This window comes from Nicotiana tabacum, chromosome 1, assembly GCF_000715075.1.
Source record: "Nicotiana tabacum cultivar K326 chromosome 1, ASM71507v2, whole genome shotgun sequence".
In the NCBI taxonomy this organism is placed as follows: Eukaryota; Viridiplantae; Streptophyta; class Magnoliopsida; order Solanales; family Solanaceae; genus Nicotiana; species Nicotiana tabacum.
This window is the reverse complement of record NC_134080.1, coordinates 24,498,834-24,570,922: the sequence shown is the minus strand read 5'-3', so window position 1 is coordinate 24,570,922 and position 72,089 is coordinate 24,498,834. Positions and strand designations below refer to the sequence as shown.

The following is a 72,089-nucleotide window of genomic DNA, read 5'->3' as shown; positions in this document are numbered from 1 at the left end:
AGTGACAATCGAAACGAGATTATTTATTTATGGTTCAGGGTCGCCACTTGGGAGAATTTATGGTGTCCCAAGTCACCCATTTAAAATCCTGAATCGAGGAAGATTGACTCTATTTACAGTCCGCGAACACAGAAATCCGAGTAAGGAATTCTGTTAACCCGGGAGAAGTTGTTAGGCATTCCCGGGTTCCATGGTTTTAGCACGGTCGCTCAACTGTTATTATTGGCCTATTTATTTGATTTTAAAACATCTTTGAAACCTATGTGCATTTTAACTTTAAAACCGCTTTTATTTATTTAGGGAATTATTCCAAGGTTATTTAAAACGTATCGCAAATCACGCTACATGAAATGCACCCGTGATTCACGACACATTCTATTTAACCTTGTTGGAAATTAAGATCGGGTCACACGAAATGCACCCCCGAATTTGGAAATTGTGTGTCACAACTACGTCACGGGAACCATACCCGTAGCTATGACACTTTATTTAATTAACGCGCCTAAAGGCTTTTCTATGAAGTTCATTTTTAATATCTAAGTCATAAGAAATTTATATGAGGGCCATGTATGATTAAATCGTGGATGGCACACCCTGGGCTATTAGTAGCCTATGAAAACCAATTTTATTATTAAGGAAGTTTATTTGAAGTTATGCGAACGTACACTCTGAATTGACACCGGAAAACCTTAAAGAATCTCAAAAAATTCGAAATGGAAGCTGTCCCTGATTGTCTAATTGTGCTTTCGAATCTTTACATCAGCAAGATTCCAAACGTCTCAAAAAGAAATACCTTTCACAAGTTTATATCCATGCCACCAAACTTCAATAACAACCATCACAGCTCAAAAGCAGTAAAACAACAACCAAAAAAAAATATCCAACTTCAATCCAGAATCACAAGAATCCTCCTTAAGCCAACAATATATGGATCACAAACCAAATTCTAATCCAAACAACAGAGAACGATATACTTGATCAAAACATGAATATTATTCCAACTAGAACAACGAATTAAGCATTCAAACATTAACATAGAATCTGAACTATATTAATTTCAATGTCAACTCAATGTAGATTCGAAACCCAGTAGCTATTTCTTTTACGCAAACCTTCAGCTCAACAACAATTCTAAAAGAAAACTCCAATCCAGAAGTAGAGAAGTAGAATTTGTGTCAAACCCAACAAAATAGAAGGAAAATAATGGCAGCGCCTCAAATGCATTTCAATGTATCAAAGCAACCAAGCAGAGCATCGAATACCTCTTTCGAGCATAAATCAATACTAAAGGAAGAAACGATAAGGGAAAAGATGAACCTGAAATGTGCTTTCCTTTAAAGAGAGTTCCAATAGTTACACCAACAGAATAGAACCACGAATACAATCAGCCTCAAGACAACAATAACACTCAGTTGGAACCACAAAACCTCACTTCAATACCCTAATCATGAACTCAATCGGACTGAACAGCGGTCGAAACTCCGAACTCCACGGCCTCTCAATCAGTTTCCACAAACGAACGGTCAAAACAAGACTGAATCTCTTTTTTCCTGATTTTTGAATTAAATCAAACTAAAAACAAACTGAAATCAAATATGAAAAACCAAAATCAGAAGATTAATTAAGGTTTAATTAAGTGTGAAGAGGGTGAGGAATGACTGATTTTTTGGGGCTAAGCAGTGGTAATTTGCAGCGCTGGTTCAGGGAGGTTGAAGATGAAGGGGTGTTACCGGTTTCCAGCCACTCGCCGGTGAGGCAATAACGGAACAAAGGGGTGAGGCGTGGGGTCTTCTGGTTCGCCGGTTCTGCTGCTAATGGCGTTGCTGGTCCTTTGAAAAAGAAGAGAGAGACGATGAGGGTGGGGTGCTTTTGGTCGAAGATGGCTGATGATGAAGAATGAAGTCAAGGGGCGGGGGTTTGTGAAAAAGATGATTCGAGGGGGGGGGGGGTCTTATATTTGTTGAAAAGCGGCTGATCTGTATATCCTAGGGTCTAGGTCTAATTTAGGTCCCTAGATGTATTTTTGTGTCCCTCCCCTTTGATTTTAGGCGTTACCTATATTGTATAGGTCTAGGTTTTAGGTTATTTTTTGCTCTTAGGTCCTTAGGGTCTTTTTATTTATTTTTTGTTCCCAAGAAGAGTCTAGAAGGGTCCCTAGGGTTAGCTTGATGGGTATTGGGTATTGGGCTTAAGGAATGGGCTAGAAACTTGGGCCTTTATGACTAGCTATGCTTAAAATTAGCTTAATTAACTAAAAATCTATCCATATAGAAATATTATCAAAAATATTAATTAGCCTACTTAAGTAAAAATAATTATTAAAATAAAGACTGACCGTTAAAACAAAACTATTTTTTGGTATTTTTCAAGATTAAAAATGACTACCAAACATTAATAAAACTATGTTTTGTAATTTTTATTTTCTTGTAATAAAATAAAGTAAAAGAGTCAAAATTAATTAAAATAACGCTATTAGGCCTAAATTAAATATTTACATGCTAAAATATAAAAAATATTGGGGACGGTCAAAAATCACATGTCTACACCCACAATGCCCCTCGTGTATTTCTCTCATTACATATTCCGTCTGAGAAGGCCCGAGGCATCTTGCTAAGGGACCACCGAACATTTTTCGATTAACATTGCCTTGTTTTAAACAATATCGACCAGCCTTTTTTCGAAGCGCGTCAGCTTTTTCTTGTCTTCAGGGACTGTACCATACTGCAAAAAAGCAACAATCTCGTTCCTCCAATCCCAGGTTAAGTTATTAAAATTTACCTCATTTTTGTCTGGATCGAGTACTGAATGAAACAAATGAATTACGGAAGCATTTTCATTGCTTTCCACATCTGTCGCAGATGCAAGATTGGCTAGGGCATCTGCCTCGACATTTTCATCTCTTGGTATCTGCGTGACCTTCCAGGTTTGAAATTGCCTAATCAAATCCTGTACCTTCTCTAAATACTGTTGCATTCGTGCTTCCCTGTCTGTATAAGTCCCCAAATGCTGCGAATCGGTTTTGATTATAATCTGATTAATGCCGAGTTCTAGTGCCAGTTCTAAACCTGCAATCACAGCTTCATACTCTATGTCATTGTTAGTTATAGAATGACATTTAATGGCTTGTCGAATGGTTTCACCCGTAGGTGGTACCAAAACAATTCCTAAGCCTGCCCCCTTTACATTAGATGAGCCATCAGTAAATAAGGTCCAAATTCCTAGATTAGATCCGTTGAACACCTGTAATTCTTTTTCAGCTTCTAATTGCATTCCTTGGCTAAAATCAACAATAAAATCTGCTAACACTTGGGATTTTATCGCGGTTCTAGGCTGGTATGTGATGGTCATATTTGCTTAATTCTATAGCCCATTTGGCTAACCTACTTGACAACTCATGCTTGTGTAATATATTGCGTAATGGATAAGCAGTTACTACGGCAATAGGGTGACATTGAAAATAAGGCCTTAGTTTTCTAGATGCCATGATTAGTGCAAGTGCAAGCTTTTTTAATTGAGGATACCGTGTCTCCACATCTAATAATGACTTGCTGACATAATAAATTAGAGATTGTTTACCTCGGTCTTCACAAACTAAAATAGCACTTACTGCTACTTCAGAAACAACAAGATAAACGAGCAATTTTTCACCAACCTTTGGTTTTGCGAGCAACAGCGGATTTGACAGGTATGTCTTCAAGTTTTTGAGTGCTTGTTGACACTCCTCAGTCCATTCGAACTGATCTTGCTTTTTAAGAGCTGAAAAGAATTTAAAACACTTTTCTGATGATTTGGAAATAAATCTCCCTAAGACTGCAATTCTTCCCGTCAACCTTTGCACTTCTTTTTTACTCGTAAGCATGTCAGGAATTTCTTCAATGGCCTTAATCTGCAAGGGATTTACTTCAATACCACGGTTAGAAACAAGAAAACCCAAAAACTTACCTGATGAAACGCCGAATGCACATTTCTCAGGATTTAGTTTCATATTGAATTTTTGCAAGATCTGAAACGTGTCAGACAAGTGCGATATATGGTCCCCTGAATGTTGAGTTTTGAAGAGCATATCATCTATGCATACCTCCATAGATTTTTCTAAATGTTCTTGGAACATTTTGGTTACCAATCTTTGATACGTTGCACTAGCATTTTGAGACCAAAAGGCATTACTTTATAACAGTAAGTCCCCATGTCTATTATAAATGAAGTTTTTTCTTCATCTAGGGGATCCATTTTGATCTGGTTGTACCCTGAATACGCATCTAAAAAGCTTATCAACTCATGTCATGCAGTAGCATCAATTAGTTGATTTATATGTGGTAATGGAAAAGAATCTTTAGGACAAGCTTTATTAAGGTCTGTGTAATATACACAAACTAGTCATTTACCATTCTTTTTCGGTACTACAACAGTATTAGCTAACCAATTAGGATACTTTACCTCACGGATAGACCCAATTTTTAGTAATTTTTGGACCTCATCTTGAATCACATGATTTTAAAAGTCCCTTGCTTTCTCTTCTTTTGTTTGACAGGTGGATATGATGGGTCTTCATTTAACTTGTGAGTCATTACTTCCGGTGGTATTCCTGTCATTTCAGAATGGGACCAAGCAAAAAAATCCACGTTAGTTTTCAAAAACTTAATCAACTTACCTTTCATATCGTGGCTTAGGTTAGCCCCAACGTAGACTTTTGTTGGCCCAAGAACAGGTGAAGTTTTGAAGAATGACAAATCAACTCAGTCATGGACCAAGTCCATCTTGTGAAGCACTGTCATGATCAACCTACACATGTGAGATGCACGTGAAGGAGATAAGTCCTACTGATCAAGCAACAATATCTCCTGATCGGATCGAAAAGGTTGCATATTGGATAAGGGGAGAAAATCTCCTTATATGAAGAGAACATAATCCGGATAAAGAGACTGTTAAAGTTTGATATCTTCAAGGGCTCAATTACGATAGAAGATTAGAAATTGAGTCCCAATCAAACTTTGAATTCTAACCTATTAAATGACAGTGATTGTTCTCTTTTACAGGTATTGCACGAACGCAGAAGTTAAACTAAATTGAAAGCAAAAGAGCAAGGCGATTTTGCAAGCAATTTATGTGAGATTTGAGTGTGCACTCCTGAAGCTACTTGAACGAGATAGAAGAACTAGTTCCATTGTGTTTTTTCTTATTCTAGTTCAATTGTAGTAGGTGGTTTGAAGTTGTACCTTTCAGCTTTCATAGAAGCAATTGTATTAGGTACTTTAAGTGTTCAAGTTATAAGCTAACTTGAAGTTGTCGCAACAGTTAAGGCTGTGTGCTACAAGGGATTAGAGTTAATCCTTAGGTTTACAAAGAGTTTTTGTAAATGCTGTTTTGGCTCAGTGATTTTAGTGGAAGTTTGGGAAAATCCTACTAAGTAGTAGGTCGTGGTTTTTTCACCTTTTGAGCCAGGTGTTTTTCACGTAAAAATATCTGTGTTCTTTATTTTATGTACTTTTTATTCCACAAATAGTAGTAGTTAGAACACTTAAAAGAACCAGGTTCTTCTGAGCGAAAATTGGGTACCACACAAATCATGCCCCCTTCTTGTGGGGTATTGATGTTTAGAACATCAATTGGTATTAGAGAGGGTTATCCTTGAAGAGGCTAACACCTTAGGAAAATATTAACATGAGTGCACCACTTAGGAATTGGGAAGGGCAATCCACTGCTATGCCTCCACTTTTCAATGGTCAGTACTATTCTTGGTGGAAGAACAAGATGAGAGATCACATCATAGGAGAAGACTATGAACTCTGGGACATAGTCACTGATGGTCCTCTAGCAACTACTAAGAAGAATGCTGAAGGAGTGGATGTGCCAAAGACAAGAGCTGACTGCACTGCTAAAGACCTAAAGAAGTGGGAGAAGAATGACAAGGCCAAGAAATGGCATGTGTGTGGACTAAGTCCAGATGAGTACAGTAGAATTCAAAGTTGTACCACTGCTAAGGAAATCTGGGACACTTTGCAAGTGGCTCATGAAGGAACACCTCAAGTGAAGAGGTCCAGAGGAACACTACTGTATTCTCAGTATGAGAATTTCACCATGAAGGAAGGAGAAACCATCCAAGAGATGTATACAAGGTTCACCATACTGACAAATGAACTTATGTCTCTTGGAAGGATTATTCTTGAAGAAGACAAAGTTGAGAAGATTTTGACAAGGGTTCTGCTAGTCTCTTGGGAAAGAAAAATCATTGCTATTCAGGAATCAAAGAACATTTCTACCCTCAAGCTGGATGAACTAATTAGAAACCTTACTGCCTATGAACTGAGAAGGCAAACCATGAAAATGGATGCACCAAAGAAGGAAAGAAGTCTGGCTCTCAGAATTGCTGAAGGTTCAGATCTGGAGGATGATGAAATGGCTATGATCGCAAGAGATTTCAAAAAGTACTTGATGAGAGGAAAGGGTTCTTCAAGAGGTACAACCTTCAACAAACCTAGGGCTCCTGAGAAACAGACTAATAAGGGTTGCTACAAGTGTGGTAAGACTAATCACATGATCAAGAATTGCCCTCAATGGGAAATTGAGTGGAAGAAGGAAAGGGCTGAACGAAGGAACAAGAAGAAAGAACAGGTTCAACCAAAAAGGAACAAAGGATCAACAAAGGCTATAGTTGCTGCCTGGGGAGAAACATCAGATGAGGACTCAGAAGATGAAGCTGGAGATGAACAAGCACTTATGGACATCGGAGAATCAGATGATGAACAAGAGGTAAGTATTTTTTATCTCAAAGACAAGATTAAATTCCTGTCTAAGGAAAGGTTGTCTGGGCTACTGCTAAACTTCATTGATGAGTTTGAGATAATTAACAATGAGAAGGAAGAGCTGTCTAGGGAATGTATGATCCTAAAAGCCAAGTGCAAAAATCTAGAGTCTAGGGCTAATGAGAGTGAAAGTGAAAATACTGAGTTGAAGAACCAGGTTCTTGAACTTGACACTAGTGTCCTAGAACTTAGGTCTGAGAACTTAAAACTGAAACTAGGAACAGGAAAGAAGAAAGCTGATCACACTCATCTCACCCTAGAAGAAAACTTAGGAAAAATGAAGGATGAGCTGTACAGGAAAGATGAGTAGATAAGAGTATTAAAAGAAGATCTAGGGAAGGTAAAACATGAACTAGACAGAACTTGCAAATGGAACAAGGCTTCTGATGCACTCTGTTGGCTACAAGAACATCACAGTAGCAACAATAGAGGACTTGGCTATGGGACTCTATCACCTAAGTGGGATCCTAAAAGCAAGTACCTCACTCTTCCTGAGAACAAAATTTGCACACACTGTGGCAAGACTGGCCATTACAAAAATGAATGTAATGCAAAAGAAAAGGCCAGTCAAAAGAATAAAACTTTTGTTCAAGAAAAAAATAGGATGCATGGGTGGGCTAGAAGAAATCTGATTTATCTCTTTGCCCATAGAAAGGGACCCAAACTAGTTTGGGTTCCTAAGACTAATCCCTGATTTCTTTTTACGGGTCCAAGTGAAGGGAAGCAGCCAAATATGGTACGTGGATAGTGGCTGCTCAAAACATATGACTGGAAACAAGAACCAGTTCCTTTAACTTGAGGACTTAAGGGGAGGCAATGTCTTCTTTGGAAATGGGAAGAAAGGTGAGATCATTGGGGTTGGAAAAGTAGGTAAGATATACTCTCACTCCATTGAGAATGTCTACTTGATAGATGGCTTGAAATACAGCTTGATCAGTGTGTCACAACTATGTGACAGAAGTAACCTTGTAGCATTCACCTCTACTAAATGCTTTGTGATTAACCTTACCACTGACAAGATTGTTTTGCAGGGAAAAAGAGTTAACAATATTTACATTGTAGATTTGTCTACTCTCTCAAAAAATGAACTAACCTGCCTAAGTGTGTTGGATAATGATCCCCTCCTATGGCACAAAAGACTTGGTCATGTTAGTCTGAATCAGCTAAACAAATTGGTTTCTAAGGACTTGGTGATAGGGTTACCAACATCAAGTTCAAAGAAGACAAAGTTTGTGAGGCCTGTGCAAGGGGGAAGCAGGTAAGATCATCTTTCAAAAGCAAGAAAATGGTAAGTACAACCAAGTCGTTGGAACTGGTCCATATGAATCTCTGTGGTCCAATGAGAACCATGCGCAGAGGAGGAAAGAAATATATAATGGTACTTGTTGATGATTATTATAGATTTACCTGGGTACTATTTCTAACATCTAAAGATGAAGCATTTGACATGTTCACTGCCTTTGTTAGAAAAACTCAGAAACAATTAGGAAATCAACTTGCATCAATCAGGTCTGATCATGGAACTAAATTTGAAAATGCTAAGTTTGCTGAATTTTGTGATGAAAATGGTATAGTTCATAACTTCTCTGCCCCTAGGACCCATCAACAAAATGGAGTAGTTGAAAGAAAGAACAGGACTCTTGAAGACATGGCTAGGACTATGTTTCTTTCTGGTAAACTGCCCCATATCTTCTAGGCAGATGCTGTAAACACTGCATGTTATATTATCAATAGATGCATGACTAGACCTCTTGTAGAGAAGACTCCCTATGAGTTACTTAAAGGGAGAAAATCAAATATATCCCATCTTAGAGCATTTGGATGCAAGTGCTTTATGCACAATAATGGAAAAGACTCCCTAGTTAAGTTTGATCCAGAAGTGATGAGGGAGTATTCTTGGGATATTCTTCACATAGCAAAGCATATAAAGTGTTCAATAAAAGAACTTTGTGTGTAAAAGAAAATGTACATGTAGTATTTGATGAAATTAACATTATTTCTGAGAGACAGGAACATGAAGATAAAGCCATTAGATTGGTAAAGGATTTGACTGAAGCCTCAGCACAAGTCAAAGTGGCACCAAAAGAAGGAACATGTGATGGAACAGGTTCTTCCATCCAGGGAAACCTGACAGGGGGAACTGACCAAAGAGGAATTGAAATAAATCCCCTAAAAGAACCTGTTCATGACCCTGTTCCTCAGCAACAGAACATGGGAGAAATATCTAGCAGAAACCAGTTGGTTGTGAAACCTCACAAGTATCAAAGTTCTCATCCTATTGAGAACATTATCACTGATCCAACATCTGGAGTCAAAACTAGTTCACAATTAAAGAATATGTGTGCTTTTGATGCCTTTTTATCTCTTATTGAACCTAAAATGTTGTTGAGGCTTTGCAAAATACAGATTGGGTAAATGCAATGCAAGATGAACTCAATCAGTTTGAGAGAAGTCAAGTTTGGCATCTAGTTCCAAGACCCAAGGACAGATCAGTTATTGGTACAAAATGGGTCTTCAGAAACAAACTTGATGAAGATGGAATAGTTACCAGAAATAAGGCAAGACTGGTGGTCCAAGGTTACAGCCAACATGAGGGCATAGATTATGATGAGACTTTTGCTCCAGTTACAAGACTAGAGGCAATCAGACTTCTCATAGCCTTTGCAGCACACATGAAATTAACTCTTCATTAGATGGATATCAAAAGTGCCTTCCTGAATGGCTACCTGAAAGAAGAAGTGTTTATAAAACAACCTCCAGGGTTTGAGAGCAAAGAATATTCTGAGCATGTGTACAAGTTAGAAAAGGCTCTCTATGGACTCAAGCAGGCCCCAAGAGCATGGTATGAATGACTATCCAAATTCCTACTGGAGCATGGTTACAAAAGAGGTAAAATTGACAGTACCTTATTCTTAAGGGAAAAAGATAAGGATCTCCTTGTGGTACAAATATATGTTGATGACATAATCTTTGGGGCCACCACTAATAAGCTAAGTAAGGACTTTGCAAAATTAATGGGGAGTAAATTTGAAATGAGTATGATGGGTGGGCTTAATTTCTTCTTAGGCTTGTAGATCAAACAAAGTCCTAATGGAACCATGATCCAACAACAGAAGTATGCAAAAGAGCTTATCAAAAAGTTTAAAATGGAAGAATCAAAAGAAATAAACACACCCATTGCAACTGCCACTAAATTAGACATTGATGAACCTGGTTCATCAGTTGATCAAAAGTTATATAGGGGTATGATTGGTTCACTCTTGTATCTTACTGCTAGCAGACCTGACATTGTTTTCAGTGTAGGGCTTTGTGCTCGTTTTCAAGCAAATCCAAAAGAGTCTCACTTGACTACTGTTAAGAGGATACTAAGATATTTGAAAGGCACCACTGATTTGTGTCTTTGGTATCCTAAAGGTAGTAACTTCAATCTAGTAGGATATGTTGATGTTGATTATGCAGGTTTCCTAGTGGATAGGAAGAGCACCTCAGGTATGGCTCACTTTCTTGGTTCATGTCTTGTATCTGGGCCACTAAAAAGCAAAATTCAGTGGCCTTATCCACTACTGAGGCTGAATATGTTGTTGTTGCATCTTGTTGTGCTCAATTATGATGGATCAAACAACAGCTAGTAGATTTTGGCATTGAAGTTGGTTGCATTCCTATATTCTATGATAACACTAGTGTTATAAGTATGACAAAGAACCCTGTTCATCATAAGAGGACTAAGCACATAGATGTTAGACACCACTTCGTAAGAGATAACTATGAGAAATGATTGATCTCCACAGAATTCTGTGCTACTGATAAGCAAATTGCTGATATCTTCACTAAAGCACTGAGTAGAGAAAACTTTAAAAGGAACAGGTTGGAATTAGGGATGATTAAGATCACCTAATAGGTCCAGCTCAGAATGCACAATGAAAAAAAATGAAAAAAAAATTTGGCTAGGAATTCTGAACCTGTGTAAATATCTAGATTAATTCTTACTCAGCTTCATACTTTAATTAGTATACTCCTGTTACATGTGTATATATGACTCACTGATCTCTTACAACATTTTCTCTATTATGGCATTTGAAGCATGTTCAAGAGAGTTCTATATAAAGAACCTGGTTCATCAGTATGAGTTCATATGAAAGCTCAGATATGTTTTCTGTACTCTGCACAATTAGAAAGATTAATAATTCAATCATGAGAAGAAGTCATATACTTGTCAAATTCCTAGAAAATTCTATCCGTTGAGCATTGAACCAGTTCCGTCCATCTAGAACTCTAAACCGTGATTTTTGCCTAATATCTAGGGAAGCCAAATCTATCATTAAAATTCTGGAATTTCAGTTTGATTAGACTTCTATTTGACCCCTGAAAAAGTTGTCGTTAGTTACTTAATGTCTAATTCGGTTTAAATACACAACACATCTCCAGTCTTCTTCATAATTCTAAAACCGTCAAAAATTCATCTTCAATTCTAATTGCCCTCTTCTCCAAAATTCCCAAATTCTCTCAAGAAACGAAGAATCATGTCTAACCCACAAGATCATCCTGGCACTCCTCCACCACCATCTCCCTCAAATTCATCCTCATCTACTCCACCCAGTGCATCTCCAAAACCTAGGTTTCGAAGGAAGAAAATACTTGCTCGAAAAACTGTAGCATCTGGGGCTCTGAGAAAGGTTTTAAGTGAAAGGTTGAAAGCTAGCCAAGTGAAAGAAAGCCCAGCTCCAAAGTCTGATTCTAGCTCTGAGTCTGAATCCTTTCAATCCGCGACTGAGGGAGATGGACATGGGTCTTCTGGCTCTGAAAAGACTCAAGAATCTCCTTCTGATGTAAGTTCTTCTGTGGTTGAAAACTTAGAAACTAGGTTTGTTCTGGTTGGACCCATTAGGGATGTTGAGTTGCCTGAATGAGTAGGAGTGGAGGTAAAAATAAGTCTGAAAAAGAAAAAGAGAGAGAGGGTGCATGTGGTGAAGAGAGGGGAAAAGGTAAGGGAGAAGTTCTTGCTATATGTGGGGTTGCACAAGATAGGTTAGAGGAGAGTGGCATGAAGTCAGGGGAAAGTGGTTCTGGGGAAGCAGTTGAGGGGTTGGTTCATCTAAGCAAACAAAGAGATGAACCTGTTTCATCTACTGAAGAAACCTTGGCTGACCTACTGAAAAGGGTAGGGGCAAGTTATGACCCAAAGAAACGCAAAGCTACTACACCAAAAACCCCAAATGTTCCCAAGCCATCCAAGAAAAGAAAAACCTCATCCCCAACACCTACTACCTCTTTAGTGACTAGGGGTAGAGCTACAAGAAGCAGGGTAAAACAGAGTGAAGCTGATCTCCAAAAGGCTTTAGAAGAAAGCAAGAAAAAGAAAAAAGGATAAGGGAAAGGGAAAGGTTGCAGAATCCTCAGAGGCTGTTGAGGAAGAAGAGATGGAACTGGTTCATCAAGAGAGGGGTACAACAATGGAGGTTCCTACACCCAAGACTAGGAAACCCAAGACTTCCTCCAAGAAGTCCTCCTCTATGCATGTAGCTGCTGAACCCACACTAGCCAAGAGGACAAGATCTGCAGTGAAAGCTAAATAAACCAAAGTTTCTGATGATGATGATTGGAGTGAAGAAGAAGAAGAAGATGAATCTGAGAAGGAACATGATAAGCTTGCCATTTTTGGTAGAAGAAAAATCTTAAAAAGGTAGATTGTTCAAGGACCTGGTGGAACCAGGGATGATGAGATTGGTAGACTCTTTGGCTGCTCAGGGATGGAAGGGCATAGTCCTTCAGATGGAAGGTAGGCTAGCTAGGAATGAGTTGATTAAATTTATGGCAAATGCTGCTGTTAAGGATGGAGTTGTCAGTAGCTAGGTGAAGGGAGTTCAAGTGTAGTTTGTTGCTGTGAAAATGGGAGAGATTCTGGACATACCCTCTGAAGGGTTTGATGACTATACTAGAAAAAGGTAGCCATGCCTGGCACTGCCCTTGAAATCACCAAAAGGTTCTGTGATTTAGAGAATGTGAATGAAGCCAGAGTTGTGCAGAAAAGTGAGATGAGGCCTCAGCACAAGGTGGTGTTTGAGTTTGTCAACAAGTGCTTATTGCCAAGATAGGATAGAAGGCACACTGCCAACTACATGGATCTGGTTCTTATGGAATACCTGGAGAAAGGAAAGCAAATCAACTGGCATGCCGTCATAGTCAAACTGCTAGACAAGGTCATAAATAGTTCCAAGGCTCATACTACCCCATATGGCTTCATACTAACCACAGTTCTGGACAGGCTCAATGTGCCTCTGAAGAAATGGGAAATGACCTCGAGCAAAGAACACTTTGGCATCAAAACTCTTCTTGCTTGTGACTATCCAGTCAATGCCATCCCAGTTGAACCTAGTTCATCCTTGAGGACACCCATCAATAACAAGGTTAGGACTTTGGTTCAGGAATGTGCAGCTAAGGATGTTGAAATTGCTAGGCTCAAGGCTCGTGTGGTTGAAGTGGAAGCGGAGATGGATGGTCTTAGAATTAAGCTTGCAAAAGAAAAGGAAAAGAATGATGGAATTCTTCAGAACATGCTGAATCTTCTCCAAACTCAACCCTTCAGTTCCTCCAAGCCTTAGGACTCCTAGTTTCTGTCTCCTGAACTAGTTCTAGTACCTCCCAGTGACCCAGATTAGGGATTTTTCTATTTTTTGCTCATGGTTTGGATGTTTTTCTTTCTTTTTGTGGATTGTTAGTGACAACATATCTCTCTCAATGACAACTGTTATTTTCTCTTGTTCAATGACTATTCTGACCTTGATAGTTTAAATATGTTTGTTTGATTACTGATGATTGCACTTGCAGTTGCCCTAGTGGCCATGAGTACTTATTAAAATCTGAAATTCACACTGTGTATGCAACTTTTAGATGTTGCCAAAAGGGGGAAGAGATATTGTGCTTTACACATTATTCTGAAATAAGTGATATTTATAACCTAATTAACCTGGTCCTTGATGAAAAGAAAATTTTCTAAGTTTAGTGTTGATGGTTAAGCTGAGTTCTTACAGGTTTTTTGATCAGTGAAAAGCACAGAGTTTATCATCATCAAAAAGGGGAATTTGTTGGCCCAAGAACAGGTGATGTTTTGAAGAATGACAAATGAACTCAGTCATGGACCAGGTCCATCTTGTGAAGCACTGTCATGATCAACCTACACATGTGAGATGCACGTGAAGGAGATAAGTTCTACTGATCAAGCAGCAATATCTCCTGATCTGATCAAAAAGGTTGCATATTAGATAATGGGAGAAAGTCTCCTTATATGAAGAGAACACAATCCGGATAAAGAGACTGTTAGAGTTTGATATCTTCAAAGACTCAACTACGATAGAAGATCAAAAATTGAGTCCCAATCAAACTCTGATTTCTAACCTATTAAATGACATTGGTTGTTCTCTTTTACAGGTATTGCACGAACGCAGAAGTTAAACTAAATTGAAAGCAAAAGAGCAAGGCGATTTTGCAAGCAATTTATGTGAGATTTGAGCGTGCACTCCTGAAGCTACTTGAACGAGATAGAAGAACCAGTTCCATTGTGTTTTTTCTTATTCTAGTTCAATTGTAGTAGGTGCTTTAAAGTTTTACCTTTCAGCTTTCATAGAAGCAATTGTATTAGGTACTTAGAGTGTTCAAGTTATAAGCTAACTTGAAGTTATCGCAACAGTTGAGGCTGTGTGCTACAAGGGATTAGAGTTAATCCTTAGGTTTACAAAGAGTTTTTGTAAATGCTGTTTTGGCTCAGTAATTTTAGTGAAAGTTTGGGAAAATCCTACTGAGTAGTAGGTTGTGGTTTTTTCACCTTTTGAGCCAGGTGTTTTACACATAAAAATCTCTGTGTTCTTTATTTTATGTACTTTTTATTCCGCAAACAGTAGTAGTTAGAACACCTAGAAGAACCAGGTTCTTCTAGAGCGAAAATTGGGTACCACACAAATCACCCCCCCCCCCTTTCTTGTGTGGTATTGACATTTAGAACATCAACTTTCCTTTCAGGCCATTGTGTAAATAACTCTACAGCCTCCAATTCTTCAATTGTTTTTTTGATATTTTCATTTTCCTCTGGTTCTTGAATGGAATCGGGCCTTGAGTCCACATCTATTCGCTCTTGTTCAGTTTAGGCTTGTGTTGTTGTATCCTCAACTGGATTCTGTAACTACTATTTTTCTTCGTTTCTCGTATTTGAATCTGCTACAGAGTTGATGCTCCTGGATATCTGTTGATCCCCATGGATTTGACGTATCCCCCATGGTGATGGAAATTTAATAACTTGATGTAAGGTAGACGGAACGACATTCTTCTCGTGTATCCATGGTCTCCCGATAATCATATTGTAAGTCATCTCCATCTCTACCACCTGAAACTTTGTATTTTTGACAACCCCTTCTGTGAATGTAGTAAGTGTTATCTCCCTTTCGTCACAACGCTGGAATTGTCGAATCCAGACAAAGTATGCGCCTTTGGTACTAGTTTATCTTCAGCTTGCATCTCATGTAGTACTCTCAGCAGAATAATGTTCACGGAACTACCTGGATCAATCAAAACTCGTTTCACATTAATATCATGTACAGGTAGAGATATTACGAGTGCATCGTTATGTGAAGTTAACACGCCATCCGCATCTGCATAATCAAATGTAATGCTTTCTTCCTCTAAGACATGTTGCACCCGCTTCTCGTGGGTAATTGTGACTTTGGAAACTTTATTGGCTGCTGTGTATGTTACACCATTGATTTCTTCGCCCCCGCTTATAACATTAACGGTCCTTTTGGGAGAAGGAGGTTTAGGGGGCTCCTGCCTGTTCTTCATGTATGCTTGCTTACCTTTCTCACTGAATAATTCAGTGAGATACCCTTTCTTTAATAGATGATCAACTTCGCCTTGTAGCAATGTGCAATCTGTCATTTTATGACCATGATCGTTGCGAAATTCGCACCAGTGATCAGGATTGCACCTGTTTGGATTTGATCTCATTTCTTTTGGCCAATGCACCTTATCGCCCACGCCTCTTAACACCGCTACCAATTCTGAAGTGCTGACATTGAAATTGTAACCGCCAAAACTTGCCTTCAAGTTCCTATCATCATCTCAAATTTCCTGTGAGTTTCGATCGCTCCCAAATCTCGATGACGAACCCGACTCTATATTTCTCGATCTACGATCGTACCTTGAATTATCCTGTTTTGATCGTGAGTCTTTTCCTGCTGGGCCCATATATGGTTCGTACCTATTTTTACCGGACCTTTTTTCGTTTTCTGAACATCTCGAACTCACCTTCTCATCTTTCTGAGATCGGGAGATAATGTCTTCTTCTATCCTCAGCTTCGTGTTGTATCTATTGTAAACATCATTCCAGGTTGTTGCTGGAAATTCACGCAGACTTTCCTTGAGTCGTCTCGTGGCTTCTGAACTTTTCTCATTCAAGTTACTGGCAAAAGCCATAGCTGCCCAATTATCTGGTATGCGTGGTAACATCATTCTTTCACGCTGGAACCTATCCACAAACTCCCTAAGCAACTCTGGATCTCCTTGCTTGATTTTGAAAATATCCTCCATTCTCTTTTCAACTTTTTGATCTCCCGAATGTGCTTTGATAAAAGAATCTGTAAGCTCAGCAAAAGAATTTATAGAATTTTTGGGTAAAAGGAAATACCATGTTAATGCACCCTTGGTGAGTGTTTCACCAAATTTTTTGACCAACACTGATTCGATTTCTTGTTTGGTTAAATCGTTGCCCTTCACACCAGTTGTGAATGCAACCAATTGGTTTGTCTTTGCTTTGAATCAGTTCCCATAAAAAACAAATGTATGGACTTCGAAACATTGTCTCATTTATTTTTTATTTTTGTTCGTTGCGAGATTGGGAGTAAGGCTGCTTATCGGACGGATTGGGCGGTTATTTACTCTTAACGGTTTGGCTTATCGGTTATCGATTTTTAAATGTATTAATCCGCTAGCCACCCGATAAGATATCGGGCGGATTGGTATCGGTTTAGCTATTATCGGGCGGTTATCAGTTTAGTTCAATCTATATTGCGTGCATTAATTATATATATATATATACACACACACACACATTCACGAGCCTCAGACATTGGCATGCTAGTGATTATTTTTGTTAACTAGAAACTTGATTTAAAAGGATATTGCTAACCGGCAAGAATTTCCGACATGGCAAATACTTGTTCATCTCCATAATTTTTGTATCACTATATGTTGGCTTCTGCAAATAAGGTTCAGATGATAGCATGGATGGTTTGATCTACGGTGAAGATGGGGTTTCCTTTAGTTAACTTTTTCGCTCAAAGATCAAGAATTATGCAAGTTATACGGGACATCACTGACCATCTTGGGAATCAAACTCTGTAGCTTTCTATTCGTAATATCAGGGATAGTAGAGAAGTGCAGGAAGAGAGTTCAACCTCACACCCACCCCCTTTCGAAAACCCAAAATGGTTGCAATATCAATGTTTTCTATTGTTAACCATAAGACCACTTCACCATTCTCAGAAAAACCATAAGAAATACTTTAACTCGCCATTAGATTTTCTTCTGTTGAATTTCACTTTCTTTCAAAAGAGTTGCTATTTGAAAAATAAAGCGCTGACTAATAACATGATTGCTTCAAATATGAGAATGCACAGTTGATATCAATTTGACGGTATTATGATTTGTGATTACATCATGTTGTTAGTTGCCCGTTTAAACTCCTTGGCTTACATACACACACACACACACACACACACACACACACACACACACACACATATATATATATATATATATATATATATATATATATATATATATATATATATATATATATATATATATTCTTAACGGGTTAACGGATTATCCGTTAAGAAAATTGAATAATCCGCCCCCAAACCGATAAGCCGTTAATAAAAAAATTTCAATCCGTTCCCCGTCCGTTAAACCGTTAACCCGATACCAATAAGCCATTAAGCTTCGGTTTCGGTTCGGTTTGAACACCCCTAGTCCTTATCACATTTGATTACAGGCGGTACCCCAGGTATTTGCTCTATACGGTCCCTTTGCTCCTTGAGCTGCTTCTGCAAAGTTAGAACTAAATTTTGTAAATCAGAATTAACTATGTTACCTGGCTCTTCATCGCGAGACTCGCTTGGAGTTCCACCAGTTCCTGAGTTAACGAGCCCAGAACGTGGGGTTTCCAAAGTATTCTAATTCGGAGTTGGTGTTGGTGGTGCAATTGGCAATTGGCTGGTAAAAGCTCGGAGGGCATTGCTGACTTGTTGAGCAATGAGATTTTTTAAAGCATCATCAAGTGCTTGTTCGTTTGCAACCCAATTATTTGTTTTAGAGCCATCTGGAATTCCTTCTCGTAACTGACGTTGTGAATCACGCGGTGAGGGAAGTGGTGTCCTATCACCCGCATCATTCTACTGATGTTGAGTATCTTGGTTGTTGTCGTTGTTATTTGACATGGTAAGTTTTGATGAAAGAATTGATTAAGAAAGTAAACGATTATCATATTCCCGGTAACGGAACCAATTTGTTTAACCAAAAATAGTAATTTCGGTCAAAGCTTTATTTTAAAAGAACTCGGGTTACTGATAATCAATATATAAAATGAATAAAAGAAATTGGCTTTGATAATAATCAGATGAACAGAAGAAAACAAGGTAAATCAGTATATTTCGGTGATATTTCGTGTCCTTACAAATGGTCTATCTTCTCCTTTTATAGTTATTTCCAAGTGGTACGTTTCTTTTCTTCCATAATTAACCATTATTATCAATTAATGGTATTTAATGACATTTTATGTAACGTTACAATAAGCAATCATATTTGATTCAATACAGATTCCTTAACGTTTCTGTATTTAATGCCCAATAGTTCGTATCTATTCCTTATTTTCTATCAGATTCATTCTCTTCCGTCATAAAGAAGTTCGAGCACCGGCCTTCCTTGCCTTTTATCTAAATGACTGCCCGTGCCTGTTGAAGCTCGTGCCTCTTTGATTATTCTTCATCACTTGTTCTTCTTTTAACTGGTCCACGTGTCATGACGTGTCATCTTATAATGAATTCCATATATAAACTTAATTTTTCCCAATACAATCTTGTCTTCACAGTTTGGGAAAGCTCCATAATCTCTATGAATTCAGCAAATCTATCAACTTCCTGATCATTTAAGTATCTTCGAAAACTGATATTAGCCTGGCTGTCCCCAGACCCCTTTACCTTAGCTTCAGGCATGATCACAATGTTGATCATTCTTCGTTTTATTTCTGAAAACTTTATGCAATTATCTCTATCAAATTGAACAAGTTTACTATTACGACAATGTCTTGTAACAGTTTCTGCTTCTATCTGTGCAAGAAGGGAAACAAAACAGCGCATGTCTGATCACAACAATAAAGTGAAGTTTCAAGTAGAAGAAGAAAATAGCATCAGAATACCAAAGAAAAAGGGCCTTCTAACATTCGCACAAATCCAGAAACAAAATTTTATGTATCTGAAAGATAAAACTTTCAGGAGTCATTTCGAAGTCCATTTTCTAGTGCTCACTTCACAGGTGGAAACTCCAAAACGTCCGACTGGAGAGTAGAGGGCACTTAAAAGGAGTGCATTTGATCCATTCCAGACAGTATCGCTTCTAATCCAGAAAGAGCAGTTATTAATTAGCATCAATAAACAAACATCAAGAACACATTATATACCTTGTATGAGTAATTGGTTGCATGCCATGCACGTCTATTAACAACTTGAGTAATTTCTATTCACAAAAAATGGACGCACCAAGCACTTGTCCAGGTGAAATACGCAATAATATCCTTTCAAAGGCTGGAACCAGTTCTCTTAACAGGATAACACCGAATAATGCAATCCTCCTAATATGGTCCATAAGAAGTGCAAAGCAAACGGTCTTGTTTCTTACCCTTATGCTCTTTCTACTGCTGCTCTTTTTAGCAACTGAGAGATAAATGCATGCAAATCCGAGTAGGAGTTATGGACATGTTAACTTGAAATGAAGTCATAATAATCAGCCTAGCTCAAATTTTAATTTCCCACATCAGAGAAGATCGAATTTAACATCATTATTCGCTACTAACATGCATTGATCTATTCAAGTAGCCGCATGTATTTGGATTTTTTTTAACTGGGCTACAAATAGTTCCATGGTGCCACATTGACATGATTGAAAACCACAGAAGTCTTCAGACATCTTTTGGACACCAATCTGCTGGTCATCGAACAAAAAATGAAAGTGAAGCAAAATGAACGAATATTTCCTGCAAACTGTTAAATACTATCTACTTGTTCTCTACTTTTAGACTCTCACACCCCTGCTTTAAATATTTTCCTTCAAGCACTGGTGCATGAATTACACGCCTTCAAATTCAAGGTCGGACTGTATTCTTTTGGCTGTCTTGAGTGATAAGACTTTTACTTTGCTCTGTTTGGCAAAAAGTATCATCACTAAAACAGGCAGCAGAGAAGTATTCAGCGATGGGAAGAACCAGCTCCAGAGGATCAATGACCTTTTTTCTCTATATTTTACATGTGCTACAACTATAATTCAATACTTCTCATTCAGATAGTTCATACTAAAAACTCTATTGTTCCAAAGAGAGTGAAAATCATATGAAACAAATCATACTTGACAGCTCAGATACCAAATGAAATTCTTATGTACCGGTTTGACCCTCTGTTGCATCTCAAGGTACTTTTCCTCAGAGAAAAGGAGTATACTCATTGAACTTGGAATGTCCTTTTCCTATGATGGAAAACCTCAAAAAATAGAGGGATAATTGTCAGGTATAATAACGGGAGCACATCCTAGAAGATAAAAATAAATAGGACCACTTGCTTTGCACATCTTATAGACTTACTGTATGTCTGAAGTCTTGGAAATTTCTTCACGCAGGGCTCATTCGGTTTTATGTATTAGATAGAATAATCATGATATAAAATTTAGTATTTGCTTTAATCCATGTATTCTTATTCCATGTTATTAGCTATAAAATAAAACACCAATCAGTGTTACCTCAACTTGAATATTCAAAGGAGCACTTCACCTGCTCTTTCCATCTCATGCTGGATAAGACTATCGGCCGACAATACACAAATCAGAGTGCAAAATCAATAAATGAGATGTAAGTTGAAATCTGGAAAGAGTTATCAATCCAACCTGACTAGAAGCCCAACTATTTTTTTATTGCACAAAACTGGAGAAGAATTCAATTAGGTGGAATATGGAATACAATCGAGGGTCAATCTCCACGGTGAGGTGACTATTTGTTGACAATGCTGAGGCACAAGTAGGATCACGATATTAAAGCAATCTTGGTCATTCATCAGCACTTAATACTACCAATGCTTGAAGCTAAATCTTCTTTGCCACAACGTCTAAGATATTCAATTACATTCTTAGTACAAGGACCTTTAAGCTGAATTCCTTTCCCTACCATTAGACTAGCAAGCTTTGCAGCTTCAACAAGATGATTTTCCTCACATAGTCCAGCCATAAGTATAGAATAAATATCAGAATCCTATAGAAGATACGCCTGCAGACTGCTCAATCGCGTCAATCAAGTGATATCCATCAAGTATCCTTCTCTGCTGACAAAGCCATCTCATTATTGTGCTTGAGGTCAAACCATCAGGCTTTAGGCCACCAGCCAACATTCTCCTAAAACACATTTCTGCCTCCTTGAGTTTTCCAATCCGAAACAGTGATAAAACTAGAAAACTGTAACAAGAATCATATGGAAGACCACTTTCAGCTACTCTGATAATGACTTTACGAGCTTCCTCCACATGCCCATCTTTGCATAGACCCTGAATCAAAGTACAGATAAGTACCCTATTTGGTTTACAACCAAAATCCCTCATTTGGTCCAAAATACTTAATGCCTCTATCGACTGATCTTTCTCAACAAAATTTTGAACCACAGTAGTATAAGTAACGACGTTGGGCTTACACTGCCCACCATCTTTTTCCATTTCTCTCAATAACTCAAGTGCCCTCTCCAAACTCCCGAACCTACAAATCCCATCAAGAAGAGCTGAATAGGTCACCGTATTTGGCACGCATCCATTCCCCGTCATAGCTTTGGTTAATCCACAAGCTTCTTCCAACCGACCCAACTCAGACAACCCCTTAATCATCACAACATAAGTGATCATATCAGGATGAAGATCAATCAAGTCCATCTCTCTCATCAAACCCATTGCCTCGTCCATATCACCTTTCTCACATAACAATCTAATAACTACGTTATACACCGTTGTATCCGGCCTACAATTGGACTCTTTCATTTTTCTCAACACCCACAAGCCCAAGTTAGCATCTTTTCCCTCTCTACACAAATTCAAAATAACCTTGAACATCTTAGCACTTGGAACATAATTATTCTGCAACCTATAAGCCTCAATGACATCTTGAATAATTCGTGGTTCACGCTCAAATCCGAGCAGTTTATACGCTCTACTAAACATGTAACTGCTGTGTCTATAGCTGGGATGAAGTCCAGCCCAAATGAAGAATCTGAGACCCGTTTGAGGATCATCAACGGCACATTTCTCTAATACTTCATTAACACATTTAGCATCTAGTTTAGCCTTAACTGTGTTCAGAGTCTTCTCCAGACCAGACCCATTTTTATTTTTCAACAAATGACTCAAGAATTCTCCAGCTGATGATGAACAAGTGGTGAATAAAAGAACCTTATGGAGTAAGAAAATTGGCGTGTTGGCTGAATTAGTTTTCAAGAAATGGCGAGAGATTGATGGAGGAAGCATAATTTTTTCATAAGAAATAGAAATCAGCTGCTTGCATAATTTGAAATATCTGGTCAATTCGGAGACTGTGATATCAATGAGCTGAAAATTCGCAGAGCAAAATGAAATAACAAAAATCTCATCTTTGAGCGTTTTATATTTTTACTCATACTCAAGAGTCAAGAAGCAGACTAGAACACCATTTCAAAATTTGGAGCTATAACAGGAAGCAAATATGAATGCAAAAATTCACAACTTGAAAAAAAATCAAATCTTCCTGATTGCTCAAAGAATATAAAGCATTTAAAAGTCAAAAATATAAAAATTACTTAACAAAAAAGAAGAAGAGAAATTAGGGTTTTCGAAAAGCAGCAGGAGAAACAAAGAGGGGAACCTATAACTTAAATTTTCACAGGAGAAAGAGGCAGTGATGACTCGCCGGAGAAGTTCGCCGGAGCAGCAGGCCGCACTGGGGAAGAGAGGGGGAGACGTAGTCAGATTAATGGACTTGGCCGAAGAAGATAAATCTGGGCCTGGGGAAGGGGCCCAAGTAAATCAGAATTCAATTGATGTCCTTTACGGGGATTTGCAGTCGTACCCTATATTTGTGCCACCTTTTAATCTGTACCCTATTTTTAAAAATTATTGATTTGATAATCAGCTGACAAAAAATCATAATAATATGAAAATTACACCTATAACAAAAGATATAAATCTTGCATCACACATTAATCGCGTGATCTGCAACATCATTCGTGAAAAAAGATCTCATCCTCTCCTCTCACCAGCTTTCAAAAAATTAGAAACTTATCCAGATTCATCTTCAGAATCACACTTGCATGAAGTTGTTTCACGTTGAAGCTAAAACTTCATATTAATGTAGCATGAAGTTGTTTCATATTGAAGCTAAAACTTCATGCTAATGCATGTTGAAGTTATATATCATGCCGTCTACAGTTTTGTCATGAATTTTATCCGAAACTTCAGTCTAAACATGCTGAAGTTATTTAGTTCATTTTCTAAAACTTCAGACTATACATGCTTAAGTTTTTTTAGTTCATTTGCTAAAACTTCAGTCTAAACATGCATAAGTTTTTAAGTTCATTTGCTAAAACTTCAGACTAAACATGATTAAGTTTTTTAGTTCATTTGCTAAAACTTCATACTAAACATGCTTAAGTTTTTGCCTTGCCGTATGTAATTTTCTAATGAGTTTTTACTAATGCATGCTGAAGTTATTTAGTTCATTTGCTAAAACTTTATACCAAACACATGCTGAAGTTATTTAGTTCATTTGTTAAAACTTCAAACAAAACATTTTAAGTTTTAGTTCATTTGCTAAAACTTAAGACTAAAAATGCTTAAGTTTTTGTCTTGCAGTATGTAATTTTCTAAAGAGTTTTTGCTGATGTATGCTGAAGTTATTTAGTTTATTTGCTAAAACTTCATACCAAAACATGCTGAAGGTTTGTAACGTAGTTTACAGTTTTGTCCTGAGTTTTATCCGAAGCTTCAATCTAAACAAGCTGAAGTTTTTTAGTTCATTTGCTAAAACTTCAGCCTAAACATGCTTAAATTTTTGTCCTGCAGTACTTTGTCAATAGTCTTTTATTAAAGAAGGGCAAAATCGTCTTTTTAATATTCTATGCAATTTTTACTGTCCGATTCCTTTCTTTGGTTACGAGCTAGAGGGAATTTGGACTTGTGACCAGAACGTAGCCTAATCCATCTTTATAATATATATTTTATAATATTTTGTAATGAAATGCCAAATGTGTAGCCTGCCCTAATTCTTTTAACGTATTTTAAGTCTCTTTGGTTTATAATTCTTTTGATAAATATTAATGTTACCACCAGATAAGAGTTATCTAATCAAAAATTTAACTTTTGAATTTAAATAACTGAACGTTGATTAATGTTACTAACTGCGTTGATCATCTATATGATTATAATATATTGAGAAAAATACATGATAGGAGTAATAACTTTATGCTAGATGACTACAAGCATTGGGAACCTTGAAAATAGATATTATACGAATACATCAAACTTCGAAAATGTAAGTGGATGAAACCTGTAGCTTATGAAGATTTTAAAAAAAAAAAATACTACCTTCCTTTCTAGCCATAATTCTCTTATATATTTTACAAATTGATTTCGTATCTAGACAGGGGAAGTCGTTACAATATGAACAGCGTTAGATTCAGAATTTTTAAGTCGTGAGTACTCTACGGTGATAGGAAAATGAAAAGAACTAGATTTTGTGAGTTTGTGTTCTTTGGTGGAAGGGAGCTAAGTAGGTTTAGACAGTTGTTACAGCAGTAGATAGGTCATGGGTTGTAATTGTAAGAAGACTGAGATTGTTTTTATTTGTTTAGTTGTTTATCGTCTACACTCTACAGTCGTGCCTTTTCTATCAAGCCCGAAATAATAATAATTTCCAATATATATATATATATATATATATATATATATATATATATATATATATATATATATATATAATTTGTTATCCTAAGGTCTTCAGCTTAGGGTTGGAGTTAGAGATAACGGTATGGGTTCGGCCAATTCAGTAATTTAATTTAAATTTTATATTTATTTTAAAAAATTTATTTAATATGTCTCATCCTTAATTTAGAACTCATTAACTTGCAAGTGAGAATTCTCAACTAATAAGATTTAAATTTTGACTCCGCCAGTGCAGTGACGGATTCAGGATTTTAAGTTTATGGGTTAGTACAAAAATCTCAAGTTAATATACAATAATAACTGGATTAACGGACTGGGTTCCAAGCTAAATACTATTATACATTTAATGAAATTTTCAATATAAATAAAGAATCTAGACCAAAGTTACTGGGTTCACAGGAACCAGTAACTAATGCACTGGATCCGCCCTTGCCTGTGCTTCAGTTACACACAATGAAGATGAAACTGGCTGCGGTAGTTGGTATTGCAACTTTCCTAGTAGTTGAAAATAAGCTAGCGTTTGACCATAGATTCCCAAATTTGTTTTGAAAATTTTGATTTGGGTGAAGTTTGGTTTGAAGATGAAAATATGTTTGGACATAATATAATTCCCAAGTTTTGGGATTTTGGCCCAAAATCACATTTGGGGTGATTTTGGATTTGAGGTTTGGGATTTTGTGGGCAAATTTTATGGCCAAACATGAATTTGCCAAATAAATTCCAAATTTATTTTGGCAAAACCCATGGCCAAACCGGTCCTAAGTTTTTATTCCGAGAATCCGATCCATTACATGTTGTCAATGACATATTTTGAATTTTTAACTTTCGGCCACAGCCTTTGATCAGAGAAAGATTCTCCGTCTTAGCTTTTTACTACCTTTTGATTTCTCCCTTACCCTATGAAGAATCACCAAAGCCTTAAAAAAAGGAAGATTGTTTTCTCATTACAAAAAATTGACAGCTTGAAGTAAGGCATAGTTTTAGTTTTATTTTTAAAAAAAAAAAACTTATACTTACTATTTTGTATTGCTATTACACCACTATATGATAGCTAAAGCAAGAACAATATATTCGTATATGAGGTGGTTGGCTCCAATCTAAAAACTAATTGGTTCTCATGGTTGAAACGTATTGTCACAGTAACTCAATTTGTCCGATAAACTACTCGTAGCTTCGCATGATTTAGTAAAAAGAAGTTATTTTTCACCCCAACTAATCGCCTTGAGTCTAAAACTCCCAAGTCCAACAATGGGAAGTTATATCAACTATTATTGTCAATTGGATACTAACGTACAACACTATATTAATTTATCAATTTAAAAAGTTATCCAAAGAATTTTTCATAGACAAAGGTCATAAACAATTTTCTGGTAAAGTCATAAACAATTTCCTTTCCCCTCTTTTTTCTCAGAATTAATACTATAAATGCTATCATAGTCCGATCAGCTTGTGCGGAAAGTGCGTTCTCTGAAATCAGACGCAAAATAGGCACACATCAAAAGTGATAGCACCAAATCTTAGCTTCCATTGTGGATAAGTTCAACATTTTGCACCCAAAAAAAAAAATTGCATCATCAACACTTTCTAATCTGTTCTAGGAAGTTATTTGTCATTCGCTCTAAATCACAATCAATACATATTAAATAAATATATTTTCACTTACAATAGTAACTGATAGTCCACCAAACTGTATAGAGAACTAGATCCCACAAAACACATATACACAACGGTAAGTAAATGACACATCAGAATTTTACGTGGAAAACTCTCAGCTCGCGGGACTAAAAAGCACGACCTACACTCATAGGATTTCAACTTCACTAACTGAGCAAACTTTAGATTACAACTTATTGTAATCTAGGAATTAACCTCTTAATTCATCACCTACTTATAATAACTCTATTGCAAAGCCTATTTGTAATGACTCTATTACAAAGCTCACACTTTGATTAACTCTGGCCAAAACACAAACATAAGATTTATGAGTTTACAAACGATCTCCTATAGAATGCTTCTAAGTAAGCTGAGTAGGAATTACAAATAAATAACATTAACAAGATACAACAACACTAAAGGCATATGATAAACTCAGTGATATGATTTGGTCCTTCGTTATGTTGTTGCTTTGCTCTTCAAGCCTTGGAGTCACTTGAAAGTCGGCAACACACTTGAGAAAGAGAATTGATGATTTAGGATTATGCAAGTGTGTGTGTTCCCTTGCATCAAGTATAAAGTGACTGTTGCATTGTTACGTGTGCGGAGAAACAGTGCAGCGACTTTACAGAGAGTTGATTTGTACTGTTACCGGAGAAACTAATAGCCATCTATTCCCTTTGCACTTCTTTGGCTGAACATGTTGGAATTTGTGTCAGACAATGTAACTTGTCGTTCTTGAACACTTTTGAGGATGTGTAAACAAGTTCATTTTCTGATTCTCATATAAAGTTTATTAGATCATCAAAATACAAAAAGACATACTCCCTCCGTTTCAATTTATGTGAATCCATTTGACTGGACACGGAGTTTAAGAAAAGAGAGAAGACTTTTGAATTTGTGGTGTAAAATAAGGCACATGTATTTTGTGTGGCTATAAATCATTGCATAAAGGTAAATTGTTTCCAAATAAAGAAAGGGGTCATTCTTTTTGGCACTGATCAAAACAAAAATAGGTTCACATAAATTGAAGCGGAGGAAGTATAACTTATCAACTTACTACAAAGTGATTTGATCATTATACCGTCAGTACATAAAACTTAAAACTCATTAATTTATATACTGAAACTCTAGAAACTCATACTACCTGTTCTTGAAAGCACGTACAATACAAGCCAAATGCTCATACTGACGAAAGGGAATCTTGGAACTCAAATCCTTTTTTTGTTTTTGTTTTGGGGATTATATTCCTTCTTCCATTATATATCTAGAATTATCCAGCTGCGATGACCTGGCAGCATTGCATCAAAACTTTTTACGAAACAAACTTAGCTAAGATAGTAGGTAATAGTGTGATCCAGAAGACAGAAATACCTTGCATACACATTAAGGAAGGGTCAGCATGCATCAAACTTAGAATATTGCACAAGCTCATGATACTATAATCAAGCAACTAATATTAAAATCCTAGAAGGAACATTAAGTCCAAAACTCATAATACTATAATTTAAAAAAAAGGCAGTCAGATGCACAAAACATTCCGTATTTATGCAAAATTCGAGGAAAGATCGCACTCAAAGGAATATGACGTAGGCAACCTGCCCTAATACAATCATTAATGGCAGCTTCAAAAGATAATAGTGATGTTTGACCAACAGGCGCAACGTCAACTAGCACCTTCCAACAGCACAAGTACAGAACAAATCGACCCTACTAAAGTTTAAACAGATGAAAAGAATTAATACTATGACCAAGGGCTTAAGACATATTTTCTTGGTGGGGCAACATATCTCTTCTCTTTTTGTTTTCAAATATTTTTTTTAATGATAATCACACACTTTAAAGAATAAATTAATTACAAGTTTGTCACTAGGTGGTCCTAAAGAGCATCTAGCATCAACTCCAAACAAAGTACATTGGATGAAGGTGGGGAAGGGTAGACAAGAGAAAGAAAAGCATAGCCTTCAAAATTAAAGTTGCAAAAATAAAGCAAAGATGTTTGAACTGATCATCCCACACACAAAGCTAGCGTACGCACTCCAAAAGAAAGAATCCTAACCATTCCCCACGCAACCTCTTTGCTCCCCTCATTCTCCTCTATCCTAAAATGCCCTTCTCCAACCAAAAAAAAGGGCTCTAAACCTTATTCTTAGGATTTAACTTATAAAGTGATACCTAATTATAACAGTATCCCTAAATAACAATACTTTATTATAAAAATCAAATTTTTTCGGAATTAATTTTCATGTTATGTTATAATATATGTTTTCTATAACAACACTTCGCTATAACGTCCAAAAATATTTGGAACAAACGAGCCTGTTATAGAAAAGTTTGATTGTATACACAAAAATGTTTATATTATTAATGTATTTTAATTTGTTATAGTAGATAATATACTTATTTTTATGTCACTAATTTCATAAGACTATTACTTATATTATAAGTTGGTGTTTATATTTTAGATGAAAAATCATTAATCTTTTCGGTTCAGTTTCTCAAAGCATCCTGATTCACAAAGGGTCCCAGGAAGGGCAGCATGTGTTATTGACAATCTACCCTAATGTAAATATTAGTGGCTGCTTCCACGGTTCGAATCGTGACCTACAGGCTACAAAGAGAAAACTTTAGCATTGTTCCAAGGCCCTCTTTCATTAAAAAAAAATCCTTAATACAATATTATGTAGAAGTTAAGCTCTATTTCTTTATCCTTTATTAGAAGGGCATAACATATTGACACAAAATATGCTACACTACATTTCTTAATGGAATTATGAGAAACTTCAAGATTTACCCTACAGGGCTCTCTTATACTTCCTCAAAAACCTCTCCCACGTATCAAGAACAACGAGTATTCAAACATAGATTGATGATTTGAATTTTATGGGTTAAATTCTTAATATTTTTAATATTAAACCCATTAATTATATTTTTAAATTTATGTGTTCTTATTTATTATTTTTGTAATTTTAATAAATTTTTACACATATATTTTTACTCTGCATCAAAAGTTACGAGTTCAATTAAATCCGTCACCAGCATACTATATTCGCCCGAGTATTCTATGAAAAGATTATTCCAGAAGAGTATTTCCTATCATACAAGGATAAGATTGTCAAAAGAATGAAATAGTTAAAGAAAAAAGAAATAAAGCATAGCTTGAAATCAGGTCACTCCTTCCAAAAACTTTCTTCATCACTCTCTCCTTTTCTATACTTTTCCTTAGCACTAAGATTTCTGTCATCCATCTATCTTCTTTTCACATTCTGCAACATAAAACAAGATCCAAAAAAAACACCAATCTTCCTCTCTATTCTTCAATGGGAGATAATACAGCTCCTCAAACTTCAAAAAAACAAAAGAAACTAGACTCTGAAGTTCATGCAAACCATGCAAAACCTAGTAAGTTTTATAATCATTTTCTTTTCAAATCTTCCCTTCTTGTGTTTTTTCTAGTTGTACTTCCACTTTTCACTTCAGAAGCTCCTGAATTCATTAACCAAACTCTGCAAACAAGAAGTTGGGAAGTTCTTCAGCTTATATTTGTTGGTATAGCTGTTTCATATGGCTTATTTAGCAAAAAAAGTAATGAAAGAGAGAAGGAAAATAGCTCTAAATTTGATAATGCTCAATCATATGTATCTGGATTACTTCAGGTTTCATCTGTTTTTGATGATGAAACCGAAAGTCATGACGAAAACAAGGTTCAAACTTGGAATAATCAGTATCATAGAGGTAATAATCCAGTAGTAGTAATTGCTAAAGAAAGTCATGGTCTTAATGAACATAGAGCTGTTAGTTCAAGAATTGGTGAAAAGCCTTTGTTTTTACCAATTCGAAGCTTAAAATCTCGTGTTCTTGATTCTGATATGGTGGAAGAAACTAATGAAAAGGTTAATATTGGTTTAAAGGGCTTCTCTAGCAATGTAAACAAACCAAGAAATGGGGATTTTGTCGTGTCAAGTCCTAAGAAAATGGTGGAGAATAAAGAGGAAAATGTTGTCCGTCCATCGCCAATTCCTTGGAGATCAAGATCAGCAAGAAATATGGAGATGAAACAAGATGAAAATAATAATAATAATCCCCTTAAATCTCTATCTCCTTCAAAAGAGGATCCTGGATTTAACAAGATTGAACCATTTTCTTTAAGGTCTCAATCTTTTAGATTACCTAGGCCTAATAACTCAAATTCCTCTTCACCAAAAAATCTTTCTCCTTCACAATCCTTTTCATCGTCAAGAAAATTGTCCCCTACACTTTCCTTTTCATCAGAATCACAAGCCAAGATTGTTGAAGAAGTAGTGAGAAAGAAAAGCTTTCGCAAATCGTCTCCTCCTCCCCCTCCACCACCTCCACCACCACACTTCTTCTATAAGAATTCTCCTCTGATGAAATCAAGCTCTAGTGCTAGAGATGAAAGTGTTTCTACTGAGAAGGAACTGAGGAGAAGCATTAGGAGTGTGCCAATGGAATCGAGTAGCAATGAAAAATTCCAACCACCAAAGAAAGCATATTCAGGGAAAGAATTGAGGCCATTCATTGGTAGTGCAAGAGCAAAAGAATATGGTGAAGAATTCATAACACAAGAAGTTGAAGAAACTTCTGGTGTCAAGAGAGGATCATCAACTGATAGATTAATGCACGAAAGTTACAACTTTGGATCGAAACCAGGATTTATGGAGTTTCCACATGAAGAGAAGAAAGAATACGTCGAAAAGTTTCTTGTTGAAACTGATCAAGAAGATTCAGAGACTGAAAGTGAAGAAGATTACTTTGAAGAAAATCCAGAGAAAACAGAAGTTATAACTCAGAGTACATTTAGTGATGAGGGACCAGATGTTGACAAGAAAGCTGATGAATTTATAGCCAAATTTAGAGAGCAGATTAGGCTTCAGAGAATTGAATCAATCAGAAGATCAGCAGGACAACCTGCTAGAAACCTTGTAAGATAACCTTGTTCTATTTAAGGTGATCAAATTCACCTTATTTAGTTTTATGGTTCACAGTTTCATAAGAGAAGTTTTCTTTTCAGTTTCACTATTTATACATCCTGAGTTTTCTGGTATACAGAGATTTTAGCATTGTAATTATAATGTAATTACCTCTGCTTCCTGTAACTGATTTGTTACCATGAAGCTTCTTCTTATTATTATTGGCAGGGCCGGATTTATGGGGCGGAAGGGGGTTCGGTGTGAACCCTCTCGCCGGAATTACACTATAAGGCAAAATCCGTTTATGTTATATTTTGAATTCCTTTGACACAGCCCAAAAACATATTTTAGTGGTCAAAGCGTTCAAAATCTTTATGAGTTTGTTGGTTTAATTCCCACTAGCCACGGTCTCTTTTAGCTATTTTACTTTTTCTTTTTTGAGTCCCCCTAGTGAAAATTCTTATTCAATCCTAACTCAAACAGACATAAAAATGAAGTTGCAAACCATACACAAAATATTATTTTAAAACATGAAATGCAAATAAATAAACACACGGACTCGCATGAAATAAGATAAAAAGAACAGAGGAAAGAATAAATCTTTTCAATTAAACAAGTCTCCAAGAACAGGTAGAATAACTCGGACGAATGCCGAACAAGTATAAGCGAAGAAGAATAGCAAAGCAGCTAGTGAACAGAGCTCCAACGGAGTTCTCGACCTCAGACTATTGATCCACTGTTTGGTGTGTAAAAAGGGTTGTTTTGAAGTATTTTTGCTGGGTTTTGACTGATGAATTACTGGATTTTTCGAAAGAAAGAGAAAGAGAACAAATGGCACGAGTAGAAATTACCTTAGCACAGAAGAAGATCTTTTTTTTTCTCAATTCCCTCCTCTCTTTCCTCTCCTCTTCTTCTCTCCTTTTACTCAGCATTTTTCTATAGACAAATTTTCGAAACTGATTATTGGTATTGCATCACAATAGCTGGAGGGAAGATCGTCTTATTATCCCCTGTTATATTCTGATTTTCCAAAATGTGATGTTGGCTTTCAGTTTCTTGCATGTTTTTAATTTACGCCGCATTCTAGCATAGGCGAGCAGCTTCGATGATACTACTTTTCACTCGAACAATATATATGCATGTTATAAAGAAAAAACCATATACTATTATAATTCACATATATTCTAGATCAATGTACTTTAAATTCTGAATTGCTTATACTCTTAAGCCGTCTTGCATGCGTTCCAATAGTTTAATAAATGGGTTCAATATTAAACATGTACCAAGACCATCCAACTCAGGACATTTGAAGTGCATTTCTTTTAATGATTCAGTGTCTTTTAGTTGCTTTGATGAAATTATCCCTAATCAGCGAGCAACTGATATTAAAGAGTTTATAAGTAGTAAACTGGTAATCTGATATCAAGAAATGGATGGGTAAGCTTTGTGCTAATCAACTAATTTACTAGTAGGGGTGGTAATTTGAGCCCAAACTCATCTAATCCGTCCAACTCGCCCAGAGATTAATGGGTTGGGTTACATAATTTTAACTCATGAGTCAATTTAGGCTGAACCCAAGTTAATCCATTATATTTTATAACCCATTCTGACTCATTAAGCAGCACAAAGACAACCCATGAAACTCATCCAAAACAAAAGGTATCTCAACTTAACATATATAGAAATTTATTTAGTTGTCCCAATTTTACTTTTTTTTTTTTGTATTTTTAATTTTATGTTGTTTTGTTTTTCTGCACCATACATCCCCCAAAAACCCCCTCCCCTAAAAACCCAATTTTACTTTTTTTTTCAATTTTATGTTCTTTTATTTTTCTGCACCATCCACCCACGCTGCACCCCCCCTCCCCTCAAAAAATAATTTTTTTACATTTTTTTTTGTATTTTTAATTTTCTATTTTTTCTGCACCACCCCCACCCCACCCCACCCCCAGCAAAACCCCTCTCCCCTCAAAAAAATTTACTTTTTTTTTGTATTTTCAATTTTCTGTTTTTTTTTTCTGCACCCTCCCCGTTACTTTTGAATTGTTTCTATTACTGTTATTCTGCTAGATATTATTTAACTGCAGGTTCCCCCAACCCTAACCCCAACCCCAAAAAATTTTTCGACTTACACATTTTAAGGTAAAAGGCTTTTTTATGCAAGATGAGCATGGTTCTAAAACATGGGTCAAGTTTGGGCGGTTGGGTTATGACCCATTGTTTAGCCCATCTTAGCCTGAGTACACTTAATCCAAATACATTTTGGGCTGGTTTGGGCAATGACTCATTTATTAACCTAATCCATCTTGACCCGCCCAAATTCAGCCCGACCCGTCCATTTGCCACCCCTGGCTATTACTACTTCGTTTCATTCGTTTTAGGGTAAACATTGTTATCAACCACAAAGACTATATTAGTACTAGTACAAATTACCTACCTTAATACCCAATCAAAAAGCACTAAAAATCATCAAAATTCTTTTCTAAGACAAAAAAAAAATCGAGGAAATATACTCACTGGAGATCACATCATATCAACAGAATTAGCGAAATGCAAGAAGAATTAACCCTAATAGCAGCTTACCGAACCACTTAATTTAAAAATAGCCGATGAATATTTAATATATGTAAAAACTAATGTATAATATATGTATAATCGTATATAATCAATATATAATTTATGTATATCAGCTAGAAAAAAGAAAACAATAAATCCTACTAGCCACTGTGAAAAAATTGCTTGTAAGTGTCTTCAGATTGATGGGTCGTTGGGCCCATTGGAACACACTATCTTGATCCATGATGTTTCTATCCATAAACTAATTACATTTTCTACCCATAGTAGTTTTTGTGGGGAATTTTTTCTTTATTCACCAATTCTTTTTAATTTCTATGCTTCTTTTCTTTTTCTTTTTTTTCTTTTTTTTCTTTTCCCCTTTCCTTTTTTCTTGTTTTCTTCTTAATTTTTTCTTTTTCCTTTTTAAATTTTATTTAATTTATTTTTTTATATTCTTTTTCTCTTCATAATCTAATTTCATTTACCGTTTTAACTATTTTTTATTATTCTTTTTTATACTATTACTAAAGAAAAATTAAATTGTGTGCCAATTAAATGTAGCTAATACAAACCAAAATATATTAACTAACATATGATACCAGTATAATATATAGATATACCAACAGGGTATACAATTATATGCAAAGAGTTAAAAAAAATTTAATTCAATTATTAAACTGAAATAATATCACTTGTCAATAAAAATTTCAAAAAATTCTAAAAGGATCTAATTGTAAGAGTATACCGTTATATTATATAGCATACTATAATATATTTTTTTGCATTTTTTATTTTTCCCTCACGCAGGGTAAAAGCTTAAAGCAAATTAAAAGGGAAAAGGCAAGTGAATTTACGGGTAATAAGTATACTATTACAGCATATTGTTACAGTATATTGCATATTATTATAGTATACTATAACAATATATTGTATACTATAATAGTATACTGTTGCAGTATAACTATATACTCCTATAGTATATTGTATACTGTAGCAGTATACTGTTAGGTAACTATGTTCTTCTTCGATTATTAGAATATGCCGTTATAGTATATTATATATTATAACAGTATACTATTGTAGTATATCTATATACTTCTACAACATATTGTATACCATAGTAGTATACTGCTGGGTAATTGTGTTCTTTTTCGATTTTCAGCTGAAAATTTCGATCTCGATCACTTCAAATCAGCTCCAACTACGATCAAATTTCAGTATGAATTTCTAAAAGGTACTATACGCAATATTTAATAGCAACAAAATCATAATTAAATTTTTCGGGAAATGACTCGAACTAGAATAATTAGCGACGAGAAAATATAAAATTTATAGGGAGGGAAAGAGCATTTTGTGGCGATGAAAGGTATTCAATAAGCGATGATTTCATTCAGCAAGAGAAAATTAAACTACATGCGTGTAGTGAGTTAATTGAATCATAATTTATAGATATTGAGCAAATCTATTTTTTTATAGACACAAAATCAGTCACAGAACTAAACAAAAAATGTTACTCCTTGCTCACATTGATTATCAATATTTTACTTTGTGAATGTTGGAGTTACCTGATGATTGGACTGGGCGACTGGGCTAGCTGGAACGATTGGGCCTAGCCCGTATTTATTTTGTAACAGTTTTCATTTTTCCTTTTCTTACATTGTACATGCCCACAATATAAATAGGGGTTAATTAACGTTCTAGAGTCTTCCTTCAGATTTTTATTTTTGTAAAGACAACAAGAATATTTCTTCTCTGCAGAAAGAAACCATTTTTCCCCTATCTCTTTCTCATGAACCCTAATTGAAAATCTGTACTCTCATGATGATTTCTGATTCTAACATGGTATCAGAGCGGGTAATCTGGTAGTCCTCGGCGTTCTGTATCGACCGATGCTACCCTCGTCAAAGTTCATCGGATATATCCTCATCGCTTCGATTTTTGCTGAGATTCAAAATGTGACATTTTTCGTCGATTTTTTGTTCAATTTACGAGTTAAGGAACTCCTACTCGACTGTGTCATTCTATTTTGGTCAGAATTTGTTGCTGATTATCGGAGTTTTATGCTCTTCGTCAAAGCTAGGTTTTTGGTGATTAACGGAGTTTTGTTGGTCTTTGCTAAGACTGAAATTCTCTTTTCAAGCTGAAGTTTCTCAAGGCCTTTCTTCTTCAGGTTGCGAAGAACTGTGGTACAATCATTTCTATTTGTTCTCTTGCATGAATTCATTGTTGTGAAATTTTGTTGTTGTATTCTGTTACATGGTTAATTCCACTCTAGACTCAAGTTTTTCCTCCTCTTCTTATACTCTTGAACCTTCAAGTCCGTTATTTCTCCTTCCTTCTGATGTACCGGGGGTGTCTTTAGTTGCTGTGCCTTTTTTCTGGGACTAGTTTTGGGGGTTGGAGGAGGAGTATGATTGTATCTTTGTCCGCTAGAAACAAAATATGTTTTATTGATGGGTCTTGCACCAAGCCTGCTGTGGATTCTCCCCAGTACAAGCAGTGGGATAGGTGCAATAATATGGTCATATCTTTGTTAATAAGTTCTCTTTCTCCAGATATAGCTAAAAGTGTACAATATTCTAAAATTGCTGAAAGCATATGGAAACAATTGAATAATAGATATGGGACTATTAATGGAACTAAGGTGTTTGAAATAAAGAGAGAACTTGCATCTACTTATCAAGGGACTCTCGACATAGTTTCCTATTTCAACAAACTTAAAAAACTCTGGGATAAATTGGGGGTTATGTGTACCAGCCATGCAAATTCTTGTGTTTGTGCGGCTAAGGAGGGACTCCAGATGGAGAAAGAAGAGGACAGGGTTCACCAGTTCCTCATGGGTCTTAATGAGGTTTATGTGGGGATAATAAGCAACATATTAATGATGCAACCATTGCCATCCCTTGATACAGTCTACAACATTTTATTGCAAGATGAAAAACAGAGACAGATTGTCCCCAATGCTCAAATTAATCCAGAATCAGCCACTTTTAATGCAAATTCCAACATTAATAGATTCCATTCTCAACTCTCATCTACAAAACAATATACACAAAGGTGAACTTTGATTCAAGCAACCAAAAATCTAATGCTACTTTGTCTTGCAAGTATTGCAAGAAACCTGGTCATACAATTGAGAAATGCTACAAATTACATGGCTTTCCACCAAATTTCAAATTCACAAAGGGTAAGAAGTTTGGTACTGCTGCAAGTGGTGGGGGGCAGACTTCTGAACCTTTTGCAATGTATTCTCCTATTGATCAAAGCTCTTTGATCCCTGGTCTCACCAAAGAGTAGTACTCCCAGTTGATGCAATTGCTCAGTCAATCTACATTGGGTGACTCAGGGTCCCAACCTATTTTAATGGGATCTGCCAATTTTGCTGGTAGTACTTCTTCTCTTCGTGTGTGTTTAAATGGTAGTTCTACTGTGAGCATATTGACTAGTGTAGCTGGAAGGGTTTGGATAGTGGATTCAGGGGCAACTGACCACATGACTTCAAATAAGGACCTCCTTTTTAATATTACACCTATTCATGTTCCTTACTTAGTTTCTTTACCTAATGTTTATAAAGTTAAGGTAACCTGTACAGGTTCCCTTACTTTGTTATCATCTTTCACTCTACATAATGTTTTGTACATTCCATCTTTCATTACAATCTCATTTATGTGAGCAAGGTAATAGCACAATTCAATTGTTATGTGCTATTCACTTCTATTTCTTGCATAATTCTACAGGCCCATTCTATGAAGAAGCTTCTGGGGCTTGGTAGAATGGATCAAGGATTATACAAATTTCACCTCAACCATTCTGCTTCTCCAACAATCTTATCTCTTAATAACTCTATTTCTTCTTTTACTAATGAAGTACAGAATGCTGAATTTTCTTTACATGGTACTGTTCAAAATGTGCAAACTAAGAATTCATGTCATGTTTCTACTTTACCTTCTTGTACTGTTCCAAATAATGTGAATAAAAATGATGTTCTTTAGCATCATAGATTGGGGCATGTTCCATTTGTTCAAATGAAGCATATACCTTATATCTCTAATGATTTGTCTGCTAAACAGTCCTTTATTTGTCTTGTTTGTCCTTTAGCTAGACAACCTAGGTTATCATTCCCAGATAGTTCTTTCCGTTACACCTCATTATTCCAACTTATTCATGTTGATACTTGGGGACCATACCACACCCAAACTTACTCTGGATGCAAAATATTTTTTGACAATAGTTGATGACTATAGCAGAGCTACATGGACACATCTTTTGCACTCCAAGAGCTATGCCTTTACTTTATTTAAAGCGTTTGTAGCCATGGTCAAGACACAGTTTCACCTTTTTGTCCAAAAGGTTAGGAGTGATAATGCCTTAGAGCTTGGCTCCTCCAATACAACCATTCAATTTTTTCTGATAATGGTATCATACATCAAACAACTTGCCCACACACACCACAACAGAATGGTGTGGTAGAAAGGAAACATAGACACCTACTAGAAACTTCAAGAGCTTTGTTGTTTCAATCCAATCTTCCTACCAGGTTGTGGGGAGATTGTGTTTTAACAACAACCTATCTTATTAATAGATTTTCTTCTAAAGTTTTGTATAATAATACTCCATTTGAATTACTTTATGGGGCTGCTCCCTCCTATTCTCATTTAAAACCTTTTGGGTGCCTCTACTATGCTAGTGTTCCCAAGTGTCATAGAGATAAGTTTCAATCTAAAGCATCTCTTTGTGTGTTCATTGGCTATCCCTTTGCTAAAAAGGGGTACAAACTTTACAATCTCACCACTAAGTATGTTCTCTACTCTAGGTATGTCATCTTTCATGAATGTGTTTTTCCTTATACTTTGCCATCTTCTACTCTTTCTCATCTTCCTCCTTTAATGCCTATTTTTATGATTCTAATGCTGATTTTGTTACCGCTTCTTCTATCCCTCCAGATCTCCCTCTCCCCCTTTCTCCAATACCCAACACTCCTGATGTTCCTAACTCTGTCCACAATCGTGATGTTCCTACTCCCATTAATTCTACTGTTCCTATTGAATTAGTAGTTCTTCATGGTCCTGCAATCAGAAAAAGTTCCAGAACCCATCAGCTCTCTTCTCACTTGAAGAATTATGTGGTCTGGCTCCCTTCTGCTTCCTGGTCTTCCTCTTCACCCATGTCTACTATTGTAGAACCCCATTCTTACACTCAGGTTGCTGCTATTCCTGCTTGGCAAGAGGCCATGAGGAAAGAATTTGAGGCCCTAGATGCAAACCAAACTTGGAAAATTGTTGAATTACCTGCTGAAAAAAAGCCTATAGGATGCAAGTGGGTGTATAAAATTAAATACAAAGCTGATGGTAGTGTGGAGAAATACAAGACTAGATTGGTGGTTAGAGGTGATACCCAGGTGGAAGGCATTGATTTTAATGAAACTTTCTCTCCCGTTGTTAAAATGTGTACTATTAGATGTGTGATTGTTGTAGCTGTCGAAAAACAGTGGCCCTTGTTTCAGTTGGATGTTAATAATGCATTTTTGCATGGGGATCTAGATGAAGAGGTTTACATGAAACTTCCTCAAGGTCTTTCTGTTACTTCTACATCTTCTGCTTCTTCTGTTTCTTCTAAGTCTCCTACTTTGGTTTGCAAATTGCAAAAGTCTCTTTATGGTTTGAGACAGGCTTCTAGACAATGGTACGCGAAGCTATCTCATGCACTCTACTCTAGGGGGTATGTAGATGACATCATTGTCACCGAGGATGACTTGAAAGAAATTTCTGCTCTTACAGCTTTTTTGGATGCTCAGTTAAAAATTAAGGACTTGGGGTTGCTTAACTATTTCTTGGCTATTGAGGTTTGTTATCTTCAATCAGGTATTCTTTTGTTTCAAAAGATATTTATCTCTGATTTGCTATCAGAATACAAGTGTGCTGACATTTTTCCTATTGTTAGTCCTTTGGACATGAGCCAAAAGTTACACTCTGATGTTGGGGACCTACTGCCTCATCTTGAAATTTATAGGAGCCTAGTTGGTAAACTAAATTTTTTGACTCACACAAGACCAGATTTATGTTTTGTTGTCCAACATTTGAGTCAATTTTTACAGAGACCTAGAATTCCACATATGACTGCAGCTTTACATGTCTTGAGAACTTATAGGGGACTTCTGATTTTGGGGTCTTGTTGAATAATTCTGCTGATTTATCTTTGATGGCAGTTGTGACAGTGATTGGGCAGCTTGCCCCGAGTCTAGGCACTCAGTTTCTGGTTTTTGCATTCAATTGGGTGGTAGCCTCATCAGTTGGAAGTCTAAAAACAGCACATTGTTTCCTTGTCATCAGCTGAGGCTGAATATAGAGCCATGAGTAGAGTGGTAAATGAGTTAGCCTGGTTAGTTCGCCTGTTATCTGATTTGGGTCTCTTTGTTGTTCTCCCAATTCATATCTTGTGCGACAACCAGGCTGCTATTCATATCGCCAAGAACCTGGTGTTCCATGAACGTACCAAGCACATCGAAGTCGACTGCCATTTCATTCGAACAAAGTTGGCAGGTGGTCTTATCTCATTGTCTCATGTTTCTACTAGCTCTCAACTAGTTGACATCTTTACTAAACCTATGACAGGTCTACACCATGGCGCATTGATTGGCAAGTTGGGCGTGTTTCCACCCTCCAACTTGAGGGGGGATGTTGGAGTTACCTGATGATTGGACTGGGTGACTGGGCTAGCTGGAACGATTGGGCCTAGCCCGTATTTATTTTGTAATAGCTTTTTTTTTCTTACACTGTACAGGCCCACAATATAAATAGGGGATAATTAACATTCTAGAGCCTTCCTTCATATTTTCATTTTTGTAAAGATAACTAGAACACATCTTCTCTGCAGAAACAATTTTTCCCCTTTCTCTTTCGCATGAACCCTGATTAAAAATATGTACTCTCATGATTATTTCTGATTCTAACAGTGAATATTATAAAAATATAGCCTATCAGATAAACAATTTTACTTACGAAGATAGAAGCAAGAACAAAGAGAGAAAATCGATGAAGCGAGAAATAAAATGTTTCTTACCTTGGATTGAAGGAAGAAAGGTCCCGTATAGGTTAGGTATAGATTCGTCGTCCCTGAAGTCTTTAAAGACTTTCTTAATGGATGGATGGGTAATAATTTTATATGAAAGAGGTATGCATAGTAATTATTATTCAAGTGGGTATAATCGGGTAATTAGTTTTAGTTTAATAGGTAGACTCCATAAATTCCTCCAAGTAATGTGGTGTATTATTACTTTTAGCCCCCACCAGAAACTATTTAGTAGAAATAATGTGGGATAGTCACTTTTTAGCATGACATTTAATTTTATCCAGTATTTTTAATGTTGAGAAAAAATAGTCAATACTCTATTAAAATTAATATGAAAAGACATTTTTACTCTTTCTTAATGAATGCTGGGTAAATATTAAGGACATGGTGTCCTTAGCATTTACACTGCACCCATGAAGTTAAGGACGCCTTGTCCTTAATATTTACACTGCACATATGAAGTTAATGACTTGACAGGACACTTTGTCCTTAATATTTACACATCATTCATGAAGTAAAGGACACAATGTCCTTAATATTTACACAACACTCGTAAAGTTAAGGACACTATGTCCTTAACATTTACACTGCATATATGAATTTAAGGACATGAGGTCCTAAAGTTTAACAACAAATGCTGCAAATACAAGTTAAGGACATTATGTCCTTCATATTTACACGTCATTCATGAAGTTAAGGACGCCATGTCCTTTATATTTACACAACACCCATGTCTAGCACAAGGTATTTTCGTCCGGGCGAATAAAAATTTATTAAGCATGTTTACCGTGAAAATGGTAACAACAATTAAATTTATAAATGGAATTCTAAAAATATGTAATCTATTCCCGAGCTAGTTGTTAAAGCAATTAATGCTAAGAACGTGAAGTGAAATGATATAATGCGAGCTAAAACAAGGCAGTAATCAAACCAAAGGGGCCTGTTACCCAAATGTAGAGATGGTCGATGGGACCTCGGGGTCGGCGTTAGTATCGATCTTGAACTATCGGGGATAGCCGGGGATGGGATAACAGTTAAAGGTATAACAAGATAGGGCTCTTTCGGCCAATATTAAGCTATAGAATGAAGAATAAGTTAAGAGGCAATGAATACGGGGGTGGCCTCTGGCCAATACCAAGTGATAAGAAGAATGACCGAAGATAAATGACTTTGAACCAAGGGGAATAAGAAATTTAGAGGAGAGAGAGAGAGAGAGAGAGAGAGAGAGAGAGAAGATATTATTGCACTTGAGTAGGATAATTGGAGCTCTCAGTCCCTTACAAGGTGGGGCAAGTCCCCTTTATATATGAGGGGAGACTCGGCAACAAGTATGTGGGGATTGATTACAAAGCACGGTGATGGGATGGCTTGATATGATGCTTCATCATAAGATCTGTATAGGCCGGGCCTGCCAGACGTAGCCATGTGCCTAGAGGGCTTCCCCCTCTATCCTGGCTTCGTTCTTCGTTTTCTCTGAGTCGGGCTTCGACGAGTCCCGAGGTAGGGAATTCGGTCACGACCTCCTACCTTCGGGGGCTCGGGGCATGCTTCTGAAATGTCTCGACAGCGAGAAATCAAGTTTTCTGATTTTGCTACGTACAGATAGTCTCCGCGATTCCCATATCGAAGTGATGGGAAATGATTCTGACACTTGACTCCTCGAGCTTCTTTCGGCGACGCCATATCGATGATGTGACCCCTGGCTCGTGCTTTTCGACCTCATTCATTGCACTCCCTGATTTTTTCTTGAAGTATCGGGTTACCCTGGCACAGATTCATCCGTCGTTTTGGCGAACGACACTGATGATGAGATTCTTTGCGGAGAAGGTCGGGCTTGAATTCACGCTTGACCACCTTGTCAGGCTGTATTGGCCCTTTCATCATCGAGGCCTGCTAACTCTGAGGTGTCGTTCGTCCATGCCCTTCATTGTTGACAACGAGGATGGAGGGGATCGAGAGTGGCCCGGTTGGTTTATCCGGGTCCGGACGACCGATATTATCCATGTGGAGTTTTTGCCATTTCCCGAAGGGTGGAATTATTCATGTGAGTGAGGCGTTTGGTGCTTTTTCAGATTCCGCATATAGAGAAAATCAGCTAAGTAATAATGTTGTTTCCCTTGTTGCAGCAACTTCGTGGATGTCGGGTGAGGTCCATGACCTGCCCGGCTTAGGGGTGTGCATTCAAATCGGTTAATCGATAAATCGAATCGATTATTTGTTATCGGTTTATCGATATCGTTTTATCGATTTATCGATTTCGATTTCAAATTTTCCTTATCGAGTTATCGATTTCGATTTCGATTTTGCCCTCTTCAGTTATCGGTTTATCGATAAACCAATAAGATATACAATTTTTTTTACCCTTATTCTATAATACAATTTCCTTTACCCTAAGTCCCTAACCCTATTATTTCATCTACCACATTTAAGGAATGATCATATTTAAAGCCCAAGGGAATGAAGTTCAAATTAATGGAAAATAGAATTAGCCATGATGATGTATTTGTATTTTTTTATACCGTTGGAGTGTTGGTGGCATACATTCGATCCTTTACTTTAGTTTCGTTGCATGTGCTTATTGACACAATTTTTATATTATAAACGGTGTTCGTCTTATTTTAGCTTCTTTTTGTCCATATTAGTTAGGCGTGTCTATAGCAATATAACTTCCGTGGAATCCCGCAAATTTTCTTATTAGTGTAATCGATAACCGAATCAATAAGCCCCAAAAATCGATAAATCGAAATCGAAAAAATCGAAACCTTATTGAAACGATAACGATAAGCATATGTATAAATCGATAATCAATAAGTAGTTATCGATAAGGGTCAAATCGAATCGATAAATCAAATGCACACCCCTAGCCCGGTTGGGTCCGAACGCTGGTGACCCATTCATCCTACGACTAGCACAGATGGTGAGTTGTACTTCGTACTGGATGGGGAGCGCAATACCAAGGTATGCGCGTTTGTTGCCTTTGCCTTGCCTTTGTATACCTGAGGTAACCCTTTCCCCTTCCATTTATGCCGTTTACAGATATCGGGTGATTCCTTAGGATGGGGAAATGTTCCTCCGAAAAGGGGAAGGAGTCGTTGGCTTTCGGGTCGAGGGGCGATGGCGACAAGAGAGATCAGCAACTGCGGTGTGACAGAGCCTTAAATGGCGCTGGTCGGGCTCACATTTCTGAGGAAAGGGCGTCGCCCGAGTTTGCTGCTCCCAAAGTGCCTGATTCCCGGTCGACGGTTCCTTTGAGCGAATATGCTTTGCCCGGGGTCAGTTATTCTGGGGTCTCAGGGGCAAGATCAACAGGAGTGTGTTCCGACTTTGAGGAAGTCCGTCGGCTTCACTTTGTGGTGAGTTTTATGTACAGTTTCCCTGTATCCCGTGTCCTTCTCCCTCTATTGAATCTTCCTCGTGTAGGCCTGTGATGGGCTTAGGTCTGAGCTGTTCCGTCAAGGGCCAAGCTTCAGAAAATTCTGGGTGAGGGCGAATCTCTTAGGCTCCTTAGCGAGGAGAAGGAAGCTGAGCTGCAACATTGGCGATATGAGGCGTACCGGAGCTCAAACTATGAGAGTTATTTTATGGAGCAGGTAACTTCCTGTAGTGTGTGCTTCGCTCCTTTCTAACCTTAAGGCTAATTCCTTTTTGTCGTATCAGTTGCAGAAAAAGTTGGAGGCCTTACAGTACCTCAAGGGCGATGTCAATCGCATCAGAGTTGCTTGCGAGGAGCTAAGGGCTCAGGTGCAGGCTCTCGCTTTAGAGGAGATGAGCATCTCGGCTAAAGTCTCTGCCTTCGAGGCCCAACTCAGCTTGACTCATGACAATGACAAAGTTCAAGCGGATATGATTGGGAAATTTGAATATGATATCTCGAAGGTCAGAGCCGAAATAATTGATGCCCGGGCAGAAGCGACATTAAGCCGAACTAAGGCTGATCGTGAGATGGTGATTCGTATGAAAGATGTTGTTGATGCCCAAGCTGAACTGAAGCAAGCCCTCGACCGGGAAAAGAGGATTGAGGAATATGTTCGTTGTAGATCCCGGATAAAGGTACTCGAGGAGGTCAGTGCAAGGGGCTTCATTCTCTCTGAGGAATTGGCTCGAGCAAGGGCGGACGAGCATGACACTCGGTTACTTCTTGTTGATATTGCGGAGGGCGAATTTGACGAGCTGTAGCCCTTTAGCGCAGAGTGTAGATTTTGTTGTTTTGTCGCTTTGTCTCTAATATATGTAGGACATGCCTATAGATGGAGAATGCACCCTTTTCGCGCGTGTAATATATAAGAAAGAATTTGAAGCTTTATTTCTTATGTACCACTTTTTTCTCTTCTTTTTTTTTTGTTGTTGCTTTCGACCGGTCAGGCCGATTTTGGTGTTTGGCGAGGTCCTCATAGGTCTGGGATGGATCGGACAGACCCAGGGGCTCTCAAGTGCGATCCTTGACGCGAGCAGGTGCTAGGGCCTCTGTGCCTGGCCTGGCCGTTTAGCCTTAGTCTTTGAGTCGCATTGTGACTCGTGCTTCAATTGGCCCTCAGGCTCTTTTCTGCCTGTGTGGGCGGATGATGATAGCTTTTGTGCTTTGGGTCAAAGTGACCTTATGGGTGCTTGGTCCGGAGGTTTACTCGGCTGGCGACAGTGACATACATGACGCGCCCTTGGGCATATGGTAGCTTTAAGGTCCAGTCTCCGAATCGCATCGTGATTCGAGCTGTAATCGACCCATAAATTTTCATGATTTTCCGGCCGACGATAGTGGCATTTATGTTGTGCCCTTAGGAATATTGCAGCTTTTGGGGCTAGTCTCCGAATCGCATTGTGATTCGAGCTGTAATCGACCCATAAATTTCCATGATTCTCTGGTCGGCGATATTGGCATTTAAGTCGTGCCCTTAGGCATATTGCAGCTTTTGGGGCGAATCTCCGAGTCGCGTTGCGACTCGAGATGTAATCGACCCATAAATTTCCATGATTCTCTGGCCGGCGATAGTGGCATTTATGCCGCTTGGACGTTGAGACCTTATGTGGCTCGGAGGCTTTGCATAATTAACTATTTTGGATCCGATCTCCGAATCGGGTTATAATTCAAGCTCATTTCAATCCTCAAGTGGTCAAGATTTTTTAGCTGGCGACAATGGCTCTTACCCTATTTGGTCATAGAGACCTTTCAATATGAGGCCCGTAGTCTTGCTTAGTTGGCGATAATGGCTCTTATGTTGTTTTTGCCCGTGGGCTTTTTATAGGCTTTTTTATGCTCGTTAAGGTTTTTTTATAGTATTTTTGCCTGACCCGTCGTCGGTTCCAGAGGAACCTCGATTTCAAGTCATTGTCGGTGATGTTTCGATCACCTCGTAAGGTTCACAGCTCGTAGGTCGAGTAGATCGATGCTCTTGCGTTTTTGGAACCGACATTGTCGGAGCTCATTTTTGCCTATTGAGGGAAGCCTGTTTTAACCGGTTCTTTTCGAAGTATATTCGGAGTACTGGCCTGCAATTTTTTAGCGACAGTCGAGCGTCCCCAAGTTGCATTACTTTGGCTGTATCAACCATTTTGACCGTAGTCATATGCGTTTGGCCGTAGCCATTTTTGATCCCTAGTAATAGTTTAGGCGTCTACATCGAGGTTATGCCCTTTAGGGATTCTTAGAAATGCGACGTATAGCCTAAACTTTAGGATTTTCATGCCTGTTGAGGTCTCACAGTATGTCAGGCCTATTGAGGTCTTACAGTTTGTCATGCCTATTGAGGTCTTACAGTTTGCCATGACTATTGAGGTCTTACAGTTTGTAGAATAGATTCGGTTATGCCGAGGCTTCCCGCTAGGGGTCTTACAGTTTCGGAGTTTCCAGTTGTATGGCGATTAACAGCAGTCTCCGAGTCATCGAGTTTGTTTAAGCTTGAAGAAAGCTTCTCGTGAGCTCGGAGTTTCCTTCCAGGGCTTGATGAGCCCGGAGTTCTGACCCTGGGGTCATGCAAGTTGTCGAATCGTTAATGCTAAGTCTCCGAGTATATCGGGACTCATTTGATGGACAAGCATTTTCCGCGAGTATGTCGAAATCTCCTTTCCCGAAATACGAAATGTCGAAAAGGTATTCTTTATTGCTGGGCGTAAATATATGTTGTAAATACATATTGTCCCGATGCTGTGAGCCTGGCCCGCACGGGTGCGGCTCCTCTGATTATCTGATCTGTTTATATGTTTCCGTTTTGGAACTTAGCCTGCCATTTATTGGCCCTTCCGAGGGGATGGTGCCCTTAAGAAGAGGTCATCACACGTCGTCCGACTGTAGAAGAAAGGACTGTGATCTTGTCAGATATCTTTCTTGGGGGTACGTTGCTCTGCTAATAATCTTGCTGGCAGGACCTTTAGATTGGAAACCCGGTAGAGGAAAGAGAGCTTGGCGGGTTCCGCAGAGGCCTCGGATCTCCGAGTGGAGTTTAGAATTTCTAAATGTCTTGGTTGATTGCCTGCATGTAGGTTAGTAAAATGAAAGAAACAACAAAGGAGCGGAGTAACCCTTCCCTGCTGCGGGGCGTGTAGGTGACATTTTCGAGGTCTGGTATGTTCCTGCCATTTCGAGGCGCGAGCCCTAATGCAGCCTTCCGCCGCATTCAACCAGGTTTGGCCGAAGATGCAGTTCTGCTTACCCTTTGATCCCTTCTAGGGCGGAGGCGTTGATGCCGACGACGGATCATATGGTGAGGGATTCCCTCTCGACGCGTGTAGCTTTTCGTTGAATGCGTTAGTCCCACCTTTGTCCGAGTCGGGCTTCGACGAGTCCCGAGGTAGGGAATTCGGTTGCGACCTCCTACCCTCGGGGCCCCAGGGCATGCTTCCGAAATGTCTCGACAGCGAGAAATCAAATCTTCTGATTTCGCCGAGTACAAAGCACTAGCTAAAGAGTAAATACATTTTAAACAATGGCTAAAGAGTATAGACATCTCTAATTAGTGGCTAACTGTGCACTTCCTCCAACTATTTATATTCGATAGTCGAAAAAGTGTATAAAATTTGTATAACTTTTTAGGTATAACACAAAAAATGTATAGATATACAAAAATTATATATTTTTTCGACTATTATTTTGGATGCAGCTATACAGTATCATTTTTTCATGTAATTTTTGGGCCATTTAACGCAACAACCAGGACATCTCCCTATTGCATACACTTCCTTTACTCATGTATACTTTGATTACTATGTAAACATTATAATATTCTTTATTTTTATTCTTTTGGAACAAGAATGAAGCATGGACATGGGAATGATATAAGGAAATTAAAAAAACTAGTAATATCCTTAAAGCCTGTTTAGCCAAGTTTCTAGGACGCAAAAAGTTTTTCTTTTTTTGGTCAAAAAAGTATTTTTTGGAAAATTTGAGAGTTTGGTTAAAATGAAAAAGTGCTTTTGAGTAGTAGCAGGAACAATTTTTCTGCTTTTGTCGAGAATTCACAAATTTTAATTTCTTCCAAGAAGTTGAAGCAGAAAACTAATTTGTTCAAGACAAAAATATCCTTACATTAAATTTATATTTTGCAAGCTATTCCTCATTTATTTTATATTTCTATTTTTTCTATTTTTACCACATATTTCATCTCTTTTTTATTCTATTTCTCTTTGGAATAGTCTTTCTACTATAAAGAGATTTCTTTTATATAGTGATTTATAAGGAAAAATTTTAACTTATATTGAGTGACGTATATTTATATATTTGAATCAACATATAAACAATAAATAATACTAGATCCCCCAAAATTATCTCTTTAAAATAACTATATTTTATATTGATTAAAATCTTTAAATTATATTTTTATTATAATAAATATTTAATGACGTTTACTCATAAATCAAACCTTACTTAATTCTTTCAACTTAAAGCTTCCGAAACGGGAATTTTCTTTCCAAATCAACTCTCAACTTTTCAAAATTCAACTCCGACCACGCGTACAAGTCATAATACTTGAAGTGAAGCTGTTCATGGCCTCAAACAGCCGAACGACATGCTAGAGCTCAAAACGACCGATCAAGTCGTTACATTCTCTACCACTTAAACATACATTCGTACTCGAACGTGCTAAGAACTGCACTAGAGTTGTCCGAAATCACTGTTAAACACCTCGTGCACCTACCCGTGCTAGCACAATTCAGTTGAGCACATTAGCTCGAGCAAATCTGAAGATATTCTCCTTTATTCAAACAAATAAGCTTAGAACCCAGTTCCAACACCCGAAATTCTCTGCCAGGCCTGCTTCCAACCTACGGATACCGTATCAATTACTACACGATGTACCAGAACATGACTGCATGTCTTTGCTAAATTCTCACTATGCACCACATCATTCACGAACCATAATAACATTCTCTTATCATAATTACCGACTTTTTCTGAATCTGATGCTCACAATGAACCTTATGACATATACAAATCTTGTCCCAACTTTTACAATACCGTCACGGCGGAAGAGACGTACAGAAGTTCATAACCAACTACGAGTCAACAAATCATTGAGGTTATACTCCTGACAAGAATCATTACCCCATTCTGAACCAATAATGGTATTTGCCCTTTAATATACTTCTTATAATTCTATTGCACTGATCCTAGGTCCAATAACCTTGTCTCACCCAGTACGAGCTGCTCCGGCAACAAGCCACCCCAGACATGACCAAAAATCTCATATGATGCCACAATGTGCCGATAGGCCACAAACTTGAACGTGATATATAAGGAAATCGAACTCTGGAAGGGACTACTCAACTCACACACTAATTAGACAACTGAAAAAGGTGTTATAAACCTTCCTCAGAAAAAAAGAAAAAGAAAAAGGGAAACAAACACACAAAATAGAATATAGGGGACTGTACCAACATCATTCTGTTGCGGCGTACAACCCGATCCAAACAACATACCCATGGCGGCGTGCCTCCCGATCCACACATAAAATTCACATAAGGATATACACACCGAGCTAAATTGCTGATTACTACAAAATACCGAATATCGATCACAAGCACGCTAAATACATAATACCATCCCTGGGGAGACGTATAGTGCCATAAGCTACAAAACTCAAGCACAACTGAGGTGCGATATATGACCTGAAGCTCAAAAGTCATCCTGCTAATATAATACAATCGCTACGCGGAACCTCAACACATAAGAAAATTATCAAGCTGTTTCACAACTCACACGACACAATATAGTATTACCTGAAATAGCTGACGTTGAAACAACATCCAACGTTCGAATACTCCTCCATAAAGAGTGTTATGCTGAAACGAACGCATTCGACATGATATAAATCCCATATTCATATTTAATTCCACCCACAGACCTCAAGCCAATTCTGATCACCCGCACTAGGATAATAACCTTCATGGGTCCATAATAACATCCTTTTTCTCATAATACAAAAGAACAACCATCATAACCGGAGAAAACCTTCATAGACCACAATCCAATAACAAAGTTCCCTTCAGGCATAAATTCTCAAATTAGAGATATTACCACAAACTTCATACTTGGTTTAGATTTCCAATAAATCAAGTGACCACATGTCACACTCATACAATCTCCCCGTGAGACACATTCCCACGACGTTCCACACCAGATAACACATCTATACCACTGGCTGCACTAACGCTGTAGAGCAAATCAAGAATCCATAACCAGGACGCAAAGCCTCGTTCACAAAATACCGATCTCAGGTGACGCTGAAGACAATCCGAGCTCGTGACATCTTTGCCAACACCGAACCGCAACCTTAGTTCCTCACTTTCAATTTCTCATACCGCTCGCTGCACCTAACATGCCATTATGCGACCGCATAAGAATTTCATCATAACTCTTGAACCACTAATAGGGTAAACACTTCATCATATAAAAACTTTTTACTTATCTCATTCTGAGAGAACCATAGCAACACACGAGTGAATTTTCATAACCGTAAAACATTCAAATCCTTAAGTAGTGGTCTAAACTACCATAACCTTCCTGGATCCGCCTACACATAATAGGCTATAATACTTGAATACTCCCAAATAATTCAATTACGGCAGCCGTCAAGCCTCGCACGTACCGTCACAAATCATATGCATAACTCAATCACACTGAAGGAACTGATCACTGCCACCAACATGCCAATTCAACTATGGCTAACCAATCTAACTTCTTCCAGTTTATCCTTGATTGACTTAGAAATAATAATAACTCCATTCAAAACAAAACGCACTCAGTCCGCACTCATCCCGAGTGGCCTTGTAGCACGAGACCATGTTGTCTCAATTCCCATGAACCATCTCATACCTTCCTTGTGCGCCTATTAGAATACTCAACTGATACACTCGTTTCGATAATCCCTCTACGAATCCGAGTTGATTTCTCTCATTCACCCAAATGCTACATTGCAAGACGAAAATATCTTAGAACAAAAGCTCGGTTCTTAACCACGCCGCGGGCTTTTGCATTTTAACCTTTGAATTTGCTAGGACCATTGTTGAGAGTCACCCATTCTGGCTTGGTCCCGAATATAATAAACTCTAAGGCTCCATTGGCATATGAACACCCATGTCCATGGTGCACTCGATTGAATCACTTCCTTGTAACCCCCATCCGTACGAAACACAAATCCTGAGTCTTCCCAAAGATCGAACAAGAATCGATAAGGCCATTTACGACACACGTCTCTCAAATCATTTGCTCAAATTGACACTTATATTCTTTTCCCTTAGCTGAAAATATCTTGCCAATATGCTGATAACCCGAACCTCTCAAGTAGATACCCATGCAACCTAATCGTAGGCGGTGGGATTCTCCCACTTAGCTTGGACCCACCTATTACATGACTTTGGAATCACCAAGATTCTATATCTCTTATTGACATAACCTTGCGCAATCAAATCGCCAATTCCTCGAAATCCTTCCGAATCTCTAGCAACATTCACATATTTGACTTCTTACGGGATAGTCAGTAAAATCCTTCGCAGAAGCTTCGCCAACCACGCGACCGCTGACCTGCTCACTGGAGATAACCCACTTGTGGAATTACACGCCGACATCTTCCAACGTCACTGCACGGAGTACAATCACTACGATATCAATAACCCATCCTGAGCTCGTGCTCATTTACTAGCTGCACAAGTTCGTTCATTCTCATGGACATCAACTAAATACACGACAACATCTCCAAATTCAAAGTTCTGTTGCATCCTTCCTTATATCAAGCAACTCTTTTCTGTTGCATCCAATCTCCCGCCGTATAATGGCCAATATTTCAAATTAAGCCCGTGGACCCAATTATCGTCCACAAAAGTTTCCAAATCACTCTAAATGTTTCCTCAAGGTGTGTAGTTATTCTGCCACTGAACCCATATGCTACTCTGCCACTCTCCCAATTTGGGAAAACTCACTTCTTTAAGAAACTACTCGACTTCTGCTTCTTACACCCTGTAGACATGTGATTTTTGACCCTCCCCAAGATCTTTTATATATTAGCGTAAAATATTTAATTTAGGCATAATATAGATATTTTAAGTAATTTTGACTCTTTTACTTTATTTTAGTACAAGAAAACAAAAATTACAACAAAAAATATATATATAATAATATAATAATAAGTTCATTAATATTGGTAGTCCTTTTTAATCCAAAAGAAAAATATAAAAATAGTATCGTGTTTTTATTTTTAATATAATGTTTGAAAATACAAAAAATAGATTTGTTTTAATGATTAGTTTTGTTTTAATAAATCATTTTAATAGTAGGACTAATTAATAAATGGGCACGTATTTTTAATCTCATTCGCGACAAAAGAATAGAGCTTGGGCTCGAGCAACCCATCGTTAGGCCTAATTTTGGACCTAGCCCACAATTGTCAAGCCCATAATTCCTAGGCTCATACCCCTTAACCTAAAACCCTACAACCTAGACTCTACACTATAAAAAAGAAAAAAAAGAATAAGAAAAGACGGAGAGGAGCTGGGGGAAAAGGCAGAAGCTGCACATGAAGAAGCTTTGCTTCTTCGTTAAAGAAGCTAGAAGGCAGCAAAGCTGCGGATAAAAGAAGCAAAGTCCTCCAGACGACCCCTAGCACAAAAACGACCCCCCCCATTAATCATCTTCTCCAGACGAGCCCTAGCAGTCGACGAGCAGTAGCTGCTGCCTCGTCCTCCACTGAACACCCAAAGTCCAAACGCCGCTGCCTTCGTCTTCAACCCATCGTCCAGCTTCACGTCGCCCAACCTCCATTAAACCAACCGGAAAAATCAGACACCATCACAACAGCCCCTTCAAACACCATCCATCATCATCCCTTCACTCTTCTTCAAAGGTCACTATGAACGCACCATAACTTCAATAGCAGATCAGCCATGAGAACAGTTATCGGGCAAGGCAGACGTTCGCTCGAGGTTTGCGGTCAAGGTTCCGACCCATGCATCGTGAATTTTGAAACAGTCAGTGTTATCTATTTAGAGGTCCATTTCCCTTTCTCTTGAGCTTTAGATCTTTATTTTATATCTGGTTTGCACTAGATCATGACTGCGTTTGAATTAAATGTGAGTTTTGATTACTATATGTGTGGTATATTGATTTGTCCTTGTTTAAAAGCACTGCATCGTTAGATTTTCAGAAAGACCACGAAACGTTTCTCCCAGTTTGTTTACTTTTTTTGTTTCATAAGCTTCGTCTTAGTTGGAATCTCAGTTAGTTTGAAAATTAGAAACTGAGAATTTATGTATTACTACTCGCTTTACAAATTGTTTTGGATTAAAAACATTGAGACTGTTGAATTGGGTAATCGCTGTGTGATTGATGAAATGGCGGAAAGGGCAGATGAATATGTGTGTTCGGTTGAAATGGGTGACGGAACTATTAAGAGGAGGAGGAAGAAGCTGGAAAGTAGCAAAGCTGCGCAACCCAAACGACCTTACCTCTAAAGGACAACCCCACCCGGATCATCTTCTTCGCACCCTACCACCCCCCTGATCGTCGCCTTCCCCGACTCACCATTGTGGTGCTCTTCTTCTTCTTCATGTAACAGCCAGTGTTCAGCAGCGTTGTAGCAGTGCTAAACAAAACCCTACCCCCTTCGTTCATCATTTGCTTGAAGCAGCCATCCATGGCTTGTTGTCGAACGAAATAACAGACCCTCTTCCCCACGAGTTTATCTTCTCCATTGGAGCTAAAAGCTTGGAGGAAAAGCAGAAGCTGCGCATGAAGAAGCTTGGCTTCTTCGTTAGAGAAGCTGGAAAGCAGCAAAGTTGCGTAGCTTTTCTTCGGAGACCCCCCCAACCTTGGCTTCTTCTTCCTCGCGACATCTTTCCGAAAAGCTTCAACGTTCTTTCCGAAGCGTCTTCCATGGCTGCTTAACCCAAATAAAGTTAGCTTCTCTCACGCAAATCATCATAGCCGGCGTTCACAAGTTCCCCACTCGAGCTGTTGCTTCGCTGGAATTGATAACCGGCGAGTAACAACACCACTAGCAACAGCGAATCTGTAGAACAATGTCGTCATTTGTGTTTATACGTAAAAATAATTCGACATCCGTCTGGGTCTGACCTGCGACCTCCATTAACGCCAATGAAGTGACGTTTTGTTCCTCATCGTTGAAATCACAATAACTGTTTCTGTTCTTTTGTCGTTTGGCACCTGTCACACCTCCTTTTTCCGGCACCGCGAGGGGCGCAGAGGAAGTTTTTCCAATTAAAGGACAATCGAAACGGGATTTGTTTATTTATTTCAGAGTCGCCACTTGGAAGATTTAGGGTGTCCCAAGTCACTATTTTAATCCCGAATCGAGGAAAAGAATGACTCTGTATTACTGTCCGCGAACCAGAAATCCGGATAAGGAATTCTGTTAACCCAGGAGAAGGTGTTAGGCATTCCCGAGTTCCGTGGTTCTAGAACGGTCGCTCAACTATTATATTCGGCTTGATTATCTGATATAATACATATTATAGACTTATGTGCAAATTTTATCCTTTAGCCGCTTTTATTATTTTTATTTATTGTTATTATTTTACAGAGAATTGCAACATTGTGAAAACGTATTTCAAACCACGTCACAATCAATTCACCCGTAGTTATTGGCACATTTCAACTCTGTTGAGATTTGGATTTGGGTCACATAAATGTGCACCCGAGTTTTAAGAAAATTGAATTATTAAAAGGCGCGCCTAAAGCGACTAGCGTATCATTTACTTTGGGTAGGGCCGTGAAATTTTGCTAAACGGTTCATCCCGAAGTCTAAGCAATTTTAAAGCAAATATTTACCGAGGGCCCCGCAATTTTGTATTTTTATCCGGCGAGGCGCATCTCGGACCACGTCACAATCAATGTACCCATGATTAGAGACACATTTCGACTCCGTTGAGATTTGGATTTGGGTCACATAAATGTGCACCCGAGTTTAAGAATGTAATTTAATTAAATCGCGTCTAAAGAGTCTAACGCATTATTATCTTTGGGGAAGGTAGTGAAATTCACTAAACAATCCATCCCAAATTCTAAGTATTTATTATGACCAATTATTGAGGGCCCCGCAATTTGCATTTTTATTTGGCGAGGCTCGTCTCATTATTTTTTTTAAAAAGGATAATCTTAGAACGACTACATTTTTTTATTTTTCTTTTTTCTCTAAAATAAATGAAGAAAAGATCCTACTTTATTTACATACTTCGAGTTATTATAGTTAAGTTTCGAAAGTGAGTCGTTTAAAGAGTTTACATGGGCAGCGCATAGAATATTCCACATACAGACAGTAAAAGAAAGAAAAGACTACATTAAACTACAACTTCAAATCTTTCACATTTTTGCATTCATGCTTCGAGTGGCTTACAAGATGAGCCAGTGTATCAGTTTGTGTACCTGGTATTTGGAAAGCAAGGAAAGAAGATGAAGATCAGTAGAAGCAGCAGTAGTGTAAATACACAGCAACAACAGCAACCCCAGCAGCAATTCGACCCAGGTTCAAGGCCTAGAAAACTTTGAAGAAAACCGAACAACTTAATAGAACAAAATCAAAAGTATGTAAACAAACTAAACAACAACAACCCACGCGTGTATTAAACCCGAAACTTCTCACTTTGTTTTTGTTCTCTTTTTAAACTCTACCACACTCTGTTCGGATTTTCAGAATGTTTTCCTCTCTCCCAAAATTCTCCCAAAAACCCTCTTTCTAAAAATTCTCCTCCTAAAATCTCTTAAAATTCCTCCCAAAATCTCTCCCAAAATTCCCCTCCTTCTAAAAATTCTTCTCTTTCTAAAATTCTTCTCCCAAAAATCTCCCTCTAAAAATTCTCCTCCTAAAATCTCTTAAAATTCCTCCCAAAATCTCTCCCCAAGATTCTCCTACTTCTAAAAATTCTTCTCCCCAAAAATCCTCCTCTAAAAATCCTCCTCCTAAAATCTCTTAAAATTCCTCCCAAAATCTCTCCCAAAAATTCTCCTACTTCTAAAAATTCTTCTCTTTCTTAAATTCTTCTCCCAAAAATCTCCCCCTAATTCAATCCCCTCATCCCCCTTATATACAAAGCAAGACCCCCTTTTACCTCTTTCCCTTTTAACTTTTATTATTACCCACACTTTTACTTTAGTAAAAGTAGTCAACGTGGGGCCCCCGTGTTCCCTCTTTTTGAAAAGTAGTCAAAGTGGGCCCCCATGTTCCTTCTTTTTGAAAAGTAGTCAAAGTGGGCCCCCTTGTTCCCTCTTTTTGAAAAGAAGACATCATTATCCATCTTTTCCTTTTTTCTTTTATCATTACGTCTTGTCCCCCACCATAATTAAATAATCTGCAATTGGTTAATTCCCGTATTACCCCTAAAACTACTGTTACTGCCCTGATTCAAAATCTGTTATAACTTCAAAAATCTGTCCAAATAACAATTATCACACATTTAAATAGCAATTAACTATAAAAATCACACAATTTAGACGTTAAAATGCTAAAAATGCAACGTACATTCTTTTTATGATTTTGTAAAACAAACTTAAATAAATACTAAATGCAAATGCGACATATTTTTGTAATTTATTATTAATTTAACCAATAAACATGCACGGACAAATACAAATAATTATTCAAAAATATCACAAAATATCACAAAATTGCACACCAAAGAAAAATCATTTTTTTTAATTTTGGGAGTAATTCTCATATAGGGCAAAACTCACGCGCTTACAGCTGCCCCTCTTTGTCCGAAGACACGAAGGGTTTTCGTGCAAAGATAAAGCGAGCGATTTTTGCCCATCCGAGTACTCCGTATGAAACATTTTTTTTTTGAAAAAGATTTGACCGAACCTTTGCTTCAGAGGTTTCCTACATATCCTAGGCTAAACAGGAATCAGGTCAATGTAGTTCGGGAAGTTTTGGTAGCTGGGACTACCGTGGGACTGCAATGTTACTGTTGTTGCATACTATTACCACTGCTTACCGATCTCCTTGTTACACCATGCTTAAAAGAAAACAAGAAGCTAGGCTAGACTGCAATTGGTTCTTGTTGCCTTGCTTTTTTGTCTGCTCGCATTTCTTACGGTGCTTTTCTTCCGATGTTTTTCTACCTTTTGACACATGCACTTGAGTTTGTACTGGGACCTCTTGTTTCAACCTTCTGCTTCCTGATGCTGGGGATTTTTATTGTTTCCTGCTAGGGATTCCTGTTGTAACCCTCTATTTTATTGTCCTATGACTTGATCTTGAAATGTATGCCTCTGTTGTATGGGCGGGCTCCCAACTTTAATACTTGAAAATTAATGCTGAATGTATTCCTCTGTTATATGGGCGGGCTCCCAACTTCAACACTTGAAATGAAAAGACTGAAATGTATGCCTCTGTTCTATGGGCGGGCTCCCAACTTCAACACTTGAAATGAAAAGACTGAAATGTATGCCTCTGTTCTCCAGGCGGACTCTTGATTGCTAACTTTGAAATGGAATGTCTCTATTCTCCAGGCGGACTCCTGACTTTTAAAATTTAAACTGTATGTCTCTGTTCTTCAGGCAGACTCCTGACATCAAACTTGAAAAGTATGTCTCTATTCTCCAGGAGGACTCCTGATTGCTAAATTTAAAATTGAATGTCTCTATTTTCCAGGCGGACTCCTGACTTTTGAAATTTAAACTGTATGTCTCCGTTCTTCAGGCGGACTCCTGACATCAACCTTGAAAATTATGTCTCTGTTCTCCAGGTGGACTCCTGATTTCAACAACAACTTAAGGGGAAATGCCTCTCCTATGGGTAAAAACAAACTTAGGAGGAAATGCCTCTCCTATGGGTAAAAACAAACTTAGAAGGAAATGCATCTCCTATGGGTAAAACTAAACTTAGGAGGAAATGTGTCTCCTATGGGTAAAAGTAAACTTAGGAGGAAATGCATCTCCTATAGGTGAAACTAAACTTAGGAGGAAATGCCTCTCCTATGGGTAAAAACTAAACTTAGGAGGAAATGCCTCTCCTATGGGTGGAACTAAACTTAGGAGGAAATGTCTCTCCTATGGGTGAAACTAAACTTAGGAGGAAATGCCTCTCCTATGGGTAAAAACAAACTTAGGAGGAAATGCATCTCCTATGGGTGAAAACAAACTTAGGAGTAAATGCCTCTCATATTGGTTCAACAACAACTTAGGAGGAAATGCCTCTCCTATGGGTAAAAACAAACTTAGGAGGAAATGCATCTCATATGGGTGAAACTTAACTTAGGAGGAAATGCCTCTCCTATGGGTAAAAAAACAAACTTAGGAGGAAATGCCTATCCTATGGGTAAAACTAAACTTATGAGGAAATGCCTCTCCTATGGGTGAAACTAAAACAAACTTAGGAGGAAATGCCTCTCCTATGGGTGAAAACAAACTTAGGAGGAAATGCATCTCCTATGGGTGAAACTAAAACAAACTTAGGAGGAAATGCCTCTCCTACGGGTGAAAACAAACTTAGGAGGAAATGCATCTCCTATGGGTGAAACTAAAACAAACTTAGGAGGAAATGTCTCTCCTATGGGTGAAACAACAACTTAGGAGGAAATGTCTCTCCTATGAGTAAAAACGAACTTAGAAGGAAATGCATCTCCTATGGGTGAAACTAAACTTAGGAGGAAATGCCTCTCATATTGGTTCAACAACAACTTAGGAGGAAATGCCTCTCCTATGGGTAAAAACAAACTTAGGAGGAAATGCATCTCCTATGGGTAAAAACAAACTTAGGAGGAAATGCATCTCCTATGGGTAAAAACAAACTTAGGAGGAAATGCATCTCCTACGAGTGAGACTTTAAGCTTAAGAAGTGCGTCTCCTATGCGTGAACCATTTCCTTCTTCCTGAATTATTTACTTACCTGTGTTGTCTTCCCTCGAAATTGCTGGGGATTATTTTGCTGGGGATGAATTTTCCTTTTCTTTCTTACCCACTCTTGGTTGTCCGATCCTCTTGAAACTTGGTCGAAACTCTGTCGAGGATGCTTCTATATCTCAATGATCCGCTGGGGATAACACTGCGAACTGCTGAGTAACCCTGCTGGGGATAACACTGCTGAGGATAACTCTGATGAATAAATATGTTATCTTACTCCTTCCAAAATTACTTCATTTTAAGTAGGATGTTTCATTCCTCTGCAAACTACTTCCCTTTTTTTTCTTTCTTTTTTTTTTCTTTTTTTGCATAGCTTCTTCCTTCGAAGACTACCTCCCTTGAGACTCGTTTTGCCTTTCCCCGAAAGGAAACGCTGAGGATACCGATTTTTACCAAACTTGTGTCGGACTCCTCGAAACTGCTGGGGATAACCCTGTTGGGGAATTATTTACTTACCTGTTGGGGGATAGAATGTTATCAGCTGGGGATAACGCTGTCGAGGATAACACTGTTGGGGGATTCTGATTCCTTCAGAACTAGTGCTTCACTCTTTGGAAGGCTGTTGGGAATGATGCTGGCCTCTTGCTTTTTCTGAGCTCAAGTTTCATCCCTTTGTTCTGTCCGCTGAAGAACAACTTCCTCCATTGAAACTTGTTATGCTGGGGGTAAAACTGGTTCAAAGACCACTTCCCTTGAGACTGGTGTTATCTTTATTCTTCCCCAAATGGGTACCTGACTTCTAGAAAATTTTCTAAATGAAATGAAAATTTTCTGCCCCAGTTTGATAATCTCCCTTGTGGCATGCATTTCCGTCATCAATGCCATTTCCTTTACCTGTTTCAAATCAAACAAAATTTGTTAGTTTAAAACATGGTGGTTGGTTGTGATACTCCTACTGGGATGGCTTTTCCCTTTCTCCTTTCTTGCTCTGCGTTCCAAAACTTGTTGGGGATGATATTATTTGTTGGGGATAATCCCTTTCTGCTGGAGATATCCCTCTTCTCTCGTGGCATGGCTCGGAAACTTGCATTTTCCCGACCTTTTAGTCTCGCATGAATTTCCCAAATCATGCTCATTGCTCTCCTTGTTCGTCCACGGGCCTTGGCCTTGAGGTTTAATAACCTTTTATTTTGGCAAGGATATCCCTCTTGACACTCGTTGATCCTTTTGTCAATCTCCTTTTGCTGGAGATATCTTTCTTGACACTGGCCTCGCGCTTGTTCCTTGCTGACTATACCACTTGGATGTATTAGTCAGATCTCATCTTGTATAATTGGAAAGCTGATGGCAGATTTTGAAGTCATTTCTCACTTGTTCTGACCAAACAGACTCTACTGAGGAATTTTTCTAAGAAAGGAGAAAGATAAACAAAAGGGAAACCGAATAAAAGACAAAGGAAAAAGACGACTCTTTAACAAAAGAAACTATAAATAAAAGTCTATCAAACGCAGATACCGACTCTAAGGGTCATGACATGCACATGTGGCCTATCCTCCGCTGTCAATCATCTTTCAAGACCTTCAATTGGAAATTCCCCATCTGATTCTCAATCTTATTCGACTTGTTGTGCCCGAAGGGTTTTCACTATCAAGCCTCTCTCATTTTGGTTTTTCTCTCAGCTTTCATCGCCTTACGGTGTCCGTAAAGATTTTCACCGATAAGACTCTCTCATTTGTGTCACTTTCCAGCTGGGGAGTTGGAGTGTTGCCGGTATGACTCTTTCTGCTAGGGAATAGAGTCCTTTCTGCTGTGGCACAAAATGTTATGTTCACAGGTAAGACTCTCATTTGTCTGACTTGGCATCTTTTGAAAACTAATCAGAAGGTCTTTCTTTGGACCGTAATGTAGGTTTTGGATAGGCTAGAAAGAAAGGGGTATTAAAGGCTCAAAAACCAAATAAATTTGGGGTTTAAAATTACAACCTTCGGAACCAATTTGCTTACAACAAACGCGACCCTTGCCCCAGTTTCTTGCTTGGAGATATTTTAATTGATTTTTTTTCATTTTTCAAAACTATGACCGAGCCGTGAAGCGCCTACGTATCCTCTTTGAGGAATCAGGTCAAACGTAGTTCCCAATTCCTCTGTTTTCTTCTGACTTTCTTTTGTTTTTTGTTATCATTTTTCTCTTGTTTTTTTTTTGTTGATTTTTTTTCTTCCTCTTTTTTTCTTCGTTGCTACTGATTCCGAACGAGGGGTAAGAAAGAAAATAAATAAGGCTCAAAAGGGGTTACGAAGGATAAAGTGTTTAGGTAGTAGAATAAAATGTCTTCGTCATTCCAGTCTTCAAAACATGCCAAGTGCAAACAACACAATTGAACATAGATTTATGGTCTCTTCCGATGGTGCTGGACTTGACAATTATATTCAACATTTGCTTTTCATTTGTCATTTCTAAAGCACCGTTGGGCGACACTCTCACTCTTATTATTATGAACGACCCTCATGCCAATTTGGCGAATCTTGCATTTAACAGTTTTCTTTATGTTTTACTTGCCCCAGTTCCACATGACTCGGGCTTCAAATAATCTCAAACCATTCTTATTTCCTTTGAATGCTTTGATCACCTTCCCACGGTTTTATGATTAACTTTTAAGATTAGGCCCAAACTGTGTGCGCATGTCATGTCACGAGAATCGGCGCTGAACAAAAATGATAAAAGGACTAAACAAAAAGATGAACGGAAACAATAAAAGACCGACTTTTGTATTAGACTACCGGCGAAATGGTTTGAATAATAAAACAAACAAAACAACCAGAATAAAATCCTAACACAGCCTCGACAAAACTTAACAAACTGATATGACAAACTGGAAAGATAAGAAGGTTTGACACAAGACCATATCTGAATTACAACCCTAATTATCCGAACACCAGAAATGACAACAAAATAAGTCACCACAAGCTTCTCTCTTGTTGACCAAGGAAGAGAGCGTCCTCCCACTTTATCAAAATTGGCATCTTTAGCCACTGAGCTTTCGAAACGGGATTTGTTTATTTATTTCAGAATCGCCACTTGGGAGATTTAGGGTGTCCCAAGTCACCATTTTAATCCCGAATCGAGGAAAAGAATGACTCTGTATTACAGTCCGCGAACCAGAAATCCGGATAAGGAATTCTGTTAACCCGGGAGAAGGTGTTAGGCATTCCCGAGTTTCGTGGTTCTAGCACGGTCGCTCAACTATTATATTCGGCTTGATTATCTGATATAATACATATTATAGACTTATGTGCAAATTTTATCCTTTAGCCGCTTTTATTATTTTTATTTATTTTTATTATTTTACAGAGAATTGCAACATTGTGAAAACGTATTTCAAACCACGTCACAATCAATGCACCAGTAGTTATTGGCACATTTCAACTCTGTTGAGATTTGGATTTGGATTTGGATTTGCACTAGATCATGACTGCGTTTGAATTAAATGTGAGTTTTGATTACTATATGTGTGGTATATTGATTTGTCCTTGTTTAAAAGCACTGCATCGTTAGATTTTCAGAAAGACCACGAAACGTTTCTCCCAGTTTGTTTACTTTTTTTGTTTCATAAGCTTCGTCTTAGTTGGAATCTCAGTTAGTTTGAAAATTAGAAACTGAGAATTTATGTATTACTACTCGCTTTACAAATTGTTTTGGATTAAAAACATTGAGACTGTTGAATTGGGTAATCGCTGTGTGATTGATGAAATGGCGGAAAGGGCAGATGAATATGTGTGTTCGGTTGAAATGGGTGACGGAACTATTAAGAGGAGGAGGAAGAAGCTGGAAAGTAGCAAAGCTGCGCAACCCAAACGACCTTACCTCTAAAGGACAACCCCACCCGGATCATCTTCTTCGCACCCTACCACCCCCCTGATCGTCGCCTTCCCCGACTCACCATTGTGGTGCTCTTCTTCTTCTTCATGTAACAGCCAGTGTTCAGCAGCGTTGTAGCAGTGCTAAACAAAACCCTACCCCCTTCGTTCATCATTTGCTTGAAGCAGCCATCCATGGCTTGTTGTCGAACGAAATAACAGACCCTCTTCCCCACGAGTTTATCTTCTCCATTGGAGCTAAAAGCTTGGAGGAAAAGCAGAAGCTGCGCATGAAGAAGCTTGGCTTCTTCGTTAGAGAAGCTGGAAAGCAGCAAAGTTGCGTAGCTTTTCTTCGGAGACCCCCCCAACCTTGGCTTCTTCTTCCTCGCGACATCTTTCCGAAAAGCTTCAACGTTCTTTCCGAAGCGTCTTCCATGGCTGCTTAACCCAAATAAAGTTAGCTTCTCTCACGCAAATCATCATAGCCGGCGTTCACAAGTTCCCCACTCGAGCTGTTGCTTCGCTGGAATTGATAACCGGCGAGTAACAACACCACTAGCAACAGCGAATCTGTAGAACAATGTCGTCATTTGTGTTTATACGTAAAAATAATTCGACATCCGTCTGGGTCTGACCTGCGACCTCCATTAACGCCAATGAAGTGACGTTTTGTTCCTCATCGTTGAAATCACAATAACTGTTTCTGTTCTTTTGTCGTTTGGCACCTGTCACACCTCCTTTTTCCGGCACCGCGAGGGGCGCAGAGGAAGTTTTTCCAATTAAAGGACAATCGAAACGGGATTTGTTTATTTATTTCAGAGTCGCCACTTGGAAGATTTAGGGTGTCCCAAGTCACTATTTTAATCCCGAATCGAGGAAAAGAATGACTCTGTATTACTGTCCGCGAACCAGAAATCCGGATAAGGAATTCTGTTAACCCAGGAGAAGGTGTTAGGCATTCCCGAGTTCCGTGGTTCTAGAACGGTCGCTCAACTATTATATTCGGCTTGATTATCTGATATAATACATATTATAGACTTATGTGCAAATTTTATCCTTTAGCCGCTTTTATTATTTTTATTTATTGTTATTATTTTACAGAGAATTGCAACATTGTGAAAACGTATTTCAAACCACGTCACAATCAATTCACCCGTAGTTATTGGCACATTTCAACTCTGTTGAGATTTGGATTTGGGTCACATAAATGTGCACCCGAGTTTTAAGAAAATTGAATTATTAAAAGGCGCGCCTAAAGCGACTAGCGTATCATTTACTTTGGGTAGGGCCGTGAAATTTTGCTAAACGGTTCATCCCGAAGTCTAAGCAATTTTAAAGCAAATATTTACCGAGGGCCCCGCAATTTTGTATTTTTATCCGGCGAGGCGCATCTCGGACCACGTCACAATCAATGTACCCATGATTAGAGACACATTTCGACTCCGTTGAGATTTGGATTTGGGTCACATAAATGTGCACCCGAGTTTAAGAATGTAATTTAATTAAATCGCGTCTAAAGAGTCTAACGCATTATTATCTTTGGGGAAGGTAGTGAAATTCACTAAACAATCCATCCCAAATTCTAAGTATTTATTATGACCAATTATTGAGGGCCCCGCAATTTGCATTTTTATTTGGCGAGGCTCGTCTCATTATTTTTTTTAAAAAGGATAATCTTAGAACGACTACATTTTTTTATTTTTCTTTTTTCTCTAAAATAAATGAAGAAAAGATCCTACTTTATTTACATACTTCGAGTTATTATAGTTAAGTTTCGAAAGTGAGTCGTTTAAAGAGTTTACATGGGCAGCGCATAGAATATTCCACATACAGACAGTAAAAGAAAGAAAAGACTACATTAAACTACAACTTCAAATCTTTCACATTTTTGCATTCATGCTTCGAGTGGCTTACAAGATGAGCCAGTGTATCAGTTTGTGTACCTGGTATTTGGAAAGCAAGGAAAGAAGATGAAGATCAGTAGAAGCAGCAGTAGTGTAAATACACAGCAACAACAGCAACCCCAGCAGCAATTCGACCCAGGTTCAAGGCCTAGAAAACTTTGAAGAAAACCGAACAACTTAATAGAACAAAATCAAAAGTATGTAAACAAACTAAACAACAACAACCCACGCGTGTATTAAACCCGAAACTTCTCACTTTGTTTTTGTTCTCTTTTTAAACTCTACCACACTCTGTTCGGATTTTCAGAATGTTTTCCTCTCTCCCAAAATTCTCCCAAAAACCCTCTTTCTAAAAATTCTCCTCCTAAAATCTCTTAAAATTCCTCCCAAAATCTCTCCCAAAATTCCCCTCCTTCTAAAAATTCTTCTCTTTCTAAAATTCTTCTCCCAAAAATCTCCCTCTAAAAATTCTCCTCCTAAAATCTCTTAAAATTCCTCCCAAAATCTCTCCCCAAGATTCTCCTACTTCTAAAAATTCTTCTCCCCAAAAATCCTCCTCTAAAAATCCTCCTCCTAAAATCTCTTAAAATTCCTCCCAAAATCTCTCCCAAAAATTCTCCTACTTCTAAAAATTCTTCTCTTTCTTAAATTCTTCTCCCAAAAATCTCCCCCTAATTCAATCCCCTCATCCCCCTTATATACAAAGCAAGACCCCCTTTTACCTCTTTCCCTTTTAACTTTTATTATTACCCACACTTTTACTTTAGTAAAAGTAGTCAACGTGGGGCCCCCGTGTTCCCTCTTTTTGAAAAGTAGTCAAAGTGGGCCCCCATGTTCCTTCTTTTTGAAAAGTAGTCAAAGTGGGCCCCCTTGTTCCCTCTTTTTGAAAAGAAGACATCATTATCCATCTTTTCCTTTTTTCTTTTATCATTACGTCTTGTCCCCCACCATAATTAAATAATCTGCAATTGGTTAATTCCCGTATTACCCCTAAAACTACTGTTACTGCCCTGATTCAAAATCTGTTATAACTTCAAAAATCTGTCCAAATAACAATTATCACACATTTAAATAGCAATTAACTATAAAAATCACACAATTTAGACGTTAAAATGCTAAAAATGCAACGTACATTCTTTTTATGATTTTGTAAAACAAACTTAAATAAATACTAAATGCAAATGCGACATATTTTTGTAATTTATTATTAATTTAACCAATAAACATGCACGGACAAATACAAATAATTATTCAAAAATATCACAAAATATCACAAAATTGCACACCAAAGAAAAATCATTTTTTTTAATTTTGGGAGTAATTCTCATATAGGGCAAAACTCACGCGCTTACAGCTGCCCCTCTTTGTCCGAAGACACGAAGGGTTTTCGTGCAAAGATAAAGCGAGCGATTTTTGCCCATCCGAGTACTCCGTATGAAACATTTTTTTTTTGAAAAAGATTTGACCGAACCTTTGCTTCAGAGGTTTCCTACATATCCTAGGCTAAACAGGAATCAGGTCAATGTAGTTCGGGAAGTTTTGGTAGCTGGGACTACCGTGGGACTGCAATGTTACTGTTGTTGCATACTATTACCACTGCTTACCGATCTCCTTGTTACACCATGCTTAAAAGAAAACAAGAAGCTAGGCTAGACTGCAATTGGTTCTTGTTGCCTTGCTTTTTTGTCTGCTCGCATTTCTTACGGTGCTTTTCTTCCGATGTTTTTCTACCTTTTGACACATGCACTTGAGTTTGTACTGGGACCTCTTGTTTCAACCTTCTGCTTCCTGATGCTGGGGATTTTTATTGTTTCCTGCTAGGGATTCCTGTTGTAACCCTCTATTTTATTGTCCTATGACTTGATCTTGAAATGTATGCCTCTGTTGTATGGGCGGGCTCCCAACTTTAATACTTGAAAATTAATGCTGAATGTATTCCTCTGTTATATGGGCGGGCTCCCAACTTCAACACTTGAAATGAAAAGACTGAAATGTATGCCTCTGTTCTATGGGCGGGCTCCCAACTTCAACACTTGAAATGAAAAGACTGAAATGTATGCCTCTGTTCTCCAGGCGGACTCTTGATTGCTAACTTTGAAATGGAATGTCTCTATTCTCCAGGCGGACTCCTGACTTTTAAAATTTAAACTGTATGTCTCTGTTCTTCAGGCGGACTCCTGACATCAAACTTGAAAAGTATGTCTCTATTCTCCAGGAGGACTCCTGATTGCTAAATTTAAAATTGAATGTCTCTATTTTCCAGGCGGACTCCTGACTTTTGAAATTTAAACTGTATGTCTCCGTTCTTCAGGCGGACTCCTGACATCAACCTTGAAAATTATGTCTCTGTTCTCCAGGTGGACTCCTGATTTCAACAACAACTTAAGGGGAAATGCCTCTCCTATGGGTAAAAACAAACTTAGGAGGAAATGCCTCTCCTATGGGTAAAAACAAACTTAGAAGGAAATGCATCTCCTATGGGTAAAACTAAACTTAGGAGGAAATGTGTCTCCTATGGGTAAAAGTAAACTTAGGAGGAAATGCATCTCCTATAGGTGAAACTAAACTTAGGAGGAAATGCCTCTCCTATGGGTAAAAACTAAACTTAGGAGGAAATGCCTCTCCTATGGGTGGAACTAAACTTAGGAGGAAATGTCTCTCCTATGGGTGAAACTAAACTTAGGAGGAAATGCCTCTCCTATGGGTAAAAACAAACTTAGGAGGAAATGCATCTCCTATGGGTGAAAACAAACTTAGGAGTAAATGCCTCTCATATTGGTTCAACAACAACTTAGGAGGAAATGCCTCTCCTATGGGTAAAAACAAACTTAGGAGGAAATGCATCTCATATGGGTGAAACTTAACTTAGGAGGAAATGCCTCTCCTATGGGTAAAAAAACAAACTTAGGAGGAAATGCCTATCCTATGGGTAAAACTAAACTTATGAGGAAATGCCTCTCCTATGGGTGAAACTAAAACAAACTTAGGAGGAAATGCCTCTCCTATGGGTGAAAACAAACTTAGGAGGAAATGCATCTCCTATGGGTGAAACTAAAACAAACTTAGGAGGAAATGCCTCTCCTACGGGTGAAAACAAACTTAGGAGGAAATGCATCTCCTATGGGTGAAACTAAAACAAACTTAGGAGGAAATGTCTCTCCTATGGGTGAAACAACAACTTAGGAGGAAATGTCTCTCCTATGAGTAAAAACGAACTTAGAAGGAAATGCATCTCCTATGGGTGAAACTAAACTTAGGAGGAAATGCCTCTCATATTGGTTCAACAACAACTTAGGAGGAAATGCCTCTCCTATGGGTAAAAACAAACTTAGGAGGAAATGCATCTCCTATGGGTAAAAACAAACTTAGGAGGAAATGCATCTCCTATGGGTAAAAACAAACTTAGGAGGAAATGCATCTCCTACGAGTGAGACTTTAAGCTTAAGAAGTGCGTCTCCTATGCGTGAACCATTTCCTTCTTCCTGAATTATTTACTTACCTGTGTTGTCTTCCCTCGAAATTGCTGGGGATTATTTTGCTGGGGATGAATTTTCCTTTTCTTTCTTACCCACTCTTGGTTGTCCGATCCTCTTGAAACTTGGTCGAAACTCTGTCGAGGATGCTTCTATATCTCAATGATCCGCTGGGGATAACACTGCGAACTGCTGAGTAACCCTGCTGGGGATAACACTGCTGAGGATAACTCTGATGAATAAATATGTTATCTTACTCCTTCCAAAATTACTTCATTTTAAGTAGGATGTTTCATTCCTCTGCAAACTACTTCCCTTTTTTTTCTTTCTTTTTTTTTTCTTTTTTTGCATAGCTTCTTCCTTCGAAGACTACCTCCCTTGAGACTCGTTTTGCCTTTCCCCGAAAGGAAACGCTGAGGATACCGATTTTTACCAAACTTGTGTCGGACTCCTCGAAACTGCTGGGGATAACCCTGTTGGGGAATTATTTACTTACCTGTTGGGGGATAGAATGTTATCAGCTGGGGATAACGCTGTCGAGGATAACACTGTTGGGGGATTCTGATTCCTTCAGAACTAGTGCTTCACTCTTTGGAAGGCTGTTGGGAATGATGCTGGCCTCTTGCTTTTTCTGAGCTCAAGTTTCATCCCTTTGTTCTGTCCGCTGGAGAACAACTTCCTCCATTGAAACTTGTTATGCTGGGGGTAAAACTGGTTCAAAGACCACTTCCCTTGAGACTGGTGTTATCTTTATTCTTCCCCAAATGGGTACCTGACTTCTAGAAAATTTTCTAAATGAAATGAAAATTTTCTGCCCCAGTTTGATAATCTCCCTTGTGGCATGCATTTCCGTCATCAATGCCATTTCCTTTACCTGTTTCAAATCAAACAAAATTTGTTAGTTTAAAACATGGTGGTTGGTTGTGATACTCCTACTGGGATGGCTTTTCCCTTTCTCCTTTCTTGCTCTGCGTTCCAAAACTTGTTGGGGATGATATTATTTGTTGGGGATAATCCCTTTCTGCTGGAGATATCCCTCTTCTCTCGTGGCATGGCTCGGAAACTTGCATTTTCCCGACCTTTTAGTCTCGCATGAATTTCCCAAATCATGCTCATTGCTCTCCTTGTTCGTCCACGGGCCTTGGCCTTGAGGTTTAATAACCTTTTATTTTGGCAAGGATATCCCTCTTGACACTCGTTGATCCTTTTGTCAATCTCCTTTTGCTGGAGATATCTTTCTTGACACTGGCCTCGCGCTTGTTCCTTGCTGACTATACCACTTGGATGTATTAGTCAGATCTCATCTTGTATAATTGGAAAGCTGATGGCAGATTTTGAAGTCATTTCTCACTTGTTCTGACCAAACAGACTCTACTGAGGAATTTTTCTAAGAAAGGAGAAAGATAAACAAAAGGGAAACCGAATAAAAGACAAAGGAAAAAGACGACTCTTTAACAAAAGAAACTATAAATAAAAGTCTATCAAACGCAGATACCGACTCTAAGGGTCATGACATGCACATGTGGCCTATCCTCCGCTGTCAATCATCTTTCAAGACCTTCAATTGGAAATTCCCCATCTGATTCTCAATCTTATTCGACTTGTTGTGCCCGAAGGGTTTTCACTATCAAGCCTCTCTCATTTTGGTTTTTCTCTCAGCTTTCATCGCCTTACGGTGTCCGTAAAGATTTTCACCGATAAGACTCTCTCATTTGTGTCACTTTCCAGCTGGGGAGTTGGAGTGTTGCCGGTATGACTCTTTCTGCTAGGGAATAGAGTCCTTTCTGCTGTGGCACAAAATGTTATGTTCACAGGTAAGACTCTCATTTGTCTGACTTGGCATCTTTTGAAAACTAATCAGAAGGTCTTTCTTTGGACCGTAATGTAGGTTTTGGATAGGCTAGAAAGAAAGGGGTATTAAAGGCTCAAAAACCAAATAAATTTGGGGTTTAAAATTACAACCTTCGGAACCAATTTGCTTACAACAAACGCGACCCTTGCCCCAGTTTCTTGCTTGGAGATATTTTAATTGATTTTTTTTCATTTTTCAAAACTATGACCGAGCCGTGAAGCGCCTACGTATCCTCTTTGAGGAATCAGGTCAAACGTAGTTCCCAATTCCTCTGTTTTCTTCTGACTTTCTTTTGTTTTTTGTTATCATTTTTCTCTTGTTTTTTTTTTGTTGATTTTTTTTCTTCCTCTTTTTTTCTTCGTTGCTACTGATTCCGAACGAGGGGTAAGAAAGAAAATAAATAAGGCTCAAAAGGGGTTACGAAGGATAAAGTGTTTAGGTAGTAGAATAAAATGTCTTCGTCATTCCAGTCTTCAAAACATGCCAAGTGCAAACAACACAATTGAACATAGATTTATGGTCTCTTCCGATGGTGCTGGACTTGACAATTATATTCAACATTTGCTTTTCATTTGTCATTTCTAAAGCACCGTTGGGCGACACTCTCACTCTTATTATTATGAACGACCCTCATGCCAATTTGGCGAATCTTGCATTTAACAGTTTTCTTTATGTTTTACTTGCCCCAGTTCCACATGACTCGGGCTTCAAATAATCTCAAACCATTCTTATTTCCTTTGAATGCTTTGATCACCTTCCCACGGTTTTATGATTAACTTTTAAGATTAGGCCCAAACTGTGTGCGCATGTCATGTCACGAGAATCGGCGCTGAACAAAAATGATAAAAGGACTAAACAAAAAGATGAACGGAAACAATAAAAGACCGACTTTTGTATTAGACTACCGGCGAAATGGTTTGAATAATAAAACAAACAAAACAACCAGAATAAAATCCTAACACAGCCTCGACAAAACTTAACAAACTGATATGACAAACTGGAAAGATAAGAAGGTTTGACACAAGACCATATCTGAATTACAACCCTAATTATCCGAACACCAGAAATGACAACAAAATAAGTCACCACAAGCTTCTCTCTTGTTGACCAAGGAAGAGAGCGTCCTCCCACTTTATCAAAATTGGCATCTTTAGCCACTGAGCTTTGCATCAGTATTGTCCAGACCATTTCCAACTTCGATATCATCATCCTTAGTCAACAATTCCCCAATAGGATTCAAGTGCTTCTGTCATCAGGCCTGATCCCCGCAAAGTGTGCTTCTGGGTCTTGTATTTCCGGCTTACCACAAACCAACCACCTAACTTTCTTTGTGATTCAAAACAAAACAGGTTAGAATGGACTCAGTCGGTCCTCATTATTAACAACATCTTTTCCCTTTTTTCTTTTTCTTTTTTAATTTTTTCTTCTTTTTTCGATTTTTTAGTTTTTTTTTTATTTTATTTT

At 38.0% G+C, this 72,089-nt stretch overlaps 2 protein-coding genes and 1 pseudogene across 2 annotated transcripts; 2 read left to right on the top strand and 1 right to left on the bottom strand.

The window, feature by feature from the left end:
• Positions 1 to 20,939: 20,939 nt before the first annotated feature.
• On the bottom strand, positions 20,940 to 23,113 carry LOC107802885 (pentatricopeptide repeat-containing protein At5g47360-like; annotated as a pseudogene).
• A 6,732-nt stretch (positions 23,114 to 29,845) lies between these two features.
• LOC142178239 (uncharacterized) lies at positions 29,846 to 31,845 on the top strand. The gene has a single exon (XM_075247579.1). The coding sequence runs from the start codon at positions 30,031 to 30,033 to the stop codon at positions 31,660 to 31,662; it is 1,632 nt and encodes a 543-aa protein (XP_075103680.1). The 5' UTR covers positions 29,846 to 30,030; the 3' UTR covers positions 31,663 to 31,845.
• Positions 31,846 to 36,715: 4,870 nt separating this feature from the next.
• On the top strand, positions 36,716 to 37,494 carry LOC142162211 (uncharacterized). Its single transcript, XM_075218534.1, has 2 exons — positions 36,716 to 37,048; positions 37,213 to 37,494. Exons 1-2 carry the CDS (start codon positions 36,716 to 36,718, stop codon positions 37,492 to 37,494), a joined length of 615 nt encoding a protein of 204 aa, XP_075074635.1.
• Positions 37,495 to 72,089: the final 34,595 nt, after the last annotated feature.

Coding starts and splice junctions, on each gene's coding strand:
- LOC142178239 (XM_075247579.1), top strand. CDS start 30,031: ATGGGAGATAATACAGCTCCTCAAACTTCAAAAAAACAAAAGAAACTA.
- LOC142162211 (XM_075218534.1), top strand. CDS start 36,716: ATGGTCATATCTTTGTTAATAAGTTCTCTTTCTCCAGATATAGCTAAA. Junction 37,049..37,212: donor TCCTCATGGGTCTTAATGAG/GTTTATGTGGGG, acceptor CAACATTAATAG/ATTCCATTCTCAACTCTCAT.